Below are 72,089 nucleotides of genomic sequence, written 5' to 3' on the forward strand. Positions count from 1 at the left end.
TATTTTTCATATCCTCAACAAAGCATCCATGAGGATTAAATCTGACCTGCAAGCCCTGTTCAACCATTTGACCAACTGAAACCAGATTCTTGGTAATATTCGGGACATGAAATACATCGGACAGGTATTTCTTTTTCCCACCCTGCATAGACAAGGGAATTTTTCCAATCTGCACAATAGGATGTGCAGTATCATCACCAGTCTCCACAAATCCTGGTTTTTCCATTTTCCTTGCATCCTCCATCCATTCTGCATGACCTGTCATGTGGTTTGATGCACCTGAGTCAACATACCATACATCATTGCTTTCTTCTGCACTTGTCATAGAATTGTTCATGTGCTGCACCATGAACAAATGCTCATTTCTGTCATCACCCTGTCTACTAGAAGATGCATAATTCCCTTGTTGCAGTTTTCCATTCATGATGTCATTCTGCTTTTTATAGCAGTCTTTAGCCATATGACCCATTTTACCACAATAGTAGCATTCAACATTACTGTTTGCATTTTGGCCTCTTTGCCATCCACCACGACCTCTTTGGCTCCCCCTGCCTCTAGAGTTACCACGTCCTCCTCCATAGGACTGGTTTTCTTGAGTTTGCTGCATATTCTGATTTCTGCCACGGCCTCCAAATCGGCCTCCTCTACCTCTACCTCTACCTCTTCCAGCATTTGAGTAGAAGACAGCTTCTTTTGAAGTTCCTCCTGAAGAAGATGCACCACCATTTCTCTGTTCCTCAGAAATTAGAAGAGCAATCAACTCCTCAAAATCAGGAAATCTTTCACGAACTGAAATGGATGTCCGAAACTGTGCATAATCCTTTCCTAGACCATTCAAGGTCACGGAAACTAAATCATCATCTTCCACTGGCGACCCAATGGAAGCAAGTGCATCTGCAATCTTCTTCACCTTCATGTGGTAGTCGTTGATGCTCATACTTTCTCTTTGCACATTATGCAACTCTTGCTTGAGCTGCATTTTCCTGGCTTGCGTATTTGTGCTATACATTTTTGACAAAGTATCCCATGCCTCCTTTGGCGTACTTGCATCCTGAATATGCACAATCATAGAGTCTGAAATACTGATAGACAGCCAATACATAACTTTCCTGGCTCTCTCATGCCATGTTTTAAATGCCTGCATTTGTTGTTGATTGGGAACATCAGGAAGAACTGGTTCTTCTTCATTTCCTGCAACAAATTCCCAATATCCTTTTCCCATAAGGAAATTCGTCATTCTAAACTTCCATGCTTGGAAGTTGTTCTTGTCAAGCTTTTCAGTGACAATCTGTGAAAGAGAATCAGACGCCATTACAGAATACTGCAAGAAATTCTGTCACTGCAAAAAACACAGCTTCACCCTCACAAGGGCAAATCTGCAAAACTGGCGAAAGTGGTAATTGACCACACAGTCACTTCCTAGTGACGATTTTGCATAAACAGGAACCAAGGATGATTCTGAAACTCCCAATGTCTCTGCGCACAAGCATACAATGCAATTTTTACAGTAACTATTCACCGACCTGTAGAACAGTGGCTGCACAGCATAAAACAGGGCCTTTTCCTGAGTGCGTGCAGAAAACTTCCGCCTCCAAAACAGGGCCCGAAATGGCCTCAAATCAAAAAAACAGGGTCGCCGAGAGCTAAACCTCTCTCCCGCAGCATATACTGCCCTCTTGCTTCACCGCGAAGGGCGTCTCAACCCGAGACAATGCACTCCTGCAATTTCCGGCTGTGCTACCTGGAGAGATCTGCTCCCAAAACAGGAAATGAAAGCAACACTGCTCCTCTTACCAGACCACCGCGAGCTTGGCTTGCTTTCTTGAGCTCCTTACCACGAACAAGGCTCTGATACCATGTCAAGATTGTGGGAGAGAAGGAAGGAGTCTCGCTTGAAGCTTTCTTGCTTGCACAATGCAGGAGTGGAGGCTGAAAACAGTTTTCCTCTTCTTAGTTGTGTAAGCCAAAAGAACTCTAGTACAAAGAAATAGAAGAACCCTATGTATGGGTCTCAAACCAAACTCAACTAACTAAGGTGGCATACTAACTGAGCCACGAACTAGAGTAGATAAGGATAGCTATCATGTAGCTATTATTCATCGGCGGTGTACCAACCACGTCTGCAACTGACAAGTCGGTGACATAAGTACTCAACGGTCACCCTGGCGTATCACGAGTAGAGCTCGATATCTCAACAAAAAGGGCCCCTCGAAATTAGATCAACCCATCTATTATGCAAGCCGAAAAGTCACTGATAGAGAACGGAACTATACAGTGACAAAGTTGGAGTGCTTGGCAATGGTGTTTGCCCTAGAAAAGTTTCGCGACTACCTCCTATCTACCCACTTTAAATTTTATGTGGATCATGAGGCCCTGTCCTTCCTGATGAACAAAGCAGACGTGAAAGGACACATGATGAGATGGTTGCTCTTATTCCAGGAGTTCGACTTTGAGGTGATTACTAAGCCTGGTCGTTCCCATGTTCTGGCTGATCATCTGTCACGTATCCTGCAGACTGCAGACGAGGAGCAGGATGATCCAGACCTCCCTGATGCTTCCCTATTCCTGGTCAGCATAGATGTTCTGAAGCCGAGGAAGGGTATGCAAACATTGCCAATCTGTTGGCAACCCAACAGTACCCCCCTGGCATTTCTAGTCAGGAAAGGAAGAAGCTTATGTTAGAATCGACCCCCTATACCCTGTTAGGTGGTGCACTATACAAGAAAGGCAAAGATGAAGTGCTCAGAAGATGTGTTGCAGGAGATGAGATTGGGATTGTTCTGAAGGCTTTCCATGACAAGCCATGTGGGGGCCACTTTGCAGGAGAAGCCACAGCCAGGAAGGCTCTGCTCGCAGGATACTGGTGGCCGACCATTCATAAGGATGCCTATGATTACTGCAAGCGATGTGATGCTTATCAGCGAATGGGGAAACCCACCAAAACAAGTGCTATGCCACTGCAACCTATCCTTCCTTTGAAGCCGTTTGAGAAGTGGAGCATCGACTTCGTAGGCCCAATCGATCCTCCCACCAGAAGGAAGCAGAATAGATACATCTTGGTATGTACGGATTATGTCACAAAGTGGTGTGAAGCTGAAGCCCTAAAGCGGGACGATGGTAACAGCGTGGCCCTGTTCATGTACGAGAATATCATCACCCATTTTGGCAGTCCCTTAGAGCTGGTAAGTGACAGAGGCACTCATTTCATTAATAAAGTCATGGAAGAGTTGACAGAGCTGTATAAGATCCGCCATCACAAGTCCACTCCTTATTACCCCAGAGCCAACGGCCAAGTCGAAGTCACCAATCGCATCCTCTGCTCAATCCTGATAAGAACAATTGCCGCACATCGTCGTGATTGGGACGATCGACTTATAGAGGCCCTCTGGGTGTACAAAACCTCCCATAAAGCAGGAACAGGACAGACACCCTTCCAGCTGGTGTATGGTACAGAAGCTGTTTTCCCTGTTGAACTGGAATTGCCCTCTTTGCGAATGGCTATCAAAGAGCGTTTGGGGGACGATGATTCACTGCAACACCGTCTCCTGCACTTGGAATGTTTGGACGAAACTCGCAGGATGGCTCTACAGTGCATGGAAGCCACGCAAGCTTAACGTAAGGCTTACCATGACAGCTTCATCAAGCACAAGGAGTTCAAAGAAGGTGATTTGGTCCTAGCCTATGATTCAGGATTTGGCAAGTTTCCTGGCAAGCTTCAACAGCGGTGGATGGGCCCATATAAGGTACTTGCTGTCAACCCTAATGGCTGTCCAAGTGCAGACCATTGATGCCTCTGATGATCCCTTCCTGATCAATGGATATCGCCTGAAGAAGTACTTCCCTCCTTGGGGATCTTCACAATCATGGTCACCTGATCCTTTCCCCCATTGGCGTGGCACTGTCACTCTTATGATGCTACTTCTGATAGCCGTTCTTCAGCCACTCCTGATGAGGTGGACGCAACCCTCTGTCCCCTCAGCCCCACCTTCCAGCCCTGATCTCTTATCCTCTATTTTCCACCAGTGGCAGTGGCAAGGTGGGTTCTGACAAATCATATTTCCACCATTCCCTTGCTTAATTCGAAACAATATATATATATATATATATATATATATATATATATATATATATATATATATATATACAGATTGATCATGGGAGAAAAGGACTTAGGTCCCTGTCATGCCGACCTATTCTTTGAGAAAAGGTGGAGACACCCTCGGGAATAGGAGAAAAAAGAAACAAAAACAACAACAGAACCAGAAAAAGAGAGAGAAAAAAAAAACAAACCAAAGAAAAGAAGAACAAATTGTTATGGGAGAAAAGGGAAGCAATTCCCTATCATAGCAGGCCTCGTTCCAAGAAAAGGTGTTTAACACCCTTGGGCGGGAAGCTAGCTGTGGAAAAGGTGGTAACACCCCGTAGTTCAGGATAACTGCCTCACCAGCCGAAAATGGTCCAGAAGAAATTTGAAGCCACCTCCCTTGGTGCGTTGGCTCTGCAACTTCCTCAGTCTGTCTGCCCCCTTTCGCAGACGATCTTTTCTACAACCAATTGAAGTACCAGATTTGATGGCTATCTCCCTGGGTATGCCTCTTCAACAACAGACACAACGATCTTCATCGACAAACAATCAAGTGATGTGAGATTTCATCCTAACCGGATGGGGAAGTGAGTATGGTTGCCCTCTGTAAACTATCTATCAGAGAGTGAGATAGAGGGTGGGGTGAGAGACCAGTCTTTTCCCTTCAAATCAAATGAGAGGTGAGCAGTGTGAATGAAGTGTTGCACGCGCGGGATGGGTCTCTCAATGCACAAAGCACGATTTGTTCTTGTGCACTGCACCATAAGGCTCCCTGGCCTTTCTTCTTGCACCGTATGCCGGCATAGGGCGGGATGCACAGTTGCACCATCAAATGCGCACAAGGCATACAACCTTTGCACAAGTGACCGTGAGGATTACATCAATGGGTTTCAGGACATGGTTGCCCTCCTGTATCTATCAACAGAGCGTGAGACAGAGGGTGGGCTGAGTGTGACTGGAGTTTCTTCAATCAATTATACCGAGAGGTGAGATTGAGGGACGTTACGACACTTGGAGTCAGGTACGTTCTCGTTTCCTTATGCACCCACGGGGTGGGTTTCTGCCATCATCACAAGACACGTCACCCTGTTCTGTACACTGCACTGTAAGGCTCCCTTGCCTTCCTCCTTGCACTTATGCCAAATGGGTTGGACGCACTAATGCACCATCAATTGTGCACCCTGGCATACTCCCTCTGCACCATCCCCCTTGTCGATTCCTAAACCGGGTGTGAGATATGGGTTTCAATCATTATTTCTCGAGTGATATTAGTCATGGGGTGAGTGATTGCTCTTTCATTCCATATGAGTGATTGTGAGTTGAGTGCAACATTCCTCATCATCGGCGACTTTCCTGCGATTCCTTCAACCAGCTACCTCCCTGGGTGCTACCGCGTGGTCCCTTCCATGAAGGACGTGTGCTGTGAAGATGCCTTGGTACCTCCTGCAGCTGACAACAACAGTGGACGTGCCATCGACAATCAACCTTGATTCTCTACAATATGGGCCAAGTTTTTCTAACCCTACACCTTTTGTTTCTCAGTGATGTTCATGTTTTAAGTGTAAGGACGTTAGTGGATGGTCTGTTGTGTGGTCCTAGGTCCCTGTTGCTGGGTTCACCCTATCCGTTGATGTTTTAAGTGCGGGGACGCGTCCCTGCGCGTCTACATTGCATACCCCTCTGCATATGCCTCAACCTGCTCATGCCTCTATGCCATGACTTGCTTTTACCCTGATGAGGTCCCTTCCCCACCCACCCGTTCATTTTTCACCCACCGTCGGGGCTGTTCCCTTGCAGTTTTCCTTCATTCCCTGATTTTGCTGTCCTGCCATGTGCACGTACCCTACATTCACCGAAATCCATATCCAACCTTATAGCCCTGTTCATCCCTTTGAACTGACCATTTTTCCTTTTTACCCACCCCTGTTCCGGTCCACGGTTTTCGAGTTATTAATTTTTGAAGCATTTTGCACACATTAGCCGGTTTTCCATGTGAACGCGCTTTGCTTGCTTCGAAACTGTGATCTGACATCATAGCCCAGACAACAGCTTTTCCCCTGGCATTTTTCCTTTTTACTCCGTGTCCTTCCGATGCACAGTTTATCCAATATTAATTTTGCGGTTTCTCGAGACTTTTTGTGCGTCTTTTTGATATTTTTCCATGTGAACCTGTCCTATTTGCATCGGAATTCCAATTTGATTTGCCAGCCGTGTCCACCGCGCCTTCCCCCACCTTTTTCCTTTTTCCTCTATCCTATTTCGCCTTCTGGATTTTTAATTATTAATTTTTAAATGTGTTTTCGGGTGTATTTTTAGTGTTTTTTGCATGTGAACCCCTCCTACTTCACCCGGAACTGCGTTCTAACATGACAACCCTGTGCCACCCCTTCTTGCGGACATTTTTCTTTTTTACTGCATGTCATTCCGGCAAGCAGTTCGTCCAATATTAATTTTCGATTCCATTTTCGGGTCTATTTTTTGGGTTTTTTCCATGTGAACGCATCTTATCTAGTCGGAACCATGTTTTGATGTGATAGGATTGTTGGGCACGTCTTTCTGCACATTTTTCCTTTTTCCTGCACCTCGTTCGGATGCACGGATCTTCCGATATTAATTTTCGTTCGTGTTTTTGGACCCGTTTTTTACGTTTTTGCATGTGAACGCCTTGTCTTTCCCCCAGAATCCCCTTTCGTTTTTTCCCTGTCTTCCCCCTACTGTCCTGCCCAATTTTTGTTTTTATGACATTTCGTTTCGATGCCCGGATTGGGAGATATTAATTTTTCTTTATTTTTACGTGTTTCGTGCGACTCGTCCCGTGCGTGAACGCGCTCGTTTTCGATTTTATGCATCTCAACACGCCCGGTCGCGTCCGCGTGCCCCGTACCGCCATCCCGGCACTATTTCGATCCCTTCACGGTAAATTTTTTTATCCCGCTCCGCGCACGCGCGCGGGACGAGGGCACGCCTTTCTTTTCTGGCGGGTATCCTTTCCCCATGGGCACCCTCCTCCCACGAGCACTCCATGGGCACCCACCCCCCATGGGTACCCTCTCCAACCCCACCCACCCCCCATGGGTACCCTCCCCAACCCCATCCACCCCCCTGGGCACCCCCCCCCCCCCCCCCCCCCCCCCCACACCCCCATGGGTACCCTCCCCAACCCCACCCACCCCACGGGCACCCTCCCCTATCCCCCCCACCCCCACCTTTCTCTCTCCCCGACCCTCCCCCCCAACCACCTCCCTCCATCTCCCTCTCCATCTCCATCTCCATCTCGTGGGCCTCCCTCACGCCACCCCTCCTCGTGGGCCTCCCTCACGCCAACCCCACCCGCCATTCGCTTGCCCTACCGCCTGACGTCACGCCCTGCCGTTGTGCTCGCGCCCCGCCGCCGATGTCACATCCTGCCGCCCTTGCCCCGTCCTGGAAGCGCGCCGCCTGTGGAAGCCGCCCGCCGCCCTTCGGCGCCCTGTCCGCCGCCCGCTGGGCCTCCTTCACGCCCTTCGGCGCCCTGTCGGCTACCCTGTTTCCTCCCCAGCCCCACCAACCCCCCTCCCCCCCCCCCTCCCCCCCTTCCCCCCCCCCCCCCCCAAGGAACAACCCCCCTCCAAGCCCCCCTTCCCCCCCCCCAGGAACAATCCCACACCCACCCCCCTCCAAGCCCCCCTCCCCCCCCCCCCCCCCCCCCCCCCCCAGTCACAACCCCACCATCCCCCCACCCAAGCCCCCAATCCCACCCCACCACCCCCACACACACCTTTCCCCCACAAGCCCCTGTTCCCCCCCCCCCCCCCCCCCGCGAGACACACTCCCATCCCGCAGAAACCCCTTCTTAAGCCCCCCTTCTCACCCTCTTACGCCCCGTTCCCCCCGGTCGTGACCTCCCCAACGACCACCCGCAGAGACCAGCAGCAACCAACCGAAAACCGCAGCAATTGCAGCACCTATTCTCAGCCCCCTGACACACGAACACGTAGTTGTGCGCGTGTGGTTGTTCGTGTGCGGGTGCGGGATAGCGGCTATTCATGCGCAGGGACGCGCGTTCGCTGGTCCATGCGGTGGTGTGCACCAGCCGGCTGTTCACACGCAGCTGACACGCAGTCCATTCCTGGGTATGCTCCCAGATTTTTAATTTTCAAAACCCGCAAACCTTAAAAATACATTTAAAAATTAAAAAAATCATTAAAAAATACTTAAAATTCAAAATAAATTACAGAAAAATCTTGAAAATTCCCAATCTTTCTGTAGTAAATTGCAATATTTTTCTAAACTGAAAATGTCAGAAAAAAATTTCAGAACATTTTAAAATTAAAAATTCTTTTTAAAATATACACAAAATGAGAAAAATTTCCTTAAAAATGGTAAAAATACCAATTTAATTGCAGAAAAATTCCTGCAAATTTCATCAACTTTTTTGCTTATTTTTGGAATATTTTCTAAGCTGAAAATGATGTACCATTTTATTCCATTATTATTTTATGGTAAAAATACTTCATTAAATGCTTAAATTCATGAAAAATCCTCTTTAATTCCAAACACAAACTAAAAATTCTAGAAAAATCCAGATACCTTGGTTCTTTTTGGATTGCTGACCTACATTTTGGGATTGAGAAGTGCGCATTCATTACATACACATACACCCACTTTCAGGTATTTTTCCTTTTATATTTTTATTTTTTCCGCTACCCCAAAATCCACGTTTAATTTTTAACATGAATCCTAAATACCACCATGGCACGCGCGCTCGCACCAAACACACCTTTTTTTAAATTAAAATCAACCCGCCGTTCACTTAGCACGCGCTATGTGCGCTTAATTACTTTAATATTTTTAATTAAAATGAACCCGTCGTCACAAAAGCACGCGCTGGCAAAAAAGTGCTCCACATCACCTTAATTTTTAATAAATGAATTTGCATTTAGAGACCTAGTATGGGTATCGAAGTCCGGGATTCGGATTAATGCACCGCTTCAACCTAATAATTTGTAATTAAAATTTTAAGAAGGAACCACCGTTTTCTTGTTAAGTTTTATCACTTAATTAAAAATTCACCCATTGTTAATAATTCATAAAATTAACCTTTCATTAAATTAATTTTCCCTCACTACACTTATTTCCCCTTTTTAATGAACTCGTTTCGTGGGATGGGTACGTGAAGTCTTCGGAGTTGTCTCCATGGTCAAACCTGATTATCAAAGTTGTGGTCATGATATGTGTGGGTTGTTGTTATGTTTTGGTTCAGTTTCTTTGTTACGGTTAAGGGTACGGTGTGTAGTTTTTTTCCTTTATTGCCTGATACGGGGATTTGGGTGTTTGCATGTTGCATAGCATGAAGCTTTCGGTTGCATATGTGTAGAGGTCATGCCGATTTTTTTCTAGGCTGTGGTTTGCTTGGGGATAGTTGATCGAGTCACGTTTTATCACCTTGGTTGATATCTTATCCTTGGTTTTTGTCTGTTGCTTTGCAGGCATTCTCTTTGTTTGTCTGTATTTATGGTGTGTGTGTGTAACCATCTGAATGGCACCCTCTCGTACTCCTCCCCCGATCCAGTATGTTCCTTTGGCTGTCCATGATTATTCTTTGTTACTGGATTCGAACGTTGTCGCTAAAGCAGGCTTGTCCAAGTTCGTGAGCTTTTCTTTCCCACTGGTTCCAGATGATCCGTCCCTTTGTGACGAGTTTTTAACCTCTTACAGCAAGAGGTCTGGTCCAGTCAGTGGCACTACTGTTCTTCTGACACCGAAGAGTCTAGGCAAGGCTCTTGGTCTGCCATATCGTGGGGAGTCTGTCCCTGCTGCCAGACAATTGTTTACCAATGATGATATTTTAAAGCTGTTGCAGAAGCAGACTCAAGATGTTCTTGATCCGAAGAAGGTCATTACCATGTCAGGAGTGGGTGTTTCCATGATTTCCCATCCCATATGGAAACAGCTATGCCAATTCCTTCAAGACAGGTTCATGCCTGCAAAATCTCCATCTCATTATCTTTCCAAGGAGTTGTTTATAGCTTCACGAATGATTTTGAAAGGCATAACTATTGATTGGAGTACCTGCCTCCTCCCCAAGATGGATCACCATTTTATCCGAGCTACTCGAGGAAATGTGACTAATGTTACATTTGGGTCCTTCCTCTATGTCTTCTTGCTACATGCTGCCCCTGCAAAGGAAGTTCCTTTACCTCCAGTTGATCCTCCAGAAGTTCCTCCTCCGCCTCATAATGAAGATGATGATGTGATAATTGAGGATGATGGTTCTCCTCCTCCCCTTGTCATTCAGAGAAAACACCTCAAGAGGGTGGCTGAGTCAGTGCCTATTCCTCCAGTTCCAGTGATAATTCCTGCCCAGTCTTGCAGCAGCTTGCTTGCATTCCTTCAGATGCCAAATCTTTTCAGAGCCCATAGAGATGGGATGCTCGAACTTACTATTGGATGGAGTGGGGCCTGGTCATCTGATTTGCTGATAGAAGTAGTGAGGATGGTTTTTGAAGACTTTGTCACTCTAGATACGATGCTTCTGTCCTATATGTATTTGAGGGGTGATTTACTGATTCTAGATGATGAAGATCTGGCTTGGTATGTCGGAGATGTGGTATTGCAAGCTTCTTTGTATATCCGACATTTGGAGTTGAGGATTGATGAGATGTTCCAGGGATATTCTTCAAAGGTGGCTGAGTGTCCTGAGTTTTCATGGCACACTATGGTTGATGCTGTCATTTTGAATCACGTCAGGTCAAAGCTTCAGCTCATGCCCAAAACGCTAACCAACTGAGGGTGGATCTTTTAGCCTATCTCTCCAATCAACCCCCATTTGATACTTCTTTCTTTGAAGCCTATCATCGTAGATCAACTTTAGGTCCGTCCTTACCATGCCTAACTCATTATCAACAAATGGCTCATAGGTATGATGCTTATATTTCCCTTTTTCAATCTAATCCAAAAGTCATTTTACCCCTTCTTTTCCAACCTCAAGGATCTTCTCAAATTCCTATCTTTACCCATTGTTCTTTTATTGAAGATTGAGTTTTTCTACCTCCTGATCCTTGTCCTTCCCCATCCCCTGACATTCTATCAACTTTTCATGCTTATCTTTTAACGCCTTTCTTAACAGAATCTCCTCAATTTTCAACAAATCCATCTTTAATCCATTCTTCATTTTATGATTTTGCCTATCCATTGCTTCATCCTCTTTCATTAGTCCCTCTTCCGTATCCTAACACTTCTATTCCTAATCCTCCTCAGTTGGTTAGTGGGTATCCAGGTTTTGATCAGAAGATTCTTCGAAGACGAGGCTGGAGTTCAAATGATTCCCTTACTGGACCTCAAATCAATTGGCCATTGATCCCAAGAGAATGGATAAGTGCTAGTCAGGCTTATCAGAATTATCTGCATTTTGCTCAGCAGTAGTCTTAGTCTGCAGATCCTTCTATGCGCTTAACTGCTCATTTTACTTGGTACCTGGCGTATATGCATAGGCATTCTCATAATGATTCAAAGCCTATTCCAAAGTTGTGCATGAATGTCAATGTGAGCATTGATTCCCAGCAACTGGATGTCTTGTACTTTCATGCCCTCTGTTTGCCTAGCAGATACCTTGTCCTGTTGGAAAGGATGTGCTGCCTTCAGTTTTTTCAGAATCCTCCCAAGACATTTGTAGATGAATCCTTGTCCATGGATCATTTTCGAAATCACCAACCTTTCAAGAGGGATCATCTTCATTAATACCTTTGCCATGTATGGTGGATGATTTTTAATGATAAATCTCTCTTTTTGGAGGAGTCATTCAGATGATTGTGTTGTGTGTAGTGTTTGTGTTGTGGGTTAATTTATGTAATAAGATCATGGTGGTTGCCTATTCGATTTGCTTTCATGCGAGCTACATTTTGGAGAATTGTGGTGATGGTGTTGTTGGTTGGATAGTTGAAGATGTTGCAGAAGAAGAAAAAGAAACCTCTTATATCCTTTACAAGTTTGTTGTGATTTCCAGTTTGATAAGAAGTGTTAATGTATCAAGGGTTTTCCTTTCGTTGTATTCTTTATATCAGATACAGGTTATAAGTTGGGGTCGTGGTTGGATGGACTGTTTTTGAAGATTTATTGAAGATTAAAGTTGAGCTTTTGAATGAACTTGTATTCCCTTTTTCCTGGGTCGCGAGGACGCTTCCTTATTAAGTGTGGGGATATGTTGAGTGTTGAAATGACCTATTTTTTGGCTGATTTTTGTTGTTTTTGAGAGCTGAATGGTTGATTTTATGAGATGATTGATTGGTTTGGAAGTGTTTTGAGAGTGTTTTGGATAGGTTGGAATGATTTTATTAATCTCATGATGTTTATTAGTAGACATGTGAAGTTCTGATGATGTTCTAATATGATCTGTTTGGTCCTGATAGCTTCTGTTGAGCTTCTGTTTTGTTCTGTTTTCTCTCTGTATGGAGGGATGGAGTATTGATTGATAGGGTTTGAGATTGTTTGAAAGCTTATTGAGTGATTTTTGATGGTTTGGAATGGTTTTGGTATGAGTTATGTGGTTCTGATGCTTTCTGTTGACCTTCTGTAACTCTCTGATGAGCTTCTGATAAGCTTCTGTAGACCTTCTGTATGATTCTGTATGTGTTCTGTTGGATGAGAGTGTATCTTGGAAAAGTTTTCTAGCCTTGGAAAGAGGTGAATACAAGTGCAAAAGAGCTAAAAGAAGTCAAAAAAGTAGCTGCTGAAGACTCGAGTAAAGACTGGAGTGAAGTGACAGTGGTGAGCTATGAAGAGTCACTGTAGTGGCTCTGGTGCCTCTTCATATCAGACATACCTCTTGGGAGGTGCATCCACGACCTAAGAAGGATTATTGTGGGTGATTATTGAGTGATTGTAGTGAGGATATGATGTACCATTGATGGAGAGAGAGAGAGAGAGAGTCAGAGATAGACAAATCTATCAAAATAGTGCAATTGTATATGAGAAATTGAGAGAGAAGACTATGAAGACATTGAAGATGAATACTATGTGATGTATTTCCATTCAAAGATGGTGTATTCCTTTGCTTTCTTTGTTATATTGATGGATTTTGTGAAGATGTTGAAGAATATGGTTGATTCTATCAAATCCATGGGAGATCTACATGATGTTGCATGAAGATTTGTTGTGCATGGTGATCATATAAACCCTAATAAAAAAGCTTGTTGATGTTACAAGATAGATTTTCTTGCAAGAGAATTCCCTTTTCCTTGGTGTTCCTCTTGGAGCTCCAGGTGGGGACAGAGAGTCTTTCAATGTCTTATTTTATGAGTTTTTTATTTTTTATCTTTGATTTTGATTTTAATGAGATGTGTCGAGTGCGAGTGGAGAGGAAATGAGAAAAAGACATAGAGAAAAGAAGGGAGGGAAAGGAAAAGAGAGAAGAAGTGAGAGGGGAGGGAAGATGGGGAGGATAAAGAAACATTTATAGAAAGAGAGGGGGAGAGAGAAGCAAAGAAGGATGAAAGGGAGGCAAATGAAAAAAGAAAAAGAGAAAGAGAATAAAAACCTGTTGTTTTTCATAACGTAGACAAAATGGAAAATGATGATGGTCATGATGTCCAAGATTACGAGGCGTATCTTAATTAGTGTGTCCCATGTCCTTGCTCCCAATGCAAGCTAGAAATCAGAAAAAAGTGTCACTTGTCTATAGAACATTTATGATGCTTTGGCGAGTTCCAATTGTAGATCATTGATCAAGTGATCTCAAAATTCGAGCAAACGGTAAAAAAGTGTATCAATCATGGCTTAAATTTGCAAACTAGTTGAATATCATATACAAAAAGATTAGAGTGCCCATAAAATTTATACATGGAGGTGACACCTCATCCCAAGGAGGAATGCATCTATTGCAGCTAGTTAGAAGAGTTCATGGGCATGCAATGGATGGAGTTCCTGAGCCAATCCACCACTTGGAAGGCACAACTCAGTCGACACCCTCGATACCAGAGGAGACAGTTAGCCTTTCGCACCTTCCTCCAATCGTGGAGCATGAGATGGAGGCAATGATCGATGCATTGATTCCCATGGATACTGAGTCATGTGATCTGCTAAGAGAGGAAGAATCCATACCATTATATGATGGGTGTCGAATATTTCTGTTAAAATATGTGGGATCTAGAGCATGGCTATGGAGGCTTGTAAGCATAGACTAAACTCATGATGACATTGACTAAAGACCACAACTGTTACACAAGTGAAATAGGTTCCAAGATGGAAGCTTGGACTCATAAATACAATCTTGTGTAGGACTAACAAGTATAAGATTGACACTAACTAATAAAGAAAAGCATCATCATGTATTCATTCCATATGAAAAGTGGTAGTCAAGTACAATGCTTTATAGTTGTTGGATGGGTATAGTTTTTCCTTTCTGTGCATATGGGATTCTTGTAGCCTACATGTCTTCATCCTAAACTGCCTCATACAAAGAGGCTACATTAGGTGTGATTTCTAATATCTCAACAATCTCGCTTTAAGACGTTGCTTACGCTCCTAAGTGTGTAGGAAAAATATAGGTGGAGCGCTACGAGTGTGGCCGAGTTATCCAGGTACATTCTATGTACACTGCGTTGATCTTTTTGACTCCATTATCAAGTTTCTAAAGTATCATATATTACCACTTGGAAATACAATGTCTAAGTCTCGTGATGATGTGTGACATGTTTTACAAAAGCTATTTCGAGGAGACTACGAGACTATGGAGACATGTTATATAAAAATTATCCATGAAGTTCTTGCATGGAATGTATGGATTGATTGATGTGAAAATTCTCATTTCATGGTTTATGCATTTCACCATCTAATTAGTGTTTCTTTCTAATCACTTCACCATTTATGCAAGAAATGTCTTTCAAAGAGAACTCATTATGGGTTGTTATGTGGTGACAGGAACCCAAATGGCAGGGTAGCACGATAGAACCAACAAGCTCCCATTCTTGAAGGAAGAGCACAACAAATATGTCTTAGCCACTAAGACACGTGTCTTTAACCAATTGAAATATCGTAGTATCCATAACTTGGAGGATCTGGTGGCATCAGAAGAGGCAGTCAGATGGAAAATAGATGGTACAATCTTGCTAAGTACCTGGAGAAGATGGGCCATGACATAGATCATAGAAAATGCACTAAATTTCTAAAACTTTTAATGTGTAGAAGAACAGTGGCACGGTAACAATTAGACAGAGAGATGTCACTAGGTAGGTGGAAGTCAAACTTAGCCTCGAGATTGTGAAGAAGAGCTTGGGGCTAGTGGACAAGCCCAAGAAGAGGCCGAAGAGAGATGTCTATGGGATGTTCGAAATTGATAAAAGGAAAGTTTACACAAATGATGAAATCAGTTTGGCTGGTACTCCCGAGCCCACCATTAGACTACAAGTCAAAATGATCCACACTCTCTTCTCAAGTTAAAGACATAATGCCCTTATGAATAGAATAGGAGTGTCCTTACTTGAAAGCTTTGCAGCAAATGCATTGGATGAGGTGAGTTGCAATGCATATGTTCGAAGAAAGACAATCATCCAAGCATTAGCAAAGGTTCTAGCAATAGATATAAGGGAAATAGGAGGAGAGTCTCTGGCTACAACAGTGTAGTCATAGAGGAAAAACCTAATATCCAAGGCATCAACCATAGGGTTCAGAGGGGTACTGTAATCCAAGAAGACTTGGGGGAGATGGAAAGAGAAGAAGTAGTAGAAGAGACCCCTGAACCATCATCGACCCAAGAAGAGCATCGCTCTTCCACTCTAGTGAGCCCTCTCACTTCACTCTCAATAAGGAATTTGGGAAAGGAAGAATTCAACAGAGTTCAGTAGGAGAGGAGACAAAACAAGCTGCTAAGAAGAGAGAAGCCAACCACGCCACTCACAGTAGCAAGAAACCTCAAGTGAAAGGATGATCAGCGAACGAGGGGCTCAGCACCATCAAGCCAAGGAGAAAGAAGAAGAATCATGCTAAAGATTCCTATCAAGAGAACCATGTCCACCACCAAAGAAAGCAAAGAATTATAGAGTGGAAGAAGAATCCAAGAAACTCAAGGATAAGCGCAAAAAGAGACAAGAGGAGGAGGAACAATAAGCTCTTGCCATTAGAAGATTAGTGGAGCAACCCTCCCGATCTCAAGAGTTTGCCATAATGAGCGCCGCACCACGTGAGGATGTGCCTAGCATAAGTGCTATTACAAAAGAGGCCAAACAAAGACCAGTAGAAGACAAGGGAAAGGCTTCCCTACACCCACCCCACTAGTCATGGTCACCCTGACAATCACCCCAATGCAAGAAACCACCTAAGGGATAGTCAATGAAAGTAATGTCATGGCTTGGGTGTAGTATCTTGTAAGCAAAGTGCAAGAGCTTGCACCTACACCAAGCAAAGGAGCTCACTTGTTGCAAGAACCAAAAGGCCACCAACAATAGATAGATGCAAAATTGCGCTAGGGCTAAATGTATCCTACCTTGAATATCTACAACTTCAGTACCCTCAACAATGTGTAACACACAAGAGTACAATGAGCTGGTAAAAGAACTTCAAAGCCAACATGACAAGATGAATGAAGAAAGAAAGGCCACACTTGCCAAGCTAAACAAAGAAAGGAATGCCTTTGTAACCTACCAACTAAAAGAAATGAGGCAGATGACCATAATAACTAGGGAAGTGATGGCATTAGAAGAGGCCTTAAGGGCAAGGTATGGTGAAGAAAGTCTAAAAGATTAGTATGATAAAGAAATGGAAAGCCACATTGCTCTAGAGACACAATGGGCTCTCGCATCTTAGGACAGGCAACACCTTGAGAAAGAAGTCAATAGCTTGAAGTAACAAAGAGAACAGCTATCCAAAGAGCTACAAGAGGCAAAGGCACAAGGTGAGCAAGAAGCAAGAAGAAAGATGGCAGAACTGCATAACCAGCTTCATGCAGCAGTCCATGAGAAGGCCATCCTAAGGGAAAAGGTAGAGTGCTAGAACCGAGAGAAGGAACAAATGAATACATTATGGTGAGAGCAAGAGCAAGTAATCACTACCCTAGCCCAATACCATAACCAAGGATTGGAGAAAATGAAAAGGAAGGTAGAAGAATGGGAAGCTAAGAATGAGGGCATGATTAAAAACTTAGCTTACCTCCTAGTACATTTAGAGAGAAAATGTATTATGGCAGAAAGCAAAGCTGAATCTATGGAGACAGGGATGCTTGAGTAGCAAAAATCCTTCTTGAACATAGTACTGAATGTCACCCAGAGAGAAGAGAGGAAGAGACAATTGATGAACTCAAAAGGAAATTAGAGTCGGTAAGGAGAGCACTTAAACATGGACTCCATGCCAAGGCACTAAACCTAGCACTATCTTAGGTGTGGAGGAACAAAGAGCTCATTTGATCAAGTCTACTAGATTAACCATGCAAGAAATTGAATTGCTAGGGTTTGGGAAGCTAGAGCAGTGAGCACAACCTCCCCCTAAAGAGTTGAGAGAGCCAATACATGAAGAGGGGCCATACTTTGAGCATGACCACGTTGAGGAAGAGCAGCTGCATGAACCAAGCCCTGCACTACAAGCACAAGCACAAACAAAAGAGCAAGGTGAGAAAGCCATACCCCCTCAGAGAATGGTGAAAACGAGGCACAAGCGGAGAGAACAAGTAGAGCTAGCACAAAGAAAACTCCAAGCCAAGCTACAACAAATTCATAATGTGGCCATCCCTCAAGGAGAGGCTACGATCCTGTGAACTGGAACTAGGAACTTGCAATATGGGAGCAATGGAAAAATCATAACTGACCCTTTGAATTTTCCTTCACCTTTCCTCAAATGCTAGATATAGTGTTATCTCGAAGGGTGATGGAGGAAGTAATAAAGCTCTCAATAAGGCTAGGGAAGCAATGGTCATCATCTCATAGGAGAGAATTAGACACCCCACAAGGTTGCAATGGGAGCTTGTAGATTATTGGGAGGGCAAGATGATGGAGGTACCCAGGAAAGTGGAGGGGTATGAAGCACAATCAAAGTAGTGAAGAAACATCTGGGACTCTAACTTAGATGCCTGGATGGCATTCTGTAGTAGCACACTACCATATGAGAGGAATAATCCTATCTACATACCCTATCCATGGAGAATTGGAGTTGATTTCAACCAAGTAGTGCATGGTAGGTACGATTTTTCTAAGATCTACAATGTGAATGCCACATCTCTAAAGGAATGATTAGCCTTCACAGAGAGGGACCTCTGTCCATCCATAGCAAGCTTCCTCAAGGACTTTGCTTCTTGCCCAAATCCTACATTCATTGCCACTTGTAATTATCTCTGCCTTTTGAGAATCTTACTTTAAACAAATCATGTTTTGTAGAGGGAGAGCGGTTATTGCCCCTCTTTTTTGACATTAATGCAGGGATAGATAGTTGTGCAATGACATGCCTCATGATGAGAGCTATGCTCTTGCTAGTGTTTTGTATAAGCTTATTAGAAGATATGAGCGATAGTAGGTTTAATGGGTGCAACCACCCATTTTTTTTCACCACACCCCTCAATATAAGAATCAACTTAAAGGGCTATATGCAAAGTAGAGCTTTCCTAAGCAAATCCTCAAGCCTTCTCGCAACAGCTACCCCTGCCCATGAATGGGATGCCACTTAATGTGCTCCCTTGTAAATTTTTTTAAAAAAGAAGAAGAAGAAGAAGAAGAAGAAGAAGAAGAAGAAGAAGAAGAAAAGAAAAGAAAAGGTTTAAAAAATAAAAGAAAAATAAAATCTCTCATTTGTACTCTATGAGTGTCCTCAAGTAAGTTACTCATGAATATATGTGTGCATCATGTGGGTTCAAAATAAGGTATTTTTAATATACCATTTTTATAAATTTTTTAGACACAGAAGGGTGTAATACAAAGGGGTCATTTATGATTGAATAGAAAAGGTTTATGTTTTATTCAAGAAAATTTCACAGATAAGGATATTAATAAATAGGCCTTAAATGCACGTGATGTAGAGGATATACATATAGTAACTTCCGCAAGTGAGTGACACAACCTCTACACCTAGGGACCACCCTAGTCCCCCCCACTTCACAACTTAGGACACATCAAGGATAGGGCATTTTGATAGGCATGTCTCCCTAAGTTACACACATCACCTCCCTTTACACGAACTGGGTCCTCAAGTGTGGGATAACGCCTTAGGCTTTGCCTATGGTTCACGACCCATCTCCTAATTCCACCATCACTTGCACAGTGCATTGCACAGTAAGGTAGATACACCCCCTAGAAAGTGCACTTATTCTTCTTTTCAAGTACATTGTGCAGCGGTGCAGCAAGCCAACAACTATGAAGGCCTTCTTCAACCACCAATTTATATTTGACATTAGCAACCTTAAAACCTAGTCCACAAGCATCTCCAATATGACCAACATCCCCAAAGACTCCAAGAACCATTACACACCAACCCTCAACATCTTATGTCCCCATACCATCAAGTGTCATGGGACTAGCACTCAGCTCTAGGAACAGGGTAATGTTAACCCTCGAAAGACCAAGATGGAAAATCCAAAAAATCAGAAGTAGAAAAGATAGTTCCAAGGCAAGAGGTAGAAAAAGGAAAAAGTGCACTAAGGAGAATTTGAAGACAGAAAGCATAAGAAAAAATTCTAAATGTAAAAGGGAGGTGCACAAGAATAAGTATGCCTTAATATTTTTGCAACAAGAGTACCCATGCACATTGTAATTTATTTTGTAAAAGGGTGTGGGGCTCTCTCTTGTGCAAGTCCTAAAGAATGAGAGGCACGGGTGAAGGCCATACTAATAGGAAAGGAGGAGAAAAAAGAGTGGAGAAATGAATAAAGGCTGGTGCAAAAAGGGATGGCCACCTAAGGATGTAGGGCATGTATATGTAACGTGTCCGCTCGTGGGACACGTCTTAGCATCCCATTGGGAAGAGAGTCTAGAAAGCGCCGCCTGGCACTCGCAAGGAATGTCACAGGGTTTGCGATCTAGGTCCTCCCGATTCTGCCCCAGCAAAAGTGTCCGGCCGTTCCCACTTAGAACCCACCTGAAATCAGGGTTTCCTTCCTATCAACAAATTCTCTAGGGAGTAGCTAGCGTCGAGCTCCAGATGAACCACTTTGAGTAGGAACAGCAGAGTCGAAGCGAATTTATGCTACACTTGGTTCATGGAGAATGGGAAACGAGAGGGATGCAAAGCTCAACCTCTATGCCCATAAGGCATAGTCCCATTCTGTTCCCCTAAAACAGCATAAATCGGGATCCTAACTCTACTGACGCTAGGTTTTCATAGTCTCATTATCACATCTTTTGAGAAAATTTCTCAGCTAACTGGGACCACCCTTCCATAGGACGGACCCAAGTCATCTCCACCGCACTTTCCTCAGGGCTTCCTTAATTAATCAATTTAAACACAGGTTCCTTCACGTAACTTAGGCACTCACACAAAAAAACAATGTCAAGCAAGTTTCTTTTTCAAATATCTTATCTTTATTTATCATAGTCCTGGAATACATCAAGTATCATGCACGAAGGCTATCCCAGCAAATCAACAAGATTCCTGCTCCAAGTTCCGCCTGTAGACTAGTACACGGGTCTCGAGATCCCATCTCGAGTCACGTCGACCTCTTGTGCGGGATCTGGAGGCAAGGAAGTTACAGCCAGAGCCTCCCCTGGCACCCAAGCATCCTCCCTCTCCAAGCAGTACCCACGGAGAGACCTCTCGCGGCAGGTTAGGTCCATATACCCGATACGGCTAACAACCCCCTTGGATAGGGCAAGGCAAACAATCGAAGATAATTGAACCTGCCTCTCCCTCCAGGCTTTAACTTGAAGCATTAAGTGTTTTTCCTTGAATTAGTTCCTTGAGCAAAGAAGTTCAAACAATGTATCTAAGTGTACAATCATGATCATTTTAGAGGTCGTTTGTACGACCAACTGCTAAGGTGTGATTCCTTCTTCCCGAATGCTCCCAGCATTCAATCCTAGATCATTCACAACTTGGTGAGATTCCAAGGGCTTGGCAAGCTAGGTTGCTTGTTTCCCCTTTTCCTTTGGGTTAGGGTTTGTAACCTACCGACCCTAATTGTCCTTACCTTAGGTCTCCTTGTAAAGTAGATCATGGACAACCCCGTTGTCCTTGGTTGGTCAACTTGCTGGTTATCTCCTAGATCCCTTGAAGTACCTATGTACCTTTATCTTTGATCTTAATTGATCAAGATTGTCTATCCCCTTGACCATGGTTGGTCAAGATGGTTCTGTTTAGAACAGTCCTGCTCCGTCTCAAGTATAATCTTCTTAAGCCCTCTTAATAATACTCATAGGCGCTTAAGCTTTTACCTATCCCTCTTGAAGTCACCAAGGACTTTGTCATGGGATTCATAGATCTTTGTCCCATTTGGTAAATTACAAACAAAGTTGAATTTTCCCAACAACTTTAAGGCACGCAATGTAATGCCATGCCTTCATTTCAATAATTACAATTTTGATATAATCCATGTGTTATTTTATGCCACACATGCGAAGGTACTTTCTATGCATGCAATCTTAACATTATCCTCTATGTAATTATTTACACGATCTATAACCTTCTTGAATGATCTAACTTTATGCGATCATTGTATGAGTCTAACCGCACTTTAATATTTTCTGCAGTTTATTACATGTACCTTGGACATGCACTTTGTTTCATTCAATGTCCTTTGAAATGCATTTTAAGCAAGAACTTGTGCAAGGAACAATGTACTTTATGCAATAATTTATGCAAGAATTTTTGGTAATTTATGATGCAATTTCTAATCAATTTCACCTATTACGATGTCATCTTACAATGGAGATTATCTTGTTTATTACATACATCACAACTAAGTTCATACCTAGGAATTTACGCAATTAATGTGATGCATGTGAATATGGTTTTCACTACATAATTATAATCTATGGTTTAATAATAGAGCAACCTAGGTTTGGAGTGATGCCGTGATTCCAGTGGTATTGATACCTGATGAACCGTTCGCGGTTGCGGTGCCACCTTGTTTCAAACTTCCATCCACGCTTGCAAGGTTTCCAGCCATCTTTGTGGAACTACGCTTCGGGGCCATACTCGAAGACCCGTGTATGAGAGATAGAATTCCCGCACTCTCCTATGCAAAATTCTTTCCGCCTCTCCTTGAGTGGAGGAAGAGATTGAAGGGGGAGGGACGTATTTTCGGAGATGTCAAGAGGGGTGTGTGACCTCTCTTTAAGGAGGGGGGAGAAGAAGCTTCCAGAAGCTTCTCTCTCTCTCTCTCTCTCTCCTCTCTCTTCTCTCTCTCTCTCTCTCTCTCTTTTCTTCTTCTTCTTCTTCTTCTTCTTCTTCTTCTTCTTCTTCTTCTTCTCTTCTTCTTCTTCTTCTTCTTCTTCTTCTTCTTCTTCTTCTTCTTCTCCTCTCTCTCTCTCTTCTTCCTCTACTACTTCTTCTTCTCTTCTTCTCCTTCTCTCTCTCTCTTCCTCTTCTTCTTCTTCTTCTTCTTCTTATCTCTTCTTCTCTTCTTCTTCTTCTTCTCTCTCTCTCTCGTCTTCCTCTACTACTACTTCTTCTCTTCTTCTCCTTCTCTCTCTATCTTCCTCTTCTTCTTCTTCTTCTTCTCTCTCTCCCTTCTTCTTCTTCTTCTTCTTCTTCTTCTTCTTCTCTCTCTCCCTCTTCCTCCTCCTCTTCTTCTTCTTCTTCTTCTTCTTCTTCTTCTTCTTCTTCTTCTTCTTCTTCTTCTTCTTCTTCTTTCTCTCCCTTCTTCTTCTTCTTCTTCTTCTTCTTCTTCTTCTTCTCCTTCTCTCTCTCCCTCTTCCTCCTCCTCCTCTTCTTCTTCTTCTTCTTCTTCTTCTTCTTCTTCTTCTTCTTATTTCTCTCCCTTCTTCTTCTTCTTCTTCTTCTTCTTCTTCTTATTCTTCTCTCCTTCTATCTCTCCCTACTTATTCTTCATGGCCAGGGGGCGACGCCTACTGGAGACCACCGAGGGGGGGGGAGAGGCGCTGTTGATGACGAGGAAGGAGGGGCTGCTGAAGGCGATGACCACTAGGGGGGAGGGGGGGGCTTCCTTATAAGGTGGGAGGGGAGGTGGTAAGGTGGGGAGACGGCTGTTCATAGCATCCACCCTCCACTTGGGGGGGCTGCATGCCCCCCCTTCACTTCCTTTACTCCCTCTCTCTCTCTCTCTCTCCCTGCCATGCAGTCGGCAAGGGGAGAGAGAGGGAGAGTAAAAATATTTTGATTTAAAATTAAAATTTTTTAGGGGGGTTCTCATGGGGAAAGGCACGGGGGATATTACAGTATAAAAGTCAAAAAGTGAATGAAGAAGCTCATTCTTGGTGTGTGGCCAAACTTGCTCTCTTCTTATTTCTTGCTTATTGCTTCATTCATGTGTATGAGAGAGGGAGAGGAGTGTGAGAGACGGAGAATGTGTGTGAGAGAAAGTGACAGATCGTGGAGAAGCTCTTCTTCTCCTTTCTTCATCATTATCTTCTCTTCTCCTTCCTTGCATGTGTGCCTATGCAGCTTGAAGCTTGGAGCTTGGAGATGGAGGTTGCTTGAAAGCACATCTCAGATCGTGGAGCTATCGATGAATTTGTGGGAGGGGGTAACTCAATTGGATTCAAAGGTAAGCTCACTACACTTGTGCATGAGAGAGTGTGCATGGCTATGTGAGAGGCAGCCATAGCTCTCGGCTTGAGATGCTTGAAGCAATAAGTGGTCCATGGGTCTTGGCAGTGTGCTCATAGAGAGATGACATGGAACCACCTCCTTAGAGGGTTTAACACGTTTTTTCATATTTTTCATATTTGTTTTTTGTAAAACTTGTCGGATTACAAGGACTTAACTAGGTACCTTTGTCATTGATTATTTTTTGGCACTCATTGTTGAGATATCGAGCTCCACTCGTGATATGCCAGGGTGACCGTTGTGCATTTATGTCACCGACTTGTTAGCTGTAGATGCGGTTGGTACACCGCCCATGAATAATAGCTAGATGACAGCTATCCTTATCTACTCTAGTTCGTGGCTCAGTTAGTATGCCACCTTAGTTAGTTGAGTTTGGTTTGAGACCCATATATAGGGTTCTTCTATTTCTATGTACTTGAGTTCTTTTTGGCTTACACAACTAAGAAGAGGAAAACTGTTTTCAGCCTCCACCTGTGTGTGTATTCCCCCATTGTGCAAGCAAGAAAGCTACAAGTGAGACTCCTTTCTTCTCTCCCACAATCTTGATATGGTATCAGAGCCTTGTTCGTGGTAAGGAGCTCAAGAAAGCAAACCAAGTTCGCGGTGTTCTGGTAAGAGGACCAGTGTTGCTTTCATTTTTCTGTTTTGGGAGCAAGTCTCTGCAGGTAGCACAGTCGGAAAGTGCAAGAGTGCATTGTCTCAGATTGAGACACCCTTCACGATGTAGCAAGAGGGAAGTATATGCTGCGGGAGAAGGCTTTAGCCCTTGGTTGCTCTATTTTTTTGATTTGAGGCCATTTCGGGGCCTGTTTTGGAGATGGAAGTTTTTTGCACGCACTCAGGAAAAGGCCCTGTTTTATGCTGTGCGACCACTGTTCTACAGGTTGGTGAAAAGTTATTGTAGAAATTGCATCATATGCCTGTGCCCAGAGACATTGGGAGTTACAGAATCATTCATGTTGCCTGTTGATGCAAAATCATCACTAGGAAGTGACTGTGTAGTCAAATACCACTTTTGTCCAGTTTTGCAGATTTGCCCTTGTGAGGCTGAAGCTGTGTTCTTTGCAGTGACAGAATTTTTTGCAGTGTTCTATAATGGCATCTGATTCTCTTTCACAGATTGTCACTGAAAAGATTGACAAGAACAACTTCCAAGCATGGAAGTTCAAAATGATGAATTTTCTTATGGGAAAAGGATATTGGGAATTCGTTGCAGGAAATGAAGAAGGACCAGTTCTTCTTGATGTTCCCAATCAACAGCAAATGCAGGCATTTAAAGCATGGCATGAGAGAGCCAGGAAAGTTATGTAGTGGCTGTCTATCAGCATTTCAGACTCTATGATTGTGCATATTCAAGATGCAAGTACGCCAAAGGAGGCATGTGATACTTTGTCAAAAATGTATAGCACAAATATGCAAGCCAGGAAAATGTAGCTCAAGCAAGAGTTGCATAATGTGCAAAGAGAAAGTATGAGCATCAATGACTACCACATGAAGGTGAAGAAGATTGCAGATGCGCTTGCTTCCATTGGGTCGCCAGTGGAAGATGATGATTTAGTTTCTGTGACCTTGAATGGTCTAGGAAAGGATTATGCAAAGTTCCAAACATCCATTTCCGTCCGTGAAAGATTTTCTGATTTTGAGGAGTTGATTGCTCTTCTAATTTCTGAGGAGTAGAGAAATGGTGGTGCATCTTCTTCAGGAGGAACTTCAAAAGAAGCTGTCTTCTACTCAAATGCTGGAAGAGGTAGAGGCAGAGGTAGAGGAGGCCGATTTGGAGGCCGTGGTAGAAATCAGAATATGCAGCAAACTCAAGAAAACCAGTCCTATGGAGGAGGACGTGGTAACTCTAGAGGCAGGGGGAGCCAAAGAGGTCGTGGTGGATGGCAAAGAGGTCAAAATGCAAACAGTAATGTTGAATGCTACTACTGTGGTAAAATGGGTCATATGGCTAAAGACTGCTATAAAAAGCAGAATGACATCATGAATGGAAAACTGCAACAAGGGAATTATGCATCTTCTAGCAGACAGGGTGATGACAGAAATGAGCATTTGTTCATGGTGTAGCACATGAACAATTCTGTGACAAGTGCAGAAGAAAGCAATGATGTATGGTATGTTGACTCAGGTGCATCAAACCACATGACAGGTCATGCAGAATGGATGGAGGATGCAAGGAAAATGGAAAAACCAGGATTTGTGGAGACTGGTGATGATACTGCACATCCTATTGTGCAGATTGGAAAAATTCATTTGTCTATGCAGGATGGGAAAAAGAAATACGTGTTGGATGTATTTCATGTCCCGAATATCACCAAGAACCTTGTTTCTGTTGGTCAAATGGTTGAGCAGGGCTTGCAGGTCAGATTTAATTCTCATGGATGCTTTGTTGAGGATATGAAAAATAAAGGTTGCTTGATAGAAGAAGGGCAGAATGTTTACGTTGGATGCAGATATGCCTGAATTGAGTGCAGCAATGTTTGCACATGGGACCGGTGTAGTTGCAGATATTGATATCTGGCATAAACACATTGGTCATGTTAATGTACAGCGACTTAAATCAATGCAAGCCCAAAATATTGTTGCAGGATTGCCTAAATTCAAGGTTGCAGAAATGCATAAGGGACCTGGAGTGTCCTCTAGCAGTGGTTCACATTCTTTGCCATGGACAGACAGATTGAGATCAGGAGAATCTCCTCAAAACAATGCAGATAGTGGTATGCAGGTTTTACGAAAAGGAAAAGAGAAGGTAGATCAGCCCATGTTTGATGTGAATACAGGTCACTCTTATGTGGATGGTGAATCCAGTGGCTCAGAACAGAGCATTGATGATGATTTGGGTATTTCTTCTATTGTTACACCTGGAGTAAGGAAGACCAAGGATGTTTTGAGAGAACCTGGGAGTGAACCTACTTTGCGCAGGTCTACCAGAGCTAAGTATCCTGTGGACAGGCTGAAATATGATGGATTTACAGCCATTCACTATGCCTATATGGTCAAAGTGATACAGGAACCAGAACCCACTTCTTTTGAGCAAGCCATGGGAAAAGAAAAATGGGAGAAAGCCATGGATGAAGAAATGGATGCCTTGGAAGAAAATGCTACATGGGAATTGGTACCTTTGCCTAAATGTAAGAATGCAATTGGTTGTAAGTGGGTTTATAAGGTGAAGCACAATGCAGATGGTTCTCTGAACAGATACAAGGCAAGATTAGTAGTCAAGGGGTATGCACAAACATATGGCATTGATTATGAAAAAACATTCAGTCCGGTTGCAAGGATGGCAACAGTAAGAGCAGTCATTGCTATGGCTGCATCAAACGAATGGTCTTTACATCAGATGCCTTCTGGTGATTTGCAAGAAGAGGTATATATGGAGCAGCCACCAGGTTATGTGCATGCTGTTCATCGTGAGTTTGTTTGCAGGTTGAAGAAAGCCTTGTATGGCTTGAAGCAAGCACCTAGAGCATGGTCTGACAAGATAGGACAGTATCTTGTCATTATTGGCTTTCAGATTTCCAAGGCAGATTTCTCACTTTATGTGAGAAAAACAGAGAAAGGTATTATGCTGCTTGTCATTTATTTTGATGATTTGATTATGATAGGTGACAGTGATGAAGATATCCTTCATGTGAAAATGATATAGTTCATGGCTCAGTTAGTATGCCACCTTAGTTAGTTGAGTTTGGTTTGAGACCCATATATAGGGTTCTTCTATTTCTATGTACTTGAGTTCTTTTTTGCTTACACAACTAAGAAGAGGAAAACTGTTTTCAGCCTCCACCTGTGTGTGTATTCCCCCATTGTGCAAGCAAGAAAGCTACAAGTGAGACTCCTTCCTTCTCTCCCACAATCTTGACACTCATTAACATTAAAACAAAGTGCAGTAAAATACATATGCCTTGAGAAACCAACCCATTTGTCTCAAGTACGTGATCCCCATTACAATACATTGGTATTTTTTACCCTAGTTAGGTTGGATCATATGTGAGATGAGAAATGTGTCCTTAAACACTAATTGAGCATGAATAAAGCCCTTTCCAATAAATGCATATTTGACCCATTGTGAAATCTCCTCCTTAGGGGGTATTTTCCCATGAAAAAACACAAAAAACAATAGCCATAGCTTAAGATGCCTTCATGAGGATTGATTCATTAGTTGGATTGTCTATTTAATTAAATGATTGGGCTTCAAAGAGGATATATTTGTTATTAAGAAAATCCCTAAATTGGCCTATCAATTCTCAAAAGGAAATGAAATCTTAGAAAGCTTGTGGGATTACAAGAAATTAACTAGGTATCTTTGTAGCTAATTATTTTCATGTACTCCTTGATGTCAAAGAAAGTGGGGTAAAATATCTTTTCCTTGAGAACCCAATCCATTTTACTCAGGGCTTTTATCTCCAATACTTTGTCCATTACAATGCCTTAGTATTTTTAACCTCAATTAGGCATCATTATAGGTGACATGGGCAATATGGTTCTTTAACTCAACCTCAAGTAGGCTTGATTATAGGTGACATGTGTAATATGTTTTTAAACTCTAACCTAATTTGGGATAATCATAGTAAGTGCAATAAACTTACATCTATGAGCAAAATGCAAAAAATTAACCTTACCAACATGGAATGCCACATCTTTCTGTAAGTTTTAATATGTTTCTTTGGAAGCTTGTGCTAACTTTTTTTAGAGGTAGACTTAGTATGTTAATGCTAATATTAGGGCATTTACCTTATGAGAAAGAGGATCATTTTCATCTCCTTTTACAATGCACATGTATTAGAAACGTGTTGAAGAATATGCACAAATGGCACACTACAATTGGTTCCTAATTTCCATAAGTATTGAGCTAGGTCACGTGCTCAACATTAAATTATTGATCAACATAGTTACCTTTATAGGGCTGGTGCATCACCATTTAATCTTTAGAGAAGTAAAGAGAAGAATTTTGCAAAATTTTGTAAAAAAAGGATGAGAAGCAATGTTGTATTATCGAGTGACTACTTAATTTAAGCCTAATTTTCTTGGCAACCATTTCCCACAAACTATTTGTAATTTTTCATGAAGTATATATGCTCTTGATATGGCTATTTGTAATTCCCTAGTATGAAATGTGAGGAACTAAGTTCCCCAGTTGTGTCGCCTAGAATTCCCTACTATGTGTAGGAAATAGGATTCCCTAGTAATATGACCTACAAATCCCTAGTTTAAGATGTGGGTAATTAAATTCCCTAGTTATATGACCTACAAATCCCTAGTTTCAGATGTGGGGAATAAAATTCCCTAGTTATATATAAGGAGTTCATACATGCATACCTAGGATTCCCTACTCACTAGTTATACATAGGGAATACATATATATACCTATCTAGGAAAAGTTGGAGAGTTTCCTATATTCTAAGAGTTTTTCTATGTAGAAACTATTCAAAAGCTCCTTGTGAAAGCATGGGCTCAATAGTGTCTAGTGTCTAGTGTCTAATATCTAGTCATATCATGAAATTTCAAACCCCACTTATGTCACTTTAGTTCCATTTGAAAATGCATATATCCAAGAATATTACAAGTTATAAACTAAAACTTGTTTTAAAGGAGAAATGAAATAGAAGAGTTTCTTATTTCTAAGGTGTTAAAGGGATAGGAAGTGATGACATAAGGACATGTTAAAATCAAGGCTATTAGATTTTGGGAGGCACCATTGCAATAGGAAATATAAGAGCATTTGAAGGACACATGAATTTGGTGCTTTTAAAATAATATCCAAGGTACATTGAAAAGACAAAAATAGGTCTTGCCTTGAGTTATGTAGTATTACTACTGAGTAGATCTTGTCATAGGTGTTGAGATATCGAGCTCCACTCGTGATACGCCAGGGTGACCGTTGTGTATTTATGTCACCGACTTGTCAGTTGCAGATGCGGTTGGTACACCGCCCCTGAATAATAGCTACATGATAGCTATCCTTATCTACTCTAGTTCGTGGCTCAGTTAGTATGCCACCTTAGTTAGTTGAGTTTGGTTTTGAGACCCATATCTAGGGTTCTTCTATTTCTTTGTACTAGAGTTCTTTTGGCTTACACAACTAAGAAGAGGAAAACTGTTTTCAGCCTCCACCCTTGTGTGTCTTCCCCCATTGTGCAAGCAAGAAAGCTACAAGTGAGACTCCTTCCTTCTCTCCCACAATCTTAACATGGTATCAGAGCCTTGTTCGTGGTAAGGAGCTCAAGAAAGCAAGCCAAGATCGCGGTGTTCTGGTAAGAGGAGCAGTGTTGCTTTCATTTTCTGTTTTGGGAGCAGATCTCTGCAGGTAGCACAGCCGGAAAGTGCAGGAGTGCATTGTCTCAGGTTGAGACGCCCTTCGCGGTGAAGCAAGAGGGCAGTATATGCTGCGGGAGAGGGCTTTAGCCCATGGCGACCTTGTTTTTTTGATTTGAGGCCATTTCGGGGCCTGTTTTGGAGGCGGAAGTTTTCTGCACGCACTCAGGAAAAGGCCCAGTTTTATGCTGTGCAGCCACTATTCTACAGGTCGGTGAATAGTTACTGTAAAAATTGCATTGTATGCTTGTGCGCAGAGACATTGGGAGTTACAGAATCATCCCTGTTGCCTGTTGATGCAAAATCGTCACTAGGAAGTGACTGTGTGGTCAAATACCACTTTCGCCAGTTTTGCAGATTTTCCCTTGTGAGGGTGAAGCTGTGGTTTTTGCAGTGACAGAATTTTTTGCAGTCTTCTGTAATGGCATCTGATTCTCTTTCACAGATTGTCACTGAAAAGCTTGACAAGAACAACTTCCAAGCATGGAAGTTTAGAATGACGAATTTCCTTATGGGAAAAGGATATTGGGAATTTGTTGCAGGAAATGAAGAAGAACCAGTTCTTCCTGATGTTCCCAATCAACAGCAAATGCAGGCATTTAAAGCATGGCATGAGAGAGCCAGGAAAGTTATGTATTGGCTGTCTATCAGCATTTCAGACTCTATGATTGTGCATATTCAGGATGCAAGTACGCCGAAGGAGGCATGGGATACTTTGTCAAAAATGTATAGCACAAATACGCAAGCCAGGAAAATGCAGCTCAAGCAAGAGTTGCACAATGTGCAAAGAGAAAATATGAGCATCAACGACTACCATATGAAGGTGAAGAAGATTGCAGATGCACTTGCTTCCATTGGGTCACCAGTGGAAGATGATGATTTAGTTTCTGTGACCTTGAATGGTCTAGGAAAGGATTATGCACAGTTTCGGACATCCATTTCAGTTCGTGAAAGATTTCCTGATTTTGAGGAGTTGATTGCTCTTCTAATTTCTGAGGAACAGAGAAATGGTGGTGCATCTTCTTCAGGAGGAACTTCAAAAGAAGCTGTCTTCTACTCAAATGCTGGAAGAGGTAGAGGCAGAGGTAGAGGAGGCCGATTTGGAGGCCGTGGTAGAAATCAGAATATGCAACAAACTCAAGAAAACCAGTCCTATGGAGGAGGACGTGGTAACTCTAGAGGCAGGGGGAGCCAAAGAGGTCGTGGTGGATGGCAAAGAGGTCAAAATGCAAACAGTAATGTTGAATGCTACTACTGTGGTAAAATGGGTCATATGGCTAAAGACTGCTATAAAAAGCAGAATGACATCATGAATGGAAAACTGCAACAAGGGAATTATGCATCTTCTAGCAGACAGGGTGATGACAGAAATGAGCATTTGTTCATGGTGCAGCACATGAACAATTCTGTGACAAGTGCAGAAGAAAGCAATGATGTATGGTATGTTGACTCAGGTGCATCAAACCACATGACAGGTCATGCAGAATGGATGGAGGATGCAAGGAAAATGGAAAAACCAGGATTTGTGGAGACTGGTGATGATACTGCACATCCTATTGTGCAGATTGAAAAAATTCCCTTGTCTATGCAGGATGGGAAAAAGAAATACCTGTCCGATGTATTTCATGTCCCGAATATCACCAAGAATCTAGTTTCTGTTGGTCAAATGGTTGAACAGGGCTTGCAGGTCAGATTTAATCCTCATGGATGCTTTGTTGAGGATATGAAAAATAAAGGTCGCTTGATAGAAAAAGGAAAGAAGAAGGGCAGAATGTTTACGTTGGATGCAGACATGTCTGAATTGAGTGCAGCAATGTTTGCACATGGGACCGGTGTAGTTGCAGATATTGATATTTGGCATAAATGCATTGGTCATGTTAATGTACAGCGACTTAAATCAATGCAGGCCCAAAATATTGTTGCAGGATTGCCAAAATTCAAGGTTGCAGAAATGCATAAGGTATGTGAAGCCTGTCAGTTTGGAAAACAGGCAAGGAAACCATTTCCTAGACATGTTCAAGAGAGTGAGAAGCCATTGGAATTAATCCACTCTGATGTGTGGACTACTAAAGCTGCATCTCTTGGAGGCTGTCATTATTTTGTCACTTTTATTGATGACTATAGCAGAAAAGTTTGGGTGTATTTTATGAAAAAGAAAAGTGAAGTTTTTGGGCATTTCAAAACCCTTAAAGCTATGGCTGAAAAAGAAACAGGTCTACAAATAAAATGCCTGAGGTCAGATGGAGGGGGAGAGTACCTCTCAAATGAGTTTGCAAAGTTCTTGCAGGAGCATGGCATAAAGCAGCAATATTCATGCAGTTATACCCCACAACAAAATGGAATTGCAGAAAGGAAAAACAGGCATATTGGAGAGGTATCTCGTGCCATGCTCAATGAAAAAGACTTGCCAGATTTTTATTGGGCTGAAGCAGTTGCTACAACAGTCTACATAATGAACAGGACTCCCACTGCAGCAATACATGGAATGACTCCAGAGGAGAGGTATACTGGTAGGAAACCAGATATTTCTCATTTGAAAATTTTTGGTTGCATTGCCTATGTACATGTGCCAGATGAGCTGAGATCCAAGTTGGATCCAAAAGCTGAGAAGTGCATCTTTATTGGTTACTCTCTGCAGCAAAAAGGGTATAGATGCTATAACCCTTCTACTCGTAAGTTTACAGTGAGCAGAGATGTTGTTTTTGATGAGATGAGTAGCTGGTATAAACTAGTAAATGTGATTGATGATGTAGATGCACAAAATGGTAATGCTGCACAGAATTCACAGCAGCAGTCACAAAATATTAGTGGACCTGGAGCGTCCTCTAGCAGTGGTTCACATCCTTCGCCATGGACAGGCAGATTGAGATCAGGAGAATCTTCTCAAAGGAATGCAGATAGTGGTATGCAGGTATCACGAAAAGGAAAAGAGAAGGTTGATCAGCCCATGTTTGATGTGAATGCAGGTCACTCTTATGTGGATGGTGAATCCAGTGGCTCAGAACAGAGCATTGATGATGAGTTGGGTATTCCTTCTATTATTACACCTGGAGTAAGGAAGACCAGGGATGTTTTGAGAGCACCTGGGAGTGAACCCACTTTGCGCAGGTCTACCAGAGTTAGGTATCCAGTGGATAGGCTGAAATATGATGGATTTACAGCCATTCACTATGCATATATGGTCAAGGTGATACAGGAACCAGAACCCACTTCTTTTGAGCAAGCCATGGGAAAAGAAAAATGGGAGAAAGCCATGGATGAAGAAATGGATTCCTTGGAAGCAAATGCTACATGGGAATTGGTACCTTTGCCTAAAGGTAAGAATGCAATTGGCTGTAAGTGGGTTTATAAGGTGAAGCACAATGCAGATGGTTCTGTGAACAGATACAAGGCAAGATTAGTAGTCAAGGGGTATGCACAAACATATGGCATTGACTATGAAGAAACATTCAGTCCGGTTGCAAGGATGGCAACCGTAAGAGCAGTCATTGCTATGGCTGCATCAAAGGGATGGTCTTTACATCAGATGGATGTAAAGAATGCCTTCTTGCATGGTGATTTGCAAGAAGAGGTCTATATGGAGCAGCCACCAGGTTATGTGCATGATGTTCATCCTGAGTTTGTTTGCAGGTTGAAGAAAGCCTTGTATGGCTTGAAGCAAGCACCTAGAGCATGGTCTGACAAGATAGGACAGTATCTTGTCACTATTGGCTTTCAGATTTCCAAGGCAGATTTCTCACTTTATGTGAGAAAAACAGAGAAAGGTATTATGCTACTTGTCATTTATGTTGATGATTTGATTATGACAGGTGACAGTGATGAAGATATCCTTCATGTGAAAATGCTATTGAAGCAAAAGTTTGAGATGAAGGATTTGGGAGAGCTGCGTTATTTCTTGGGCATTGAGGTGATTAGATCACCAAGTGGGATACAGCTCTTGCAAAGGCAGTATGGATTGGACATGCTGTCCAAATATGGGATGACAGGCTGTAAGCCTATTTCAGTTCCTTTGGAGCAGAATGTGAAGCTGAGCGCAGATGCAGGTGAGCTTTTGGAAGACCCTACTATGTACAGACGCATAGTAGGAAGCTTGATTTATATGACTATTACCAGGACAGATTTGAGCTATGCTGTTGGATTGGTAAGTCAGTTTATGCAGGCTCCAAGGAAATCGCATTTGGATGCGGCTAGACACATACTCAGGTATGTGAAGTCCACATTGCAGTATGGACTATTTTATGAGACTGGGGTTCAGATACAGTTGCATGGATACACTGATGCTGATTGGGCTGGTAGTATTTCTGATAGACGATCTACCAGTGGATATGTGTTCTCTTTTGGGAGTGCTGCAGTCACTTGGAGCAGCAAGAAAGAGCCTACAGTTGCCTTGTCGAGCACAGAGGCTGAGTACAGGGGTGCAGCAATGGCTGCATGTGAGGTAGCTTGGTTGCATAAGCTACTTTATGATATGCATCAGTCTACAGATGGGCGAGTTGTCATTTATTGTGACAACATGAGTAGTATACACTTGGCAAATAACCCAGTCTATCATGCTAGAACAAAGCACATTGAGGTGCATTATCACTATGTGCGAGAGAGGGTTTTACTAGGTCTTATTGATCTAGTTTATGTCAGCACAGAGGATCAGGTAGCTGACATATTCACGAAGGCATTGGGCGCAGAGAAGTTGCGCAAGTTCAGAGACCTGCTTGGTGTGCAGGAATTGGGATTGAGCTCGAGGGGGAGTGTTGAGATATCGAGCTCCACTCGTGATACGCCAGGGTGACCGTTGTGTATTTATGTCACCGACTTGTCAGTTGCAGATGCGGTTGGTACACCGCCCCTGAATAATAGCTACATGATAGCTATCCTTATCTACTCTAGTTCGTGGCTCAGTTAGTATGCCACCTTAGTTAGTTGAGTTTGGTTTTGAGACCCATATCTAGGGTTCTTCTATTTCTTTGTACTAGAGTTCTTTTGGCTTACACAACTAAGAAGAGGAAAACTGTTTTCAGCCTCCACCCTTGTGTGTCTTCCCCCATTGTGCAAGCAAGAAAGCTACAAGTGAGACTCCTTCCTTCTCTCCCACAATCTTGACAATAGGCTTATGAATCATGAATGTCACTATTGTTTGAAATGGTTACATAGTGATATTAAGAGTTTGGAATATTAAACCGGAAGGTTATGAAAGATACTTTGAAAGAAGTTTGTTGCTGGGTTGGGGTTTTTTGTCTTGAGGATCTATCCAAGGGAGATTTTTTTCTTGTGGCTTAGTCATATTTGCACAATGAGATCCTTAGTACTTCTTTTATGTAGGCGGCTTGCTAGGTGTTAGTGCTCAGATAGAAAATTCCACCTCAGTTTTTGGTGCCCCCACTGAGGATCATTTGGCTTTGGGTTTTAGTGATCACCCTAAAAGAAATTCAAGATGACTATATTTGGTTATGTTGAGTTTCATGACCTAGATAATCATGTCAATCTAGAATCGAAGAAAGCCATTAGTAGTGAATTGTCAAAGTTTAGTCTTATGCAAACAAAATGTTCATTGGATGACCAAGAATGTCATATAGACCATAAAGAGAGCCTATTAACTTGGCTATACAATAGCTTAGAAGATGAAGAGAGATGGTTAGAAGACATAGATGAAGGGGTAAACCATAATTTTTAATTGGCTATAAGATGCTATGACATTAGTTCACCTATTGATGGCAGGGATCATATACTAGTTGTTGACAATGTTTTTGTGGAGATACCCATGCAATTATGTGTTTGGGATAAAGAAATTCTTGTTGAGGCTAGGGTGATTGGGGCTTTATCAATGTAGCATATAGTTGGCCCACCAATGTCTGACATTGATGAGGTTGTTGTTGAGTCTATAGAGTCTACTTGCAAGATGTGTGTTACCTTGAGGAGACTAGGGACGATGTTGTTGTGATGGATAGAGTGGGATTACATAGTGATCCATGTAGAGAGAGCCCCTATATGCAATCTCATACATGTGAAGTGGGTTTAAGTGATGCTCATGATCCCTTAAATATGTTTGGTGATGCATCTAGTAGCCTAGATGGGGATGTACAAGAAGATGAGGATTGGGGACCCTAGAAAATAATGAAATCAAGAAGTAGAGGATGTGAAAAGAGCCAAAGAGAACTTGGAGCATGAAGTTGGTTGAGAAAGGAAACGTTGTCAGTGAACATGAGGAAACATCACTTGAAAATGTATGGGATGAAGAAGATTTAGGGACTATGCAAGATACTGGAGAGCTAGCGAGAGTATCTAATATAGATCCAATAATGCATGAGATAGAAGAACCCAATGTTGGAAGCCCTAGGTCTCCCTAGATGTTTGAGTGGTTGAAATTTCTTTTTAAGTAGCTTTGGGGAAGAACAAAAAAAGTTATTAATGTTAGTGATATTCTTCCTGATGTTTCCTATGAATATGCATTTGATTAAGAGTATGAAGTCAGTATTTATGAGTGTCAAGAATATGATGAAGAGAAGTTTGGTATTGAGATAATGCAAATTGGTTTGTTCAATGAAAAGACACAAGATAGAACTAAGAGATGTTGAGGGTTGATATAACTCTCTTTTTGGCTATTTTTTGTTGAAATTTTGGCTACTTTTTGGCTGATTTATATGATCATTAATTGATTTGTAAGTGTTTGGGAGTGTTTTAGATAAGGTTGATTGAATTTGAGAAGCTCATGATAGTTTTGAGTGGAGACATAATGTTTTGATCATTTCTATTGAGTGTCGAATACTATCTGATTAGTTATGTTGAGCTTCTATTTTGTTCTATTTTCCTTCTATATGAGAGGATAGAGTGATGATTGATGGAGTTTAAGATTGTTTGGAATCTTTGGAAGAGATGAATACAAGTTCAAAACAACTCAAAGAAGTGGTAAAAGTAGTTGCTGAAGACTCAAATGAAGACTGAAGTGACAGTGACACTATTGAGCTACAAAAGGACATTCTAGTGGCTCTGGTGACCCTTCATATCAGATATACCTCTTGGGAGGGATATCCACAACCAAAGAGGGATTATGGATGATTATTCTTCAACCAAAGGCACTTTCTAAAGTAGTGTATCTCTCAATGGCGTAAGCATGCCACTATGTTGATGCGGGCTCTATGTGATAGATTGATCCCACTATCCTCTGAAGCTACAAAAAGTTATATCACAATAGCCAATTTTTTCCCACAAAACTGAAAATCAAAGCATAAACAGAGAGAATAACCATCCATGGGCGATTTGGCCTTCATTGAAGAATTTCTAGACACCATCAAGTGGGAATTTGTGAAGAAGCTTCAAGATTTATGGTCAGTTGAAGTTCACAAGAACAAGAAGGAAAAGAGTTGGAATCTGTTCATGGATGCTCAACAGCAAGATATGTGGGATGCTTGGTATGCTAACAACTACATGGTAAGACCCTCTTCCTATTCATTTTTGCCAAATTTCAATTCTCTTACATTTCATATAAAGAGCTAATTGAAAATTTATGTAATGCATATCATGTTGATTGATTAGAGTAGCATGCCACTGCCATGTTGATATTCCCACTGAGGAAAAAGATGGATGCTGGGGGAGATAGTGGAACAATAGATACATGACCCTCCCCCACTATTAAAGATCCTGAAGAGGGGTGCAACCAACTGACCCAGGGGGAAATTTTCCCACCTCCTAGTGATTTGGAGCTCCAGTAGGGAGCCTGTCCTACCATTTCATCCCTCACATAGGTACAACGAGTGGAGAATTAAATATTGAAACGCTTTTAAAGACTCAAGTACCTTGAAGATCAAAACATGGTGAAACAGAGAATTTACAAGACAATGCAGGGTATATGTATGTTATTATAGGCACCATATTCATCATTGAAGTACAAGTGTATTTACTACTAGAGGGCATCCATAGGTCCTATCCAGCTTCCTACAAGGTGCCATTAGGCACTACCATTTTACTCTCACAGGTGGAAACAAGGTACTTACAAGTTTAAACAGGGTGTAGGCTTGGACTATTTAAGAGATTGAATTGCAGAATTTTCTGTCCTAAACTTGTTATGACGTGCTATAGCTTATTTTGAAGAGGCATTGTTGGCTTTAATTTGAATCAAAAATCTTGGGAATCAAATATTCCTAGCTCAAGTTATAGCCAATTTTCTAACAGGGGGTATTGTGGGACTGCACTACTATGGCATGTCATAAGGGAAAGAATAAGACCAGGATGAGTATGTTCAGCACAAAAGAGCCTCAAACAAATGCAAGGAGAAATCAGTACACTCAATAATAACATGTGTGAATATGAGAATAGATATTCTTAAAGTTATATGGAGCTATTATCTAGAGTGGAACAGATGGTATTGTTTACTAATCAAACGAAGTCTTCCATTGAGAAGTTGGTGAATTCCACTACCCAAACGAAGGCTTTAATTGACAAATTAGTAGAATCAATGCTCAAATAATGACTCAATTTTCCTAATGGATGCTGAGAGCTGAAAAGATGAGTGGGTTGCCTCTTACCCACCTAGCCTCCAATCCTCACAAAGAGAGCTAAAGAAGGGCACCACCTATCCAAAGGGAGGATGGGCTAGGACATCCCTTTCCTGAGTGAGTGGAAAGAACCAAAACACAACTTCACAAGGGAGAATTTGTAGCTCATCTTAAGGGAAATGAAGATTATGGAAGGTTAAGAGAGGTGATGGTTCCTAATTTCTCCCATGAATATATATATAACATGAGAAAATAAGGATTCCCCACCAATAGAGCATATGGCAAGTCTTACTTAATAAGTTTAAGTATGAATATAGAGGGAGAATTAGAAGAGAGTCCATATGATCTAGACATCATATTAGAATATGAGAGAGAGGAAGAGACATGAGAAGAGAGGAAGACAAGAGGAGAAGAGGTAGAGGAATCTTTTCATTATGTATTTATGGAATGCTACATAAAAAAAGAGACTCACTCATAGCTTACCTCAAAGAGATGGACTAGCATGAGGGTGTTGCATAATGTGCTCTTAGTGGCTCTCCTTTGGGCTTGGTGATCTAGAGTGCTCTCATGTGCTTGTGATTATGTTCCTTTACATCTCCATGGGCACCTTATATAGCCTCCATGAGGGATTAGATTAAGCTAATCTTCTTGATTAACATAATCTTAAATGATGTATGGCATCTTTGATAATATGAAGAATAGTGGATGGGACAAGTCCCCACCTTGGTCATCATGCAAGAAGCCAAGGGTCACCGGTGGTAGACAAGCTAGAGAAAGGGAGCTAGATTACAATAGGTGGGTGCCCAAAGCATATTATTATAATATATTTACAAGAAGGATAAAATGGGAAGTTGATGTGATAAGGGTGAAATAGAGAAGAAAACATCCAGCAGTCTGCACCTTCTTAACTTCAAATTTGGTGAAGAATCTGAAAATTTTTTCTTTTGCAACTTTGTAGACTAGGTCGAAAATGGTCGGGCAACGTGAGAATTTTCTTAAAATTTTATTTTCTGTGGAATTTATTAAAATTATTAAAAAATACTTCCAAAATCTGCTTTGACTTTAATTCCTTATATACATATAAGCATGTGACAGAGGGGGTCCATGCTTGTAAGCTTTTATGTAAGATCCAAATGACACCATGATGTGGACATTAACTTGTATACAAGGGTGAGGTGTCCTCTAATGATGGTGATAGATCCCAAATCTTGGTGATGTAGGTGGAACCCAAGTGTAGTTGGAGGTTAGTCCTTTGAAAAAATCTATGCACTCACTCAACCCCTAAGTGTAATCCATTTTCACCTTCAGTAAGATAGCCCATCCCTTTTACCCTTTACATTGACATCCCTCCTAAGAACTTGTTTCATCACTTGCTATAGTTATCATAACCAAGAAGCAATGTAGCATACCTAGTGCTTGAAGAGTAAACCAAAAGTGATAAGATGTAGGGTTTATGCTATGGGTAAGACTCTTGATAGGGGTTTTGGCCAAATTTTGTGATAGAAATCCGATTTGTAAAGAATCCGGATCATTAGCCCTCTTCTTAGACTAGAGGCATTCATGCCTCTAGCTTACTAATGATGGTCCAATAGAGTAGGGAGGACTGCACCTCGTCATTGGTGGATCTTTGTTGAATGAATACTCTAAAGTATCCCTAATTCTTTGAAAATAAGGCTTGAGTCACAATCCATTTACCCTTGTCTTGTGAACACTCCCATCCATGTCACCTAGCTTATAGCTGCCATTTGGATATCTCCTTATGACCATGAATGGCCCTTCCCACTTGAACATAAGTTTAGCATCCTTTTTGTTATCAAAATAGTTATCATAGTGTAGCACAAGTGATCCTTCCCTTATATGCTTGCTACCTAGCTTCTTATTAAATGTCTTCCTCCTCTCTTCAGCCTACATAGAATAGTGTTGGACTGCTGCTTCTTTGTCTAACTCCAGCCTCTCTAGATCCAATATCCTTTTCTCTAACTTCTTATCTTGATTCTTCTCTCAACTGGCTACTAAAACACGTAAGCTGGTCAGTTCTACTTCTATAGAAAGCAAAGCCTCTTGGATGCAGTAAACATCAGGTGATTCAAGGGCACTGGTGGCTTTCATCCTAACAATGTATATGTCCTTATTATCATACATTTGATCATGATATTGGAGTGTTAAATTCTTAGTTTCGGAGCTTATTTGTAGGCTAGAAACAGTGAACTAGTTGGTGTCCTGAATTTGGAAACAATATACCTACAGGGTTGAAGTATCTATGATGCTTATTTGCTACTGTGACAAATACTTGGATCATACCACTTGAGTGGTAGATGCTTTTTGGGATATTGTGAGTGTTGAAAGTCCAAAGTTTAGACTGATTTTTTGCTAGTTATACCAGGGTATTGACTGGTTATTGCCTGCAGGAAGGATACCTATCATCTTCACTTGACATACATGCAATATATTCTGACCAGTTGGCAACTCTTGCATAGAGTGGCAACTACATGAGATGTTTTGGGGCTTTTTTGAGGTCTGAATACTCTTTTTTTAACAGAGAAAATACTATTGGTTATAGCAGTGGGCTGGCTGTATTTGGAACTACTACTTGCATATAGTACAAACATTGATACTTGTATGGACATAGTTTGTTGTTGCTAGGATTTTTTGCCACTATCATAGAATGTTTTGAACTGATTTTAGCTTGGTTTATGCTCAGCTGACTATGTTTTTTCATTGTTGGAATAAAATTTACAACAAGCTGGTTGTCAGGAAAACTGTCCTGAATTAGAGAAAAACGTCATAAATAGCAGGAAACTGATCCTAAGCTGTAGAAAAATGAGTCAGATACTTACAGATTGTATACATCACTGAATACCTAAGCTCCAGCTATGGCAAATGCTCAAGGCACTGACAATATCACTCAAATTGTGGGAGAAAAGCTAGACAACAAAAATTTTTCTTTATTGAAGTTCCGTATGAAGAATGTTTTGGTTGGCAGAGGTTGTTGGGACTTATTTACAGGTGATGAGGTTGAACCTGAAATGCATGAAAGGAATCCAACAAATGATCAGAAAAGGGCTCATAAGCTATGGAATGAGAGAGCATGCAAGGTGTTACATTGGTTTTCCTTATATATATCAGATGCTATGGTTATACAGATCACTAGATGCAGTTTTCCAAAGGATGCATGGGACACACTCATGAAGAACTATGGAAATGTAACACATTCAATAAAGATTCAACTAAAGCAACAGTTCAATAACATGTCTAGGAATGGAAGAAGCATTCAGGCCTACACTACAGAGATCAAGAACATAGTGGATTAGCTTGCCACCATTGGATCTTCAGTGTCTGAGGATGATATGATTGCAGTGACATTGAATGGACTTGGCAAAGAGTATAAAGCATTTGATACATCTATTTCTGTGAGAATCGAATCCCCTAATTGGGATGAGCTAATTGGTTTTCTACTACATGAGAAAGTTAAGCTTGGGCTGAATACAAGTTCTAGTACGTCTCAAAGTAGCAAAGGCACTGTTCTTTACTCTAGCCACCGTGGTAGAGGTGGTAGAGACCGTGGCTCTTTTCGAGGTCGAGGAGACACTAGAAATTCTTATGGACAGCATCAACAGAATGCTTGGCATGGCACAAATACACAAGGCCAGCATGGATCTGGTGGCTTTAGAGGCAGGGGGAGATCACCTCACGGTAGAGGTGGTGGATGTGGTTCATGGCAGTCAAATGATCAATCAAACTGAGATAAGGATTGTCACTACTATGGCAGATATGGATACATTGCAAAGGATTGTTACAAGAAGCAGGGAGATATGAAGGCAAAGGGAAAACAGCATGGGCACTATGCATCTTCTAGCTATGCTCATGATGAGCAGGTTGATAGGTTGTTTGCCATGCAACATGTGTCTAAAAATGCATCTAGGTAGAACAAAAATGAGAGATGGTACATTCATTCAAGGGCTTCAAATCATATGACACCCCATGGAGAATGGTTTGATAAGATGGTTGCAAGTTCCCATGGACATGTTTGTACTGGGGATGAAACCTAGCATACTATTCAGTATAAAGGAGATGTACCTTTGTTGATGCTTGATGGCAAGAAAAAGAGCCTGCATGATGTACTACATGTACCTACAATAACCAAGAATCTTTTTTCAGTTGGACAAATGGCAGAACACAAATCTGCAAGTGAGATTTAATAGAGATGGATGCTTTGTTGAAGAATATGGTAATGGCTACAAATTGTTTACTAGAGGCCGAAGAGATGGCAGAATGTTTACTCTTGATGTGTCAATTCCAGAATTGAAAGTAGCCATGTTTGCACATGATGATGGTGTTATATGGGATGTTAAGATATGGCATAAGCGGATTGGCCATGTGAATGTACAAAAGCTAAAATCCATGCAGTAGAAGGAGATTGTGCTTGGACTGCCTAAGTTCAAGTATCATGACTTTGGACATGTATGTGATGCATGTTAGTTTGGAAAGCAAGCATGATTTCCATTTATGAGACATGTACGGAATAGCTCATGACCCTTGCAGTTGGTACATTCAGATGTATGGGGTCCGTCTCATAATGCTTTGTTTGGTGGTGCTCGTTACTATATATCCTTCATTGATGATTTCAGCAGATATACTTGGCTTTACATAATGAAACATAAGGATGATGTGTTTGATGCATTCAAGGACTTCAAGAAGCATGTTGAAAATGAGTTGAGCTATAAAATTTCATGTCTTAGATCAAATGGAGGCAGAGAATATGTCTCTAATTACTTTGACAGGTACCTTGATAAACATGCGATTAGAAGACAGTTAACTTGTAGCTATACACCATAGCAAAATGGTGTAGCAGAAAGGCAAAATAGGGTACTTATGGAATCGACAAGAGCTATGCTGAATGAGAAGAGTTTGCCAAATGGTTATTGGACTGAAGTAGTGACTATTTTCTATGTGCTGAATAGAACCCCTACATTAGGGATTCATGATGTAACTCCATATCAGAAGTTGTATGGTAATAAGACTGACATTTCACACTTCAAGGTATTTGGCAGCATTGCATATATGCATATTCCTAATGAAAAGAGGAAGAAATTGGATCCTAAAGCTATCAAGAGTGTGTTCCTTGGTTATACACAAGACCACAAAGCTTACAAGTGTTATGTACCATCTATACATGAGACATTGACTAGCAGAGATGTTTTTTATGAGCTGGCATCGTGGTATGGTAATCCTGTCGCAGTGGCTACTGATGGATCAGGCAGTACTAGTAATGCTGAAAATACACCTACAGTGAGTAAATCTATGAGTGGTCCTACAAGTGATGGGTCACCTACAGTAAGTCCTGGTCAGGACGCTTGCGGAGTCGTACTTCTACGTCCATTGATTTGGATATGTCAGTGAGGGGGAGATTGGATAAGGAAAAAGAAAAGATGCTTGAGGATGTGATAGGTCCACTTACAGCAGGTTATGAGTCATCTAGCATTGACAATTTGGATAGTGAGCTGGGCATTCCGTCTATTATGATACTTGGAGCAAGCCAGAGTTGTTATGTACCACCTCATGAGAGGCAAGCTCAGAGTGAGCCACAGTTACGGAGATTTGAGAGAGTTAGAAAATAGTTGATAGGTTTACATACATTGATTATTTAGCCTACCATTATGCATATATGGCTAGTGTGACAGGTTACAAAGAACCTACAAAGTTTGATGATCTAGTTACAGATGATAATTGGCATGCTGCCATGGATAAGGAGTATGCAGACCTGGCTTAAAATGAGACATGGGAATTGGTTAAGTTGCCTGAAGGCAAAGTCTCCATTGGTTACAAATGGGTGTACAAGGTTAAGTGCAAGTCAGATGGGTTCGTTAGAACACTATAAGGCTAGGCTGGTTTCAAAAGGGTATGCACAACAATATGGCCTTGACTATGATGCAATATTTCCACAACGAAATATTAAAGGACCTAGATTCTGCGCAAAAGTGACTCAAAGTAATCTCCCGCAAAACAAAAAAGAAAAAACTTTGGGCTAAGTGCTCCATCCGTGTGCATTAACAAACACCAGCCCCACATCATGTATAGGAAGCCCTGGCTCAAAATCCGTAGTTCACCGCGGAAACACCCCTACAAGGGAAAAAGAATAAAGGATTATTTGCAAATTTTTTTATGTATTAACTCCCTCTCCTTCACCCGTTGCATGGCGGGAGAGGGAGTATGAGCTGGAGTTGTGGAGGGGCATGGGGAGGAGGGCATGCACCCTGCCACTTGTGTGACCACTCCCCCCACCTTCACTCTATATATGAACCCCCCTCCTAAGCTTGAGGGAAGGGAGGAAGGAGGATCGTGTGCTGCTACTGCCGCCTTGTGGAGCTGCCCGCTGCCATCCGACTGCTGCCACACCACCGCCTGCTGCATCCCCATCATCATCATCATCATCATCATCATCATCATCATCCTCATCATCATCATCATCGTCGTCGTCGTCGTCGTCGTCGTCGTCGTCGTTGTCGTTGTCACCTCCCTCATCGTTATCTTCACCATCATCATCATCTCCACCCATCACGTTTCCATGTCATCCTTGTAATCCAGAAGCTTGAGAAGCTTCTAGCTTCTCCAAGCCAAGTTCACCCGCATCTCCTGGGGTTTCTAAACCGTGCTCCCCAAGGTCTATTTTCCATGCCGCGAGGAAAATCTCGGGCAGTAGGGAGTTTTGGAAATCGAATAAAGGGCAAGGAGAGTCCATTGAGTCAAAACCTGCTGCATCAATGGCTCCTAAGCAAAAGTCAAGAGGAGCGCACGCGGGAGGTTCCACCCAAAGTACAAGAGTGGAGACAACACCCCGATTTTGAATGCCCAGGTTTCGAAAAATATTTCCGCATGGGAAAGATGCATAAAGCATGTTTAATTCTCATAGGGAAGCTTTAAATGCATTTACTCATTCGATTTACAAAGTTTAGTGGCATGTTGAGTACTTGCATTTTCTTGCACTTTCGTGGTCATGAGTAGCTGCATTTTCGAACGTATGATGCATAAGTTAAAAGATGAATTTTTGCGAAGGCATCCTTGTTGCATCTCGCAAAGGATAGGGCAAATAACGCATAACCCATTTATGTAATAAATTCCTGGTTGTGTCTCGTGATTAAGGTAATCCTAGACGAACATTAAATGATGTCTAAATTGTTGCAATGAAAGGAAAAGATTTATGAACCTTAATATTATGCAATTCGCATGCGATGATAGTTACATTCTAGGTTGGGTTAAGTGATAAAGGACGGATTAAATCAATGATGGACTCATGGCATTCGCTCATGCATGGAGTTCTTTTTATCAAAGTTTGAATTTGGGAAAGGATGCATCTTCATTAAAATACTAAAGCTTGAATTCGATGCATAAAACGTAGGGTTTATAAGAGTTAGCTCTGAATGTCAATCATTATAGTATAGGGCAAGGAAAAGAAAGATATATGTAGATCCTTTAGTTGCATAAAGGCAAAAAGGTCTATGGTTTTGAAATTGCATATTCGCATGGAATGATACATCTTGCAGTTACTTACATCTTTTAGGGGAAAGTACTTGCAAATTTAGAAGAAAGTATTTGCATCTTTAAAGAAAATATCATCTTTAATCATGAGTTGGTTAGATCAACTAAGTAATTCGCGTATAATTGAGTAGCTTACATGAAAGTCATAAAGGTACGATTAGTTAGCATATGACGATCATCCCGATGTGCTAGGTAGGATTAAGCTACAATAAAATTCAGCTTAGTATCGCACTTGGGATGTTGATTTAATACCTCCAATCTTAAAGGTCCTACCCACATTCTTGAAATGTTAGGATTAATCACCGTGCAAGAATGATCTAGGGTTCTCACCCTAAGGATTAGTTGACCAAATACTAGACCTCCGCAAGGAATTTAGGGACCCTAGGGCCAAAATGTCTATCGACCTAGTAGGGTTAGGGTTTTGGATTGGTTTAATAAGACTCCCAAGCCCTATATCTTGATCAAAGGTATTCTTGATCAAGGAATACCGTGTGATGAGAAAAATAATCCCACAAGTTAGGGGTTGACATCTATCTCGTGCAACAAGCTTTAACGAATTATACTCTTGCGTCTAAATCAAAAAATAGTATTGTTACTCCTTAGATCAAGATTAGCGAGTTCTAATTACAAGACTAATTTTCTAGAAATTGAGTAGTCGTCCTGCTTCAACACTCTTCCTTGAAGACTGATTTGTGAAGCTAGGGTAGTAATGAATTGCCAAGAAAGCAATTGACCAACCAAGTTAGGGCAACGAGGTTGCCCAGGATTTATTGTCTATAATTTAAGGAAACCTAAGGTAGAAAAAATTTGGGTCAACAGGGTATAAAACCTAACCCAAGGAGAAAAGGGTAAACAAGCAACTCAGCTTACAAAACCCTTGGGATCTTACCAAGTCCCGATTGATCCAGGACCAAATGCTGGAATCATTCGAGGAGAAGGAATCACACCTTAGCAGTTGGCCGTACAAACAACCACTGGAATGTTCGTGATTGGACACTTAGGTGCACTGTTTGTACTTCTTTGCTCAAGGAACTAATCTAGGAAAAACAACTAATGCTACAGGTTAAAATCCTGGAGGGAGAGGCAGTACCAGTTACTGTCTGCCTAACCCTATCCAAGGGGGTTGTTAGCCGTGCCGGGTATGTGGACCGAACCCGCCGCGAGAGGTCTCTCCGTGGGTGTTACTTGGAGTAGGAGGGCGCTTGGGTGCCAGGGGAGGCTCTGGCCATAAATCCCTTGCCTTCGGATCCTGCACAAGAGGCCGATGTGACTTGAGATGGGATCTCGAGACCCGCATACTAGTCAATTGGTGGAACTTGGAATAGCAATCCCTAAGGATTGCTGGAATAGCCTTTGGGCAGGTTATTGATGTATTCCAAAGACTGATAAATAAAGGTCAAATGTTGAAAAATGAACTTGTTTAATATTTTTTTTCTGTGTCAGTGCCTAAGTTACGTGAAGGAACCAGTGATTAATTGGTTAATTAAGGAAGTTGTTTGTGCTTGTCAAACTAAGTGTGGTAGGTAATTAGATAACTAAAGCAACTGGAGAAAAGTGTGGTGGACGTGACTCTGGGTTCGTCCTATAGAAGGGTGGTCCCAGTTGGCCGGGAACTTTTCTCAAAGGAATTGACGACGAGGTAACAATGACCTAGAATCTAGAGAGCTAGAGTCCCGATTTATACTGTTTTAGGGGAACGAAATGGGACTATGCCTTACAGGAAGAGAGGTCAAGCTTGGCATCCCTCTCGTTTCCCATTCTCCTTGAACTAAGTGCAGTATAAATCCACTTCGACCTTGATGTTGTACGCAAAGTGGTTCGGTCGACGCTAGCTACCTCCTAGGAATTCGACTATTAGGAAAACCCTGATTTAGGTCGATCCTAAGTGGGAATGGCTAGGTGCTTCCGCTTCATGGCAGACTCGGGAAGACCTAGATTGCAAACCCCGTGATATTCCTTGTGAGTGTCGGGCAACGCTTTCTAGACTCTCTTTCCGATGGGCTGCTAAGACGTGTCCTACAAGTGGACAGGGGGGACACGTTACATATGAGGAGACTTTCAGTCTAGTGACTAAAATGGCAATAGTCAGAATTGTCATTGCTTTGGCAGCATGCAAAGGCTGGAAATTATGGAAAATGGACGTCAAGAATGCTTTCTTGAATGGTGATTTGGTTGAGGAAGTATATATGGAGCAGCCTGAAGACTATGTTCACCCCGATTGTCCTACACATATATCTAAGCTAAAAAAGGCTTTATATGGACTGAAACAAGCACCTAGAGCATAGAATGCTTGGATCAACAATTATTTATAGAAACATGGATTTAGATTGGGTGATGCACATCACAGTCTGTTCACGAGAAGATAGATCATGGATATGTGTTTCTAGTGGTTTATGTAGATGATCTTATCATTGCTTTGGCAGCATGCAAAGGCTGGAAATTATGGCAAATGGATGTCAAGAATGCTTTCTTGAACGGTGATTTGGTTGAGGAAGTATATATGGAGCAGCCTGAAGACTATGTTCACCCCGACTGTCCTACACATGTATGTAAGCTGAAAAAGGCTTTATATGGACTGAAACAAGCACCTAGAGCATAAAATGCTTGGATCAACAATTATTTACAGCAACATGGATTTAGATTGGGTGATGCACATCACAGTCTATTCACGAGAAGATAGATCATGGATATGTGTTTCTAGTGGTTTAAGTAGATTATCTTATCATCACTGGAGATGATGAAGAGGGCATTGTTGAAATTAAATCATTTTACAGGCTAAATTAAGTGTCAAAGACCTTGGTAAACTAAAGTATTTTCTTGGAATAGAGGTAGTCTCTATGCCTCAAGGTATATGGCTGCTACAGAAGCAGTATGCTCATGACATGTTACAAAAGTATGGTATGGATAAATGCAAGCCTATTGAGACACCTCTTGATCAGAATGTCAAGCTGCAGATTGATGTTGGAAATGACATAGAGAATGTGACCATGTATCGACAGATGGTGGGCAGCTTGATATACTTGACTATTACCCATCTGGACTTATGTTATGCAGTGGGGTTGATTAGTCAATTCATGTAGAAGCCTCACGAACCACATTTAGATGCAATCATGAGGATCATGAGATATGTAAAGGGTACCACAGATTATGGGTTGTTTTATGCATATGGAAAATCTCTTGACTTGACACGGTTTACTGATGTTGATTGGGCTGGCTGTGCCTATGACAAGAGGTCAACCAGTGGTTATGCATTTGGATTGGGCAACAGTATGATTAGTTGGTAGAGTAAGAAACAGCCTATTGTTGCATTGTCTAGTACAAAAGCTGAGTACAGAGGAGCTGGCTTAGCGACTTGCGAAGCAGTTTGGTTAATGAAACTACTGAAAGACTTGGGAATATAGCTGGAAAGCAGAGTGAGATTGCATTGTGATAATCTCAGTAGTGTTATGTTGACTAGCAATCCTGTCTACCATGCTAGGACCAAACATATTGAGGTTCACTACCATTTCATCAGAGAAATGGTTCTTACAAGACAGATTGACTTGATTCATGTGAAGATTGAAGACTAGGTAGCAGATATATTTACCAAGTCTCTTGGTAAAGAAAAGTTCATATATTTCAAACAGCTACTTGGAGTTTATCATATGGTTTGAGCTTGAGGGTGAGTGTTAGAATATCAAGCTCTCGTTACTCTTCAGTTAGTCTATCTTTATGTGTGCGACTGACATTAACTAGATACAGCTGTACGCATGTGTGACATTCAAAAAGTCAACGTAGTCAGTGACTTAACCATAGTTAGTCTTGGTTAGTCATACTTATGTGTGTAAGTCTCTTTCAGTTAGTATGATAGAAGCATAATGGAAGAAGAACAACAATGAGCTAAGGCTCATCTTCTGCGCCACTCTATCTCTCTCCCTCTCTTCCAACACAAGTGAGGTTCTGAATGAAGTCACGTAGGCCCAAAGAGCTGTAATCAATTTTTTATCCCAGTTCTTGGGGTGCATGTGTACTTGCTTGGTAATTATCTTACAAATCAGCCCATTCACTTTTTGACCAAACCATTACACCATGGGTAGTAGGGAGTAGAATGCCTGCACTGAATTTTAGCCTTTCCATTAGCTCCCCCACTAGATTAGTCCTAAAACCAAGACCTCGGTCAAAGATAATTTCTAAAGGTGTGCCAAACCTATAACAAATGTTTTCAAACACAAATTTCCCCACTTCTTAGGCTATGATCCTACTAGTTGCTGAAGCCTCAGCCCACCTCATCATGTAGTCCACACCCATTATGATGTATTCCTTGCCAGACTAAGTTCATGGGAGTGACCCTATTGCATCAATCCCCCATTTCTCAAATGGGCCATACGTAGTTATGGGATTTTTTTCCTCATGCACTAGCTTCCTTGGTATGGCCTTTTGGCAAGCATCACAAGTGCGGCACCAATTTTGCACATCTCGATGCATACTAGGCCACACAAAACCGCCTTGGAGAATCTTTTTGCTGGTTATTTATTGAGCAAAATGTCTACCACAAACCCCCTCATGGCAGCTCTTAATCACATCCATAATCTCCTTTGCTGTTGGCACCCTTCTAAGCACTGCATCCTTTCCTTTGCAATACAACACATCATTTATCAAGTGGTATTTAGTGGCCTTAGTAGCCAACCACCTTTTCTCACTCTTACTCATATGTGTAGGTGCCTCACCATGCTCAAGAAAATAAAGCACATCTTGTACTTACCCTGAAACAAGGGGAGCTTTATTGCAATGATGCCCACCATTACCTCTTTCAATTTTTTAGCTACTAGAGCATCTGCGTCGCCATTTGTGCGCCTTGGCACAAAATATATTTGGGCTTTCTGTAGCTTCCTCATGAGAGTTTTAGCTTCTCTCATTTTCACAGCTAAGTTATCATTTTTACAAGGTTTCCAAATTCCTTTCATTTGCTTAACAATTAACATAGAATCCCCAAGAACATTAAGTCGAGTGACACTATGTGAGAGACACCACCTCAAACCTAAAAGCAAGGCTTGATATTATGCCTCATTATTAGAATGGACATCCTCCAAGATAATACCTTCTCCATAAAGTTTGTCACCTTCGGGACTAAACACCACTATTCCTGCTATTGCTCTATCTTTAATACACTTGTAGGCCCCATCAAAGTAGAGGGCATGCGCATTCTCCACCCATTGCAAGTCCTCAAGAGGAGGTGTCTCCTCTTTACATTTCCCTTCTTTTGATGGTATCTATGGGTCAACAAATCAGCTAAGCATGCTCGAGTAGAGTCCTCCACCTTGAAGGTGTAGTCAAACTCTTGGAGTTGTATCACCCACTTAGAAATTTTGGCTTAAATATCCATGTGATATAAGGCATAGGGAAAATGCTCTTTTGTCATGATCACTGTGAATGACCTAGGGAGAAGATAAGGATGAAACTTTCTTATAGCAAACATTAGAGACAAAACCATCACCTCCACCATCTTGTACCCTCATTCTGATACTATCATTACTCTACTAGAAAAGTAAACTGGCCTCATCAAGCCAGTTTTAGCATCCTTTTGTATTAGTATTGCCCCTAGAGCATCTTTCCCAAAACTCGAGTTGACAAAAAACTCTTGATCCCAACAAGGCTATAAAATTATGGAAAGGGTGTTGAGCACCTTCTTCACCTCGTGAAAGCATTTTTCACCTTTGTCACTCTATAGGAGCTCCTCAGAGTGGACCAACTGTTGCAGTGGAAACACTAATTGGGAGAGAAGATGAATGAACCACCCCATATATCGCACCTTCTGAATGAAAGAGGTTAGTTGCTTCACAGAAGATGGTGACGGCACTGCCAATAGGGCCTCAATTTTTTTTGGATCCGCTTCAATGCCCCTCTCACTTACAAAATTCCCTAACAAAGTTACACTACTTTCGCTAATACGATGCTTCTTATGATTTAGCTACCCCGTCATTTGTGCGAGGCGATTGAAACCTTCATCCACCTTCCCTAGATGTAGAGCCTTAGAAGTATAAATACAAAAATCATCAATAAAGACCCTGATGGACTTACAAAATATGGCTGGAAGACATAATTCATGAATCTCTAGAAGGTAGCTGGGGCATTTGTTAATCCAAATGGCATTACTTTGTAAGCAAAACACCCCCAAGGCCGTGATGAAGGTGGTCTTCTGTTGATCCTCCTCAACTATTCAGATTTGGAAATAACATGAATACCCATCATAAACAGTGTATCTCTCATGCTCGACCACCTCATTGAGTGTTTCATCCTGAAAGGGAAGAGGGAAGTGATCTCTCTTTGTTGCAGTATTTAGTGGCTTGTAGTCCACACAAATCTGCCATTTGCCATTTTTCTTGGGTGTCACCACTATAGGTGAAACCCACTCTGAGTCCCCTACTGGATATATGAAGCCTTCCTTCAAAAGTCATTGCACCTCAATGAGTAGAGTGTTTAGTTGAACTACTCCCAACCGTCGTAGCCAATGCACCACTGGCCTTGTTCCATCTTTTAGATTAATGTGCTGTTGTACTGCCATCACACCAATTATGTGTTCATAATCAGAAATAAAAAGTGTAGTGTTTTATCACCACTTTCATGTAGGCTACCTTCTCCTCAGCTGATAGATCCCTCATCGATATTCCAAACTCTCATACCAAGCTTTGAAAGAGGCCAAATGTAAACATACCACCCCTAAGCCCTAGACATGCATAAGTAGAATCCTAGTGACTCACTTGTGAACCTATTTTGAGAAGCAATACGAAATACTATACATAAAGGAAATATTGATACTTATTGGAAACCAATAAACATAGCCATGACCTAAATCTATCAATTGTTTTTATTTTTAAAAAATTGTTGCTAAGGTTGGCATGAGCACATCATTATATGCATCGATAATAGCAGTACATATAGTAAGACAAATTAAACCCTTGTAAAAAATTTTAGTGTTTCATGGTAAATTTCCACCATGCATACTCATGCTTCCATAGAGAAATTTCTTGGGATACATGTAAGCTCTCTATATTGCATGCATTCAAGTCCTATTTAAAAATATCCCTACCTATGAATTTTTCCTAAATAAAACATATCCATTTTCTATTCAATTATTCACCCCTTTATATAATACCCTTCAATATTTTTCAAAAAAGTATACAAATTGTATTTTTTAAATCCCTTCTTTTGAACCCACATGACACAAACATATTTATGATTACAAATTGATACAACCTCAGAAGTGTTCCTTGCAGACCCTTGTTGCTATCCATCCAATGTGGATGCAGCTTCAAGAACATTGGATTAACTAAAATATATATACCACCAATAATAAAACCATAAAGCAAACAACCAATTCATAAATATGAAATAAACATTGCAACAAATGAGATATATATACTTTAAGAACTAAAATGTACATTGTAGCAAGTGAGATAAGTGTATCACTTTGAAGGATTATATTGCATTAAATGTTTGTAAAAATGTTATGATGATTTAAAAGATTAAGAAACAGTACAAAAAGTACTAAAATGGCAAGCTAAAAAGGCAATACTATCCTATTTATAGCCACTCTGAATATCTACTCAAAATTTTTAGCTACTAACTCGACTCGTTATTTTCAAAATAAATAAAAACATGCATGCCTCACAACCACAAGTATATTTCTCTACGACTATGGCCAATCCATGTCTCCTCCAGTAGTGTCTCTCTAAAGTGAGACATACTTCCTAAAATTGAAACATCAAAAACACATTTATTACTTATGAAGCAACCACTAGATCAAAGAAGGGGGAAAAAAAAGTATAATATTATATGAGATGGTTAGAAAATCAATCTTGAAGGAGCCCTCTCTAAGTACAACATCAATCCGACTAGCACTATTTTGCAATACCTATTTTTATTCATTCCACTTTTATCTCCTCCACCTCTATTCCTCCTTGCTTAAATACAATGGTTTGTCCCCTTTGTCAAGGATCGCGTGGTGGGGGGACTTGCTTGAGCTGCTACATCAAACACACACTATATACACAAGAGGAAGCTTACTCAAGAACACAAGAAGAGACATGGAGGCCAAAACGTTTTCTTGCTGATTTCTTCTTCTTCTTCCACACGCTATACAATGTACACAAAGTATAGATAAGATACAACATAAAGGAAAGTGCCCTTCTAAGTCAAACAGTGCATAACTGACTACACTAATTGACTGGCGATATATCTTTGCCAGCTATAGGTAGGTGTAACAAACTAAATATAATAAGTGATAAGTCAGTGGCCATGTGAGTATCATAATGACCACCAACGTGCTAAGTGTAGACATGCGAACTCATCTAGCCAGGCGGTCCATCATCAATGTCCGCAGGTGTTGAGCTTGCCATCTCAACACTCCCCCTCAAGCTCAACTCTATCTCTGCAACTCCAAGTAAGCTTCGGAACTTTCGAAGCTTCTCTGCACCCAATGCCTTTGTGAAAATGTCAGCTATCTGATCCTGTGTGTTGACTGACATATACCAAGTCAATCTCTCCTGCAAGTACCTTCTCTCTCACAAAGTGGTAGTGCACCTCAATGTGTTTTATCCTAGCATGGAGCACTGGATTCCTAGCTAACTATATGCTACTCATGTTGTCACAATGAATGACAACTAGACCATCTCCTTGCACATCCAAATCACCTAATAGATTTTGCAGCCATACCACCTCACATGCTACCATAGTAGCACCTCTATACTCAACCTCTGTACTCGATAAAGCAACTATAGGTTACTTTTTGTTGCTCCATGTAATTGCTGCACTACCAAGGGAAAACATGAATCCACTTGTAGATATTTTGTCTGACATGCTACCATCCCAATCTGCATCTGTGTATCCAAAGACCTATACATCCTTACCTGCCTCATAAAAATGTCCATAATGTAAAGTGGACTTCACATACCTCAATATACGTCTAACTGTATCCAAATGAGGCTTTCTAAGCATCTGCATAAATTGACTAACAAGGCCAATAGCATAGCTCAAGTCTGGCCTTGTGATAGTCATGTAAATCAAACTCCCTACTATCCTCCTGAACATAGTAGGGTCTTCTATCTCATCCCCAAAATCAGTACTCAACTTCACATTTTGCTCCAATGGTACTGAAAGAGGCTTACATGCTATCATACCATACTTGGATAACATATCCAAGCCATATTGCATTTGGGATATCCATATACCATCATCACATCTGATCATCTCAATACCAAGAAAGTATCTCAGCTCACCCAAATCTTTCATCTCAAACTTCTTCTTCAAGAAGTTCTTAACTTCAGCAATCCCATTGTCATTATTACCTATAATAATCAAGTCATCCACATAGATGACTATGATGACCAAACCTGCGTTTCCCTTTCTCACATAAAGTGAGTGATCAGCATCAAAAATACAAAATCCAATATTGACAAGATACTCTCTGATCTTTTCAGACAATGCTCTAGGTGCTTGCTTCAGCCCATAGAGCGCCTTCTTTAACTTGCACACATATGTGGGATGCTCTAAATCCTCAAAACCTGATGGCTACTCCATATACACTTCTTCTTGTAATTCACCATGCAAGAAGGTATTCTTAACATCCATTTGCTGCAAAATCCAACCTTTGGCTGCTGCCAAGCAATCACACAACTAACAGTTGCCATACTGGTCTGAATGTCTCTTCATAATCTATGCCATATGTTTGAGCATAGCCTTTTGCAACCAACCTAGCCTTATACCTGCTAATTGAACCATCTGCATTATTCTTGACTTTTTAAACCCACTTACAGCCAATAGCTTTCTTACCCTTAGGTAAGGGTACCAAATCCCAAGTCTTATTGGCTTCTAATGCAGCCATCTCCTCATCCATTGTTGCATCCCAATGAGCATGACCAATAGCAACCTCAAAACAAGTGGGCTCAACATACTCAACTAGTTTCACAATATAAGCATAATGGTGAGCTGCATAACCTTCAAAACCAAATCTTTTAACAAGGTATCTGACCCTGCTAGATCTACGTACCATCAGATCACTCAATGGAGCCTTTACATTACTATGAGCTCTTTGTACACCTGGTGTTCTAAGTGAAGGAATACTAAGCTCATCATCCAAACTCTCCGAACCACTAGAATCTCCATCAAATCCCAAATGATTGGTAGATGCATCATTACCATCCAGCACTTTCTTCTTTCCTTTGTCCTTCCCTACAACACTTATAGATCCACCTGAAGATGTGGGTCTACTCCTTAGTCTCCCAAACCAAGGGCTCACTGTAGGTATAATATTAGATGATGTTTCTAGTCCACTAAGACTCCGTGTTTCTTGTTTTTCTTTTTTCACATAACTATCTTGATCATTATCATCATCTAATACATCACCAGTAGGTGCATACCAGCTGCCCATCTCATCAAAGATAGCATCCCTGCTCACTCTAAACTCACATGTGACAGGGTTATAACAGTGATACCCTTTCTTCTCTAAAGAGTATCCAATAAAAATATATTTTTTTGCCTTTGGATCAAGCTTCTTCCGTAGCTCATCTGGCACATGAACATATGCAACACATCCAAATACCTTCAATTGCGATACATTGGGCTTCTTGCTAATAAAGCATTCTTCAAGAGTCATCCCATGAACTACATTTGTGGGAGTTCTATTCATAATGTAGACAACAGTATGGACAGCCTCAGACAAAAAAAATTTGGGCATATTCTTTTCAGTCATTAATGCTTGTGTGGCTTCTGCAATGTGCCTATTTTTTCTTTCTGCAATCCCATTTTGCTGTGGGGTATACTCGTAAGCAAATTGCCTCTTTATCCCATGAGTCCTCAAGAAGCCACTAAACTCATTGGAGAGGTACTCTCCCCCTCTATCTGATCTCAAGCACTTCACTTTTAAGCCTGCTTTTGTTTCAATAGCTGCCTTAAAAGATTTGAAGTACTCATACACGTCACTCTTTTCCTTTATGAAGTATACCCATAACTTCCTTGAACAGTCATCAATAAAAGTGACAAAGTATTTGCTGCCACCAAGAGATATATTCTGTGTAGGCCCCCAAACATCTATAGGCACTATATCAAGTATTTTTCTACTCACTTCTCTGTCATGCAAGAAGGGTTGTCTTGCCTGCTTACTAAACCGGAATGCTTCACAAACTTTATGCAATTCTACAACTCTAAAAGAAGGAAACCTTGTAACTAATCCTCTGGATTGCATTAATTTCAGCCTTTGCACATTTACATGTCCAATACGTTTATGCCATATTTCAATATCTGCACCTTCTCCTTTTCCTTTAGCATACGTAGCAGCATCCATTGCATGAATTCCAGCATCTAAAGTGAATATTCAGCCAACTCTAATTCATTTTTGACCAACCTGTACTTATCATTAAAGTCTTCTACAAAACAACCTTTTGCATTGAATCAGACTTACAACCCCTGCTCTACCATTTGGCCAACAGACACTAGATTCTTTGTGATTGATGGCACATGTAATACATCCGTCAGACTCTTTGTCTGGCCATCATACAAGGACAAGGAAACCATTCCAATGTGTGAAATTGGGTGGCATGAATCATCACCCGTCTGCACATAGCCTGGATTTTGTAAGTCCTGTATCTCTCCAAACCATTCAACATGACTGGTCATATGATTAGATGCACCTGAATCGACATACCATACATCATCATGTGTCCCATTTTCTGTAATTGCATTCACCATATGCTACATAACAAATAGATGCTCATTTTTGTCTTCATTCTGTCGTGAAGATGATGCATAATTTCCTTGCTGCAATTTACCACTGCGAATATCATCCTTCTTAGCATAGCAATGAGCTGCAATATGGCCTGTTTTGCCACAATAATGGCAAACAATAGCAGAATTTCCAAAACCTCTATTCTGCCATCCACCTCTTCCACTAGAGCTCCCCCTACCTCTAAAGCTTCCTTGGCCTCCTGAAACCTGTATTTCACCAAATTGTTGATTGAACCTGTTTTGCTAGTTATTGCCAGTACGTCCCATACCATGTGCCCTTCCTGAACTTGAGTAAAATGCTTGAACCTGTTCACTATTTTTTTCAGATTAGTCACCCTGCATATTGATCTCTTCGGTAATCATGAGAGAGATCAACTCATCAAAATCTGGAAATGGCTTCCATACATATACTGAAGTAACAAATGATTTCCATGCCTGCTCATTGTTAAGGCCACTCAAAGTGCATGAAACCAAATCATCATCATCAAGCATTGCATTAATCGTTGCTAAAGCATTTGCAATGCTCCTCACCTTCAACACATACTCATTGACAAACATTTTTCCTTTCTTCAAGGCATTCAACTCTTGCTTGAGTTGAATCTTTCGTGCCCTTGTATTTACTGAAAACATGTTCTCAAAAATTGTCCAAGCTACATGTAAAGTTTCTGCATTCCTAATATGTCCCAACATTGTATTATCAATGACTGCAGATAACCAGTACATCACTTTTTTATCTTTCGCATTCCATACGTTCCATGCTTTTAATTCATCTACAGTCAGAAGGATGCCTAGCTCTAGCTCCTTTTCTTCACCTGAAACAAACTCATAAAGGCCCTTTCCAATGAGGAAGTTCATCACACAGAACTTCCATGAAGTATAGTTGTTCTTGTCGATCTTCTCAATAATGGGATTTCTAGTGCTCTGCCATTTTCACAAACAAGGATATAACATAGCAAGCTAGTCTTCTGAAATCTTTCATAACACGTGCACAACAATACAGCAAGCAACCTTTTTCACTGATTGCTCAATAGTACATGTAATCTGCAACCTGTTTGTAGATAAACCTTATGTTTGCTTCCTGCAAACACCTCAAAAACTACAGATTCAAAATCTATAACCTGTGCACCCACTTTCGGTCGATATAGCTGAAATCACAATGTGCCTTGAAACTGTTGTCCACAACCTTACGGCTCTAAAACGGGGCCTGAAATGGCCTCACATACCAAATCTCACAACAATCTTAGATTTTCGCTCTACCCTGCTTTCGGTGCCTCCACAGGCACTATCCAAGAGAAAGAGTGGAAGAATGGGAGAGCTTCTTACTCGTTGCTTACTTTCTCAAACCTTGTTTCTTCTCCTTCACTTTAGCCTTCAAAATCAGTCTTTCTCAGTGGCGTGGCTCTGATACCATGTCAAGAATCGCGAGGTGGGGGGACTTGCTTGAGCTGTTGCGCCAAACAGACATTGTATACACAAGAGGAAGCTCACTCAAGAACACAAGAAGAGAGATGGAGGCCAAAATGTTTTCTTGCTGATTTCTTCTTCTTCTTCCACACACTATATAACGTACACAAAGTATAGATAAGATACAACATAATGGAAAGTAGCCTTCTAAGTCAAACAGTGCATAATCGACTATACTAACGGCACTATATATTTGCCAGCTGTAGGTAGGTGTAACAAACTAAATATAATAAGTGATAATTCAGTGGCTATGTGAGTATCATAATGACCACCAATGTGCTAAGTGTAGATGTGCGAACTCATCTGGCCATGCGGTTCATCATCAATGTCTGCACCTATTGAGCTTGCCATCTCAACACCCTTTATACAACCACTATAAATAAAACAAGGTGAAACTTGAAACAATTATATTAATATACAAAATGTATCAAAAAATATTTCTATTGAAGAAATATAAATTATTAGCACATTTGCACATTATCCATCCTTGAATAAGAGCATAACTAATAAAATTTTAACTTGTAAAATTAAATTATACAAGAATTTAAAAATTAAAATGAAAAGTTTGACTATAAATTCAAGAAAAAATACTTATATATAGGCATTCTACAATTTCATGACAATTTAATTTGATATCAAGTGTGTCTTAGGCTAAACTCGTAAGGAGTCATGTGACTTTAAAATAGATAGAGAAGATTCCAATGGTGTACTTAATTCTAAGTGACGTGATTGGTGTGAGAAGAAGCAACAATGCTCAAGCATCCCTAAAAATTTACGTATGTTTACTGATCATACTCTCTCATTTCTCATATTAAGTATATATGTTACTCTTCCTTTTAAGCCTATTCACGCTCATATACCTCTAAGTCACTTATTCTAGACTTTGTTTTTGTAGAAGCCATCTACAGGTGATCGAGATGATTGAATGACATCAAAACAAGCTATAAAAATTTGAGCATGCTACTATAGCCCTGCTCTTGTATATGGAATAGACTTTTAATGTTTGGAGTTGTTTCCTTGTAGACATGCAAAAAACATCTCAAAGGCTACTTCTTATGGCCCCAAAGTGAGGTAAATATATATACATGTAAACACCTCATCAATAAACATTATGCCGAAGCTGAGGCCTAACTTGAGATTGAAGTGCAACTTGAGGAAGCCTTGCAAACCCCACAATTTCGAAATAGCAATGGTCATGCATCAACCCAAGGTCATGGTAGTTTGATGTAATGATAGTTGAGCAAATGATGACAATCATATCATTTATTTTAAAAATACTTGATTCTCTTTCTTAAATTTATGCAAATAGTCACATGCACATAAAATAGTTGAAAAAAGTGAATATAAGAGTATCAAGAAACATAATGGAAATGATTTTTTTCCTTTAAAAATTATATGATCTAAGAGATAAATTGAATAAACCCAAGAGATCTTGAAACCAAATTTAGATTAATTTTTTATTTTTAGGAATTGAAAGACGTGAATAAAAATAAGGGCAGATTCATGCATGGCATAATCATTAATCATTGATATATACTTTCTGTATGTGTGATACGATTGCTTTTGGATTGGTGTATACTAGGGTTATCTTTCCTGGAATCTATGCTTTTGACAGTTAAACAAAAAAGAGGATTATATCAATAAATACCATTGGGATCCCCATACCAATGAATCTTGAGCATCTTATAAAATGCTAGAAATAATTATCTTGTGGGATGTGGATCCTATACTTTTGTGAAAGTGGTAGGTTGTTTTGTTTTGTTTTGTTTAATCACTCAAGTACCTAATAGGAGAAATGCTTGAGTGGTAAGTAATACCATAGTTCAAGATAGCTCTAGAGGTATAGGGGAGCTTAGTGGGGCTTTGAGCATATATATCCCTTGTGATTGTGGAAGGACTGAGATCACATATAGCTTGGGCCTTGCAAGGTGGAAAAGTTTGGGCCACTCTTGTGGTAGTGATGATTTTTTAATAGAATGTTTCAATTAATATATTCTTGTTTTTCGATGTGTTTATTCATGTGCTAAAAGACTGTGTTATTAAATTGAATATGAAAAGGTAGGGTGAATAGAGGGAGCTTTAGATCTTGCAAGTCACACATAACACACTGGGATTGCATTCAAGATAGGAAGCTTAAAACTATATTATTCTTCTTCTTTTTTCTTCTCCTCCATAATAATATTCTACAAAATATGAAAGGAAAATAGAAAAGATACAAGTGATTCATAGTCTAGGCATGCTAACTAGCAAGATGACTAGATAGATATATTACAATCTAGGTAGGTAAACTAGTTGATGTCTTGTTGCATGTATGAACCATGTTAGTGACATGAATGCAAAAATGATCATCTAAATACGTGTCAGCTTCTATTAAGCTTAATGGCTCAATACTTCCCCTCAATCTCAACTCTATGACTCGTAATCCAAGTAAGCTTTAAAATCATTGAACCTTTGCTATTCCTATAGATTTGGTGCCAACTGACAGATGATTTTTGATGCCAAGAAGTGCTTAAAAATAGCCAAAAATTACGAATATCTGGGAAAAATAGACTTCATCGAAGGCGGCGGTGGCAATTAGTACGATTTTAAGCGGCAATGCCCAGAAATGCTTAAAAGAGCCACTAGACGGCGGTTGGAGAATTTTCATAATTTTTTGGCATGACAGATGAGACCCTGGGAGATGCCCCGCAATGGAAGACTTCAAGATGGACACCCAGGATTTTTCAGGCCAAGAATCAGACTTCAGACGTGGAAAAGGGAGTGCTCGGGAGGCCAAGGCCAAATTGGCAAGTGTGAAAATGGACTTAAGGAGAGCCCAAAGGGTGTGACCCTTTGGGGAGCCTAAAATTGAAAAATGTGGGGTGGGGGGGGGGGGGGGTTTCTTTTCGCCGCCTGCATGGATGGAGGCGCCATCATTCTATTTGTGGAGGAGGGGGGCTATGGCACCTACAAACAACCCCCCCAACTGATCTCATGGCTATTCTTCTTCCTATCTTCGCTCTCCATCGCCAGTCTCCGCTCCTCAATTGGCTGGGGGTTTCTTTTCGCCGCCTGCATGGATGGAGGCGCCATCATTCTATTTGTGGAGGAGAGGGGCTATGGCACCTACAAACAACCCCCCCAACTGATCTCATGGCTATTCTTCTTCCTATCTTCGCTCTCCATCGCCAGTCTCCGCTCCTCAATTGGCTGCCTAGTTGTGGAGATAAAAAACCAGTATTTCTCTCTCCTCCCTCTCTCTCCTGCATAGAAGCAATTCATGTGCAAGAAATCAAGAAGAAGAGGGGCTGAAGAATGCTTGTCCGGATGTGATCGGATTGCTTCAAGATGAAGAGGAGGCTGAGGAAAGAGGTTCAGCACTGAAGAATGGTTGTTGGTCGTGTTGAGATATCGAGCTCCACTCGTGATACGCCAGGGTGACCGTTGTGTATTTATGTCACCGACTTGTCAGTTGCAGACGCGGTTGGTACACCGCCGATGAATAATAGCTACATGATAGCTATCCTTATCTACTCTAGTTCGTGGCTCAGTTAGTATGCCACCTTAGTTAGTTGATTTTGGTTTTGAGACCCATATAGGGTTCTTCTATTTCTTTGTAAGAGAGTTCTTTTGGCTTACACAACTAAGAAGAGAAAAACTGTTTTCAGCCTCCACCCTTGTGTGTATTCCCCCATTGTGCAAGCAAGAAAGCTACAAGTGAGACTCCTTCCTTCTCTCCCACAATCTTGACATGGTATCAGAGCCTTGTTCGTGGTAAGGAGCTCAAGAAAGCAAACCAAGCTCGCGGTGGTCTGGTAAGAGGAGCAGTGTTGCTTTCATTTTCTGTTTTGGGAGCAGATCTCTGCAGGTAGCACAGCCGGAAATTGCAGGAGTGCATTGTCTCAGGTTGAGACGCCCTTCGCGGTGAAGCAAGAGGGCAGTATATGCTGCGGATAAGGGCTTTAGCCCTTGGCGACCCTGTTTTTTTGATTTGAGGCCATTTCGGGGCCTGTTTTGGAGGCGGAAGTTTTCTGCACGCACTCAGGAAAAGGCCCAGTTTTATGCTGTGCAGCCACTGTTCTACAAGTCGGTGAAAAGTTTCTGTAGAAATTGCATCGTATGCTTGTGCGCAGAGACATTGGGAGTTACAGAATCATCCCTGTTGCCTGTTGATGCAAAATCGTCACTAGGAAGTGACTGTGTGGTCAAATACCACTTTCGCCAGTTTTGCAGATTTGCCCTTGTGAGGGTGAAGCTGTGTTTTTTGCAGTGACAGAATTTTTTGCAGTATTCTGTAATGGCATCTGATTCTCTTTCACAGATTGTCACTGAAAAGCTTGACAAGAACAACTTCCAGGCATGGAAGTTTAGAATGACGAATTTCCTTATGGGAAAAGGATATTGGGAATTTGTTGCAGGAAATGAAGAAGAACCAGTTCTTCCTGATGTTCCCAATCAACAGCAAATGCAGGCATTCAAAGCATGGCATGAGAGAGCCAGGAAAGTTATGTACTGGCTGTCTATCAGCATTTCAGACTCTATGATTGTGCATATTCAGGATGCAAGTACGCCAAAGGAGGCATGGGATACTCTGTCAAAGATGTATAGCACAAATACGCAAGCCAGGAAAATGCAGCTCAAGCAAGAGTTGCACAATGTGCAAAGAGAAAATATGAGCATCAATGACTACCACATGAAGGTGAAGAAGATTGCAGATGCACTTGCTTCCATTGGATCGCCAGTGGAAGATGATGATTTAGTTTCTGTGACCTTGAATGGTCTAGGAAAGGATTATGCGCAGTTTCGGACATCCATTTCCGTCCGTGAAAGATTTCCTGATTTTGAGGAGTTGATTGCTCTTCTAATTTCTGAGGAGCAGAGAAATGGTGGTGCATCTTCTTCAGGAGGAACTTCAAAAGAAACTGTCTTCTACTCAAATGCTGGAAGAGGTAGAGGCAGAGGTAGAGGAGGCCGATTTGGAGGCCGTGGTAGAAATCAGAATATGCAGCAAACTCAAGAAAACCAGTCCTATGGAGGAGGACGTGGTAACTCTAGAGGCAGGGGGAGCCAAAGAGGTCGTGGTGGATGGCAAAGAGGCCAAAATGCAAACACTAATGTTGAATGCTACTATTGTGGTAAAATGGATCATATGGCTAAAGACTGCTATAAAAAGCAGAATGACATCATGAATGGAAAACTGCAACAAGGAAATTATGCATCCTCTAGTAGACAGGGTGATGACAGAAATAAGCATTTGTTTATGGTGCAGCGCATGAACAATTCTGTGACAAATGCAGAAGAAAGCAACGATGTGTGGTATGTTGACTCAGGTGCATCAAACCACATGACAGGTCATGCAGAATGGATGGAGGATGCAAGGAAAATGGAAAAACTAGGATTTGTGGAGACTGGTGATGATACTGCACATCCGATTGTGCAGATTGGAAAAATTCCTTTGTCTATGCAGGATGGGAAAAAGAAATACCTGTCCGATGTATTTCATGTCCCGAATATCACCAAGAATCTGGTTTCTGTTGGTCAAATGGTTGAACAGGTCTTGCAGGTCAGATTTAATCCTCATGGATGCTTTGTTGAGGATATGAAAAATAAAGGTCGCTTGATAGCAAAAGGAAAGAAGAAGGGCAGAATGTTTACGTTGGATGCAGACATGTCTGAATTGAGTGCAACAATGTTTGCACATGGGACCGGTGTAGTTGCAGATATTTATATCTGGCATAAACGCATTGGTCATGTTAATGTACAGCGACTTAAATCAATGCAGGCCCAAAATATTGTTGCAGGATTGCCTAAATTCAAGGTTGCAGAAATGTATAAGGTATGTGAAGCCTGTCAGTTTGGAAAACAGGCAAGGAAACCATTTCCTAGACATGTTCAAGAGAGTAAGAAGCCATTGGAATTAATCCACTCTGATGTGTGGACTACTAAAGCTGCATCTCTTGGAGGCTGTCATTATTTTGTCAATTTTATTGATGACTATAGCAGAAAAGTTTGGGTGTATTTTATGAAAAAGAAAAGTGAAGTTTTTGGGCATTTCAAAACTCTTAAAGCTATGGTTGAAAAAGAAACAGGCCTGCAAATAAAATGCCTAAGGTCAGATGGAGGGGGAGAGTACCTCTCAAATGAGTTTGCAAGGTTCCTGCAGGAGCATGGCATAAATTAGCAATATTCATGCAGTCATACCCCACAGCAAAATGGAATTGCAGAAAGAAAAAACAGACATATTGGAGAGGTGTCTCGTGCCATGCTCAATGAAAAAGACCTGCCAGATTTTTATTGGGCTGAAGCAGTTGCTACAGCAGTCTACATAATGAACAGGACTCCCACTGCAGCAATACATGGAATGACTCCAGAGGAGAGGTATACTGGTAGGAAACCAGATATTTCTCATTTGAAAATTTTTGGTTGCATTGCCTATGTACATGTGCCAGATGAGTTGAGATCCAAGTTGGATCCAAAAGCTGAGAAGTGCATCTTTATTGGTTACTCTCTACAGCAAAAAGGGTATAGATGCTATAACCCTTCTACTCGTAAGTTTACAGTGAGCAGAGATGTTGTTTTTGATGAGATGAGTAGCTGGTATAAACCAGTAAATGTGATTGATGATGTAGATGCACAAAATGGTAATGCTGCACAGAATTCACAGCAGCAGTCACAAAATATTAGTGGACCTGGAGCGTCCTCTAGCAGTGGTTCACATTCTTCGCCATGGACAGGCAGATTGAGATCAGGAGAATCTTCTCAAAGCAATGCAGATAGTGGTATGCAGGTATCACGAAAAGGAAAAGAGAAGGTTGATCAGCCCATGTTTGATGTGAATGCAGGTCACTCTTATGTGGATGGTGAATCCAGTGGCTCAGAACAGAGCATTGATGATGAGTTGGGTATTCCTTCTATTGTTACACTTGGAGTAAGGAAGACCAGGGATGTTTTGAGGGCACCTGGGAATGAACCCACTTTGCGCAGGTCTACCAGAGTTAGGTATCCTGTGGATAGGCTGAAATATGATGGATTTATAGCCATTCACTATGCATATATGGTCAAGGTGATACAGGAACCAGAACCCACTTCTTTTGAGCAAGCCATGGGAAAAGAAAAATGGGAGAAAGCCATGGATGAAGAAATGGATGCCTTGGAAGCAAATGCTACATGGGAATTGATACCTTTGCCTAAAGGTAAGAATGCAATTGGCTGTAAGTGGGTTTATAAGGTGAAGCACAATGCAGATGGTTCTGTGAACAGATACAAGGCAAGATTAGTAGTCAAGGGGTATGCACAAACATATGGCATTGACTATGAAGAAACATTCAGTCCGGTTGCAAGGATGGCAACCGTAAGAGCAGTCATTGCTATGGCTGCATCAAAGGGATGGTCTTTACATCAGATGGATGTAAAGAATGCCTTCTTGCATGGTGATTTGCAAGAAGAGGTCTATATGGAGCAGCCACCAGGTTATGTGCATGCTGTTCATCCTGAGTTTGTTTGTAAGTTGAAGAAAGCCTTGTATGGCTTGAAGCAAGCACCTAGAGCATGGTCTGACAAGATAGGACAGTATCTTGTCACTATTGGCTTTCAGATTTCCAAGGCAGATTTCTCACTTTATGTGAGAAAAACAGAGAACGGTATTATGCTACTTGTCATTTATGTTGATGATTTGATTATGACAGGTGACGTGATGAAGATATCCTTCATGTGAAAATGCTATTGAAGCAGAAGTTTGAGATGAAGGATTTGGGAGAGCTGCGTTATTTCTTGGGCATTGAGGTGATTAGATCACCAAGTGGGATACAGCTCTTGCAGAGGCAGTATGGATTGGACATGCTGTCCAAATATGGGATGACAGGCTGTAAGCCTATTTCAGTTCCTTTGGAGCAGAATGTGAAGCTAAGCGCAGATGCAGGTGAGCTTTTGGAAGACCCTACTATGTACAGACGCATAGTAGGAAGTTTGATTTATATGACTATTACCAGGCCAGATTTGAGCTATGCTGTTGGATTGGTAAGTCAGTTTATGCAGGCTCCAAGGAAACCACATTTGGATGCGGCTAGACGCATACTCAGGTATGTGAAGTCCACATTGCAATATGGACTATTTTATGAGACTAGGGTTCAGATACAGTTGCATGGATACACTGATGCTGATTGGGCTGGTAGTATTTCTGATAGACGATCTACCAGTGGATATGTATTCTCTTTTGGGAGTGCTGCAGTCACTTGGAGCAGCAAGAAACAGCCTACAGTTGCCTTGTCGAGCACAGAGGCTGAGTACAGGGGTGCAGCAATGGCTGCATGTGAGGTAGCTTGGTTGCATAAGCTACTTTATGATATGCATCAGCCTACAGATGGGCCAGTTGTCATTTATTGTGACAACATGAGTAGTGTACACTTGGCAAATAACCCAGTCTATCATGCTAGAACAAAGCACATTGAGGTGCATTATCACTATGTGCGGGAGAGGGTTTTACTAGGTCTTATTGATCTAGTTTATGTCAGCACAGAGGATCAGGTAGCTGACATATTCACGAAGGCATTGGGCGCAGAGAAGCTGCGCAAGTTCAGAGACCTGCTTGGTGTGCAGGAATTAAGATTGAGCTCGAGGGGGAGTGTTGAGATATCGAGCCCCACTCGTGATACGCCAGGGTGACCGTTGTGTATTTATGTCACCGACTTGTCAGTTGCAGACGCGGTTGGTACACCGCCGATGAATAATAGCTACATGATAGCTATCCTTATCTACTCTAGTTCGTGGCTCAGTTAGTATGCCACCTTAGTTAGTTGAGTTTGGTTTTGAGACCCATATAGGGTTCTTCTATTTCTTTGTAAGAGAGTTCTTTTGGCTTACACAACTAAGAAGAGAAAAACTGTTTTCAGCCTCCACCCTTGTGTGTATTCCCCCATTGTGCAAGCAAGAAAGCTACAAGTGAGACTCCTTCCTTCTCTCCCACAATCTTGACAGGTCGTCCGTGGGCTGCCCAGAATAATTATTAAAAAACCTGCAACACGCAAGACACGCGCTATGCTTCAATTTTATGAAGAAATTTGATTGTTTTTGTTGTTTCATGGTCCAAAAATTGTTCATATGCAATGAATTTTTGTTTGAACCTTGTTTGCATCATGTTTGAGGGCTGTAACAATAGAAATGCAAAACCCGTAATGATTTAGAGCCATTATTAATTCTTTAAAACCCACAAAATATCTTTTTAAATGGAAATTAGTGATTTTTTCAATTTTGAGTTGGGAAAACGGAGTGGAAATGGGATAAACTCAGAGAAAATGTTAAGTTTCAGTCAAAATAATAAGCCAATACAAACAAATCAGAAAATACCTGTTTTTCATTAATAATAAATAGAAAAAAATAGTGAAAAACATATAAAATTGGGGTTTTCGTGCTCAAAAAATATGGAAAAATAATATTTATGTGCGTGAGTGTTTGGAGAGGTTAAAGCATGAGGTTAAGCCTCAGATTGGTCTTGTCCTTTGTATTATAGTACGTGTTTATTGTTTTTTACATACAAAAATTATACAAAACAACCATTTACACCTATGCACTGCAGCAACACCTAAACAGTGAGGGGGGGATGAAGTTTGTGCGACGATCTAATTGTTGAAAATATAAAAATTCTGATTTTCCTCTTTGTGCATAGCATTTAGGGATCATTCCATAATTAAATATAGGTGACTAGTAGCATGGAAGTTCCAGTGCTAGTCCCTAAAGTAGTGCAACACGTAACGCTTAGTTAAAATTCATGAAAGGGCTATTTTTCGCACCTCACATGGCTACTTTTTAATCATAAAATGGTTGTGCACAATCATCATACACCTTATATCAAGCATGCCACGTGGTATCTCCTGGAATTTATTGCACTTGTTTGATAAACTTTGACCAATGCCGAGAGGTCAGGAAACCTAAGCTGTAGGTTTAGACGGGTGCTTCCATTGGGGAAAGTTTTGTGAGGCAAATTAAGATCTCCTAGAACTCTGAATTATGAAAGAGTGGAGTTTGTGTGAATGTTATATGTGTTAGCGATGCATCTTGGGGCCAATCCCCGAGGTGTAGGAGAGTCGCAGCAGAGCCGCAGCAATCAGTCGAGAGGCGCTTCCCTATATGTGTATTACGAGGCATTATGCCTATATGTTATGGGATCTCCCTCTTACGAGAAGGGAAGATGAACGTTGGACTACATATTGGATACAAACACAAAATCGTCATAAGCATTTAGTGCAAAGTGAGTTTTAGACGCTCCTGGCCCGCGAGGCCATGTGGTGGGGATGTCTGTCGTATGCATGAGGTCCGGCTAGTGCCATAGCTAGTGTCGGACCATTTTAGGTCCCATCAGTGGTGTGTCTTCCGGGAGTTGCCTATAAGTGGCAGTCTCCGAATCTAGGTTGTAAAGGGACCTAAGTTTATAATTTCCATTAGGAGTATGCTAAGCTAACCATAAAATGGGGTTTGTTCAAGGATGGAAAACCTTGGCTTTCCCTATACAAAAATTACTGATGGACTTAGTTAGTTATGCAGAGCATGAGTCCTCTACAGAAGATAATTTAGGTGATGAGAAGAGTAACCAGTTAGTGGTTACCCCATCCTCTAATACGGTGGCATGGGCCGAGGTTTGCCTTGGTGTGGTCTCTACCCAAGAGAAATCATGTGTAACCATCCATCAACCTAGAGGGCATGGAACAAGTATGTTGGAAGCTATGGCGATCATGGCATCAACAAGTGATCATGCTAAAGCCATAGTGCCATGGGAAAAACTCGACACACAGTGGAGTGCAGTTATGGCTGAAACATCCCATGTGGTGGGGCATCATGCCAAAATTTTAAGTATCACAAGGATGTTAGAAGCCCTAGATGTAAAGGAAAAACCTTTGCTTAAAAGATACAGTCCCCAGGTCCTAAGTGCTAAGGATAAGTTTGCTTTTGATGAGGGGCAGAAGCTCCTAGATAAAGCCATCATGGAACTGCCTAGGAAGGGGCAAGATATGGAAGATCCTCTAAGAAAGGATCGGAATGACATGCTAAGAGCTATAGGTCTCCCTAGACCACTTTATGAGTTGGTAGAAAGGGACATTAAGGATAATATTAACCTCCCTACACTAGTAAAGGTGGAAATGGAAGAGGTTGGAGACCCTAAGACACTAGGGTTAGGCCATGATTACGAGGATTTTAATGGCCCAGTGTTGATCCCAAAGGAAAAAAATGCCCTCCTCCTTAAAAGGATCTCCCAGTGTTTCATGGACTGGTTAATGAGGATCCGATGGTGCATTTACGAGAATACGGTCTAGCTTGCCTTGCAATTGGGTTCGATGATATTCATCGGATGCTCGTGTTCTCAAGTACCCTAAAGGGAGAGGCTAGAAAATGGTACTGGAGCCTCCCAAGGGGGTCTATTAAATCCTTTGAGGAGTTGAGTGATCGATTTTTAGATGAATATGAAAAGAAGGTGCCTATGACCCAAGTTTTAGGGCGGCTGATGCAGATTAGGCAAGAGTCCTATCCTTCTGTTAAAGAATATGCTAGAGCTTTTGATGATATTCTGAGGCTTTGGCCAAGAAGAGCCTTCTGTTAAAGAATATGCTAGAGCCTTTGATGATATTCTGAGGCTTTGGCCAAGAAGAGCTACTGCATTGCCAGGTGATGTGATATGTGAGCTCTTTTTGAGTGGCTTAGAGATTAACATGCAAATCCAAGTGGGATTGCAAAATCCTAAGTCTTTAAGGGAAGCAAAGATGCATGCCATTGATTATGAGGGTCATATTCAAAGATGTTGGGAAAACTTTTGGAGTTTTCCCTGCTCAGTACAAGTGCATCCTAGCTTCCAACCATTTCTACAAGGAGATAGCTCACTTGTTGATACAAAGGCAACCTATGAGAGGAACCTTGGTAGCCAAAATCTCCAAGCAGAAAATCGCAATAGTAGGGATAATATACCCTCTGGGGATAAAAAGATTCCAAGCCTAGTAAGTCCTATCAAGGCTTGCAACACTTCCATGAGAGGTAGTTGTGACTGTGGAATTGATAGAACCATTAGGTCTACAAGCTTAGATGAGTGTTCTATGAGTGGTTCTAGTTGTGCTCCTAGTAAGGCTCTTGAGAGACCTTTCCAATTTATAGATGAATCGTGCTTTCGAGTAGATGCTATTCCTTTTAGTAAAAGCATGGTTCCTATGGCTAAGCAGTTGTTTGCAGAGTGGACAAAGGAAATGGAAAACATCTCGTGTAGAGACGATGTGGCATGCCAAAGGTCCACCTATACTAAATAGAAGCCATAAGGCTGTGAGGCCATCTGGTAATGGTGATAAATCCACTGTGAGTCCATTGGACCAATGTGGGCAGATGAGGCAGTCTGAGAATATGAAAATGAATATGAGATGGGTTTGGAGGCCCAAAACCCCTAAAAATACTGTTGGTGTGTCAGATGAAGGGCCAGGAATTGCATGTGGACATGCTTTGATGGATTCCCAAGAGGATGCGACTAAAGGCCATAATGTGACATCTAACAATAGAGACCGCCGCCCTGAGATGCATCTATGTGATGGGTCTAGGCTTGAAGCTCTGTCTAGTTTGGATCATATCATTGACATATGTAATGGTCCAATTAGAAAAGAGTTGAATGATCATAAATCCATGATTTTCCCTATAGAAGGAGTTACTGGAAAATTGGGACAAGTGATCCGTTTGAATGACAACCAAGGGGATGAGATATATCAACCTAATGATGTCATTCATTCAGCTCATAGTATCCAAGAAGAGATGGCCATTATTACTGAGATATTAGT

Source organism: Lygodium microphyllum, unplaced genomic scaffold, assembly GCF_053477565.2.
Source record: "Lygodium microphyllum isolate KBCC unplaced genomic scaffold, Lygodium_microphyllum_v1.1.10 scaffold_103, whole genome shotgun sequence".
NCBI lineage: Eukaryota > Viridiplantae > Streptophyta > Polypodiopsida > Schizaeales > Lygodiaceae > Lygodium > Lygodium microphyllum.